At 39.4% G+C, this 68,052-nt stretch overlaps 2 protein-coding genes across 3 annotated transcripts; one reads left to right on the top strand and one right to left on the bottom strand.

Annotated features, from left to right (window-relative positions):
• Positions 1–14,868: 14,868 nt before the first annotated feature.
• LOC104601137 (glyoxal oxidase-related protein) lies at positions 14,869–17,985 on the bottom strand. Its single transcript, XM_010264358.3, has one exon. The coding sequence runs from the start codon at positions 16,667–16,669 to the stop codon at positions 15,059–15,061; it is 1,611 nt and encodes a 536-aa protein (XP_010262660.1). The 5' UTR covers positions 16,670–17,985; the 3' UTR covers positions 14,869–15,058.
• Positions 17,986–52,381: 34,396 nt separating this feature from the next.
• LOC104601136 (BEL1-like homeodomain protein 9) lies at positions 52,382–59,630 on the top strand. 2 transcript variants are annotated; one of them, XM_088898823.1, is made up of 5 exons: positions 52,382–53,683; positions 56,937–57,307; positions 57,490–57,550; positions 58,266–58,954; positions 59,558–59,630. In XM_088898823.1, exons 1-4 carry the CDS (start codon positions 52,718–52,720, stop codon positions 58,794–58,796), a joined length of 1,929 nt encoding a protein of 642 aa, XP_088754949.1. In that variant the 5' UTR covers positions 52,382–52,717; the 3' UTR covers positions 58,797–58,954; positions 59,558–59,630. The 2 variants fall into 2 exon arrangements, with proteins under 2 accessions (XP_088754949.1, XP_088754950.1); XM_088898824.1 differs by having other exon boundaries at positions 52,400–53,683; positions 59,530–59,630.
• Positions 59,631–68,052: the final 8,422 nt, after the last annotated feature.

Raw genomic sequence — 68,052 nt, 5'->3', positions numbered from 1 at the left:
TTGTTTGTCTTTTTAGGAGTATCATTGAAAAACAAAAAGTTATATAATTGCACATTAAGAGATAAGAGATAAGAAGAAATGAGCAACCATTTTTTCTCTTAATGTTAGCAGATTCCTTTTAATAGATAAGAATTAAGAGGAAACGAACAGACCCTGATTGTTCACCTCCAAGCAAACCTTCCGGCAAACAACCGAAGCTGATAGGAAAAGTGTTCAAAGTGTAACCTTGTTCGTGGGAGTCTAAAAAGATACAAGTGAGACAAGACAAATAAAACAACGGCTAAAGAAAGGGAGGCACCCCAGTGAGAGTCGGATTTGTAATAGCATGGGTGTGACTTATGGTGAAAGAAGAGGACACAGGAAATTTTTCAACTCTCTCCCATCCGGTTTCTTCTCAAATAGAGCTACTATTAGAGAAGGAATCAGATTTGCAAAAGTTTTTAGATGCAAGAAGCTGCCCCTTTTAATTTGTCAAGAACATGAAAGCAATCTTAGGTGTGTGACTGTAAGGGAATACGGGAATCCACAAAACCATGGATGCCCTCCAAAAGATCTCCTCGTCACTGTAACAGTACTCTCATCTTTCTTTTCTGTTGGTCGATGTCATTCTAACAAAAATCTCCTAGAGTATTCCTGATTAAGAAGAGGGGTAATATAAAGAAACCCTAGAAATCGGAAACCATAGACAGTGACAGTAACGCTTTCTCGAACAGAGGACCCTACAAATTGTGATGAGTCAGAAAGAAATTGTAGAGGTGCTCTTAATGAGCAAATAAAACACACACGCATGCACTATCATAGGCGGAGACTGAGACCGAGATGGAGATGAAAACGGGAGCAACAATTTGCTTAATATCTCCTTGGTTGGGTTTATTTAAAAAAAAATTAGGAAAAGTGGAAGGCAAATTTGACATTTTGTTTTTTTTTTCCGTTAGCACTTGGCGCCAATGTCAATTAGCAAAAAAAAATAGGGATAGTGCAAGACAATAGTTAAATTGTAAAGGTAGTTTAAGAAATTTGCCCTTCATTTTACTGAACTAGTAAATATGCACGTGGTAATCAACAACAACAACAACAACAACAACAATAATAATAATAATAATAATAATAATAATAATAATAATTATATGTGCATAGTGCTCGCTTAGTCCCTCAGAGCACGATGAACACTAGACTAATACTGCACAAACGTTTGCGATCAACATATAGTCAATCTTCCCTCTACGAAGGACCAACAGCGCATCGCAAGTCTGCGATGAACCTATAGTACATCGCAGATCTACGATGAAGCCACGATCCATCACACACTCGCGATAAACTCTCAAGCGTTATGACATCCCAATTCATTAAAGACTGAACCCAGGTGTCGTCCACACGTGCAACTTCGAAGGAACAAACGCGACAAGACGCCACGTAAGCCTAATAAGGCTTTGCCCGTCAGTCGGTGGCGTCACTAGCGTCACGTCAATTAAGTGAGGCGCACAAAGGGCAGTAGCACACATGGACCGTGGGGATCTCCAAGTGAAAGGAAGCAAACCCTCAGAGAGGCTCCCATAGGAACATGTGGCGAAACCCTAGCTGCGCTTTTAATGATTGGCAGCAAATCCGATATTCCCTTTCCTAGTAGAAAACAAACACCTTTAACTCCTTCATTTCAAGACCTCAGGATCTCTCCCATAAATAGAGATCCTTTTCATAATGAAAATCACTTAGTCAACGGGCATCCTTATCATTGATTCCCAACTCTATCATTCTTGCTTGATGCCCTAGCCTCAGATTCAATCCCCTTTGCCCACGCTCTTTCTCTGTCTTTCAAAGAGACCGCCTCCTTAATTTAGCCACCACCTCACCTACAATAATAAGTTCAATGTTTTTATATAACCCTTTGTAACAAACATAGGTAATTAAAGCATGGAGTATTGATGTATTTATTGTCTTTCAACTTTATGAACCTATCTCCAAATCTTTTTATTTGTAGTTTATATAAATGTTTTCAACTTGTTGTTGAATGGGTCAATAAGATTGATTAACCTATCATTAACACAAATGCTTTAATATGTTTCAATTCAAACCATGTAGTTGCAAAAAAAAAAGTAAAAAATGTTAATTCGGTCAACAACCAAATGAACCTTATTGGTTGAATTATTGACTTATTTGACCAAGTGGATTGGCCATGGACAAGATATTAATTTTTTTCCTTTTTATTTTACATTTTATCTATTTCCATCATTAATGATAATTTTCATCACTAGGGATACAAACGGATTGGATAGGACTCGAATCAAGGTATATTCGAATCAAATCTGATACTGTTCATGTCGGATACAATCCAATCCGAAGATCTGATCAGATCTGCTAGGACTCGATCTGAATTCGAATCCTATCGAATCTTTGGATCTGATTTGATCTGACTTATTTTCTTTAAAAATTAATAAATTATTAAAAGAAAATAAAATATACCAATTTAAAAATAATATATTTAGAAGTAAACTATCCACCACCACGAATTTGTTGGACGGGCTTTGCTGTTGAGTAGACTGTCTCCTTTCTAGTATCTTTGCTTGAGTTGGTAGGCCCATAGTGAATCCTCTGAATTTATTAACTTGCAAATTTGCTTGGAGAATAAAGCTTTATTAAAGGGCTCCATGAGCTTTAGGCCGAGTCCCCCCACCTTGGGTTTGTAGATTTGGCTTCATTTTATGTTGTGGCCTCCATTTTTTTTCTGTGTTGCCATGCCACTAGAAATTTCTTTGCATTCGGTCCAATTTTTTGCAGACTATTGAGGGTAGGAGAGTGTGTAGCATGGTGTACATGGATAGGCTTTGAGAGACTGCTTTGAGGAGGGTTAACCATCCTGCTTGGGAAAGGAGTTTGGCTTGCCAGATGTCTAGCTTCTTGCTTACCTTGTCTATTACTTCATTACTTGCTACTGTTTTATTACTGCCATCCGACAGCTTGGCTCCTAGGTACCTTGAGTGGAATCACATTGGTTTCATGCCTACTAGTCGGCTGAGAAGCTTTTGATGTACCATGTAGGTATTTTTGCTGAATAGAATTCAAGATTTGCCCTTGTTGAAGTGTTGACCTGATAGCTTTTCAAATGTGATGAGGGTGCTCTTTATGTTTAGCAAGGCTTCTGAGGTAACTCTATTAAGAATAATACAGTCAACAACAAACAGGAGATGGGGGATTGGAGCTAAATCTTTGGCAATTTGGATTCCTTTGATGATTTCATCTTGTTCACCTTTGTGAAGTTGGGCTGATAGAACATGCATTCCTAAGATGAACAAACAAGGTGAGAGTGGGTCTCCTTGCCGAAGACCCCTTTTTGTTACAAAGTGTTCATGGATGTTGCCATTGAGCTTGATGGAATAGGAGGTTGTGGATATGCATTGCCATGTCATTTCACACCACTCCTCTGGGAATCCCATTTTCCTCATTACTTGGATCAGAAAATGCCAACCCATTCTATCGAAGGCTATGGCCATATCAATTTTGAGTACTGCCCATTTCTTCTTGCCTTTTTGGGTTGTTAGTTTATGTATGACCTCCTTGGCTAGGATGATGTTGTCCATTATACTTCAGCCCTCAATAAAGGCTGCTTGGTTATTGTCAATTAGGCCATTTAGTATTGGTTTGAGCCTATTTTTCATTACTTTTGCAATGATTTTGTACATTGTAGTACAAAAGCTTATGGGCTTATAGTGCTCTGTTGTTTCTGGGCCAATTCTTTTAGGGATAAAAGCAAGGAGGGTATGATTCATTTGTTTTAGGAGTTTTCTACTACGAAAAAAATTTTGTACTATAGCAGTGATGTCATTTCCTACAATGCCCCAGTAGTATTGGAAGAAGTAGGCAGTGAAACCATCTGAGCCAAGGGCTTTGTGTGGGGTCATTTGAAATAGAGTCGTTTTAACTTCTTTTGGGGTAGTTGTGGTGATGAGAGAGGCCTTTCTATCCTCAGGGATCTGGTTTAGGGGGAGGTCTTCAAGCCAATCTTGGTTGAAGTCTCCATCTACTCCACTTACATCCAGGATTTAGTGTTTGAGATCTTTTGCAATTTGATTGGGATTCGAAACTCATTCTCCTTGCCTATTTTTTATCCATTCCAATCCATTCCACCTGCGCCTATAATTTGTTCTTTGGTGGAAGAATTTAGTGTTTCTATCCCCTTCTTGCAGCCACAATTCCCTTGACTTTAGTCTCTAGAGTTGCTTTTCATATTTTAGCTAGTTATTATATTGGGCCTCTAGTTCATTGAGCCTGCTGCTTGAGTGTTTACTTTCCTCCAAAAGTTCAGCTTCTATCTTTTTTAGACTGGTGGTGATTTCCCCAAAGGTTGTTTTGTTCCAAAGCCTTAACTCCTTTTCAATTGCTTTTCGCTTGGCTGCTATTCTGTATGCTCTTGATCCTCTAGTTTCCTTCCTCCACTGTTCTTGAATGATTCGATTGCATCCTTCATGTTCTGCCCACATTGGAAGGAAGTGAAAGGGTTTTTTCCCCTCATGGCAGGGGGGATGTAGTGAGTATGAGAGGGTTGTGATCTGAATTTATTGCAGGCAAAGCATGGAGTTTGGCATTTTGAAACCAGTCTAGCCACTATGGACTTACATAGGCTCTGTCAAGCCTTTCATGGACTTTTCTCCTCCTTGATTGTTTTTTTGTCCATGTGAAAAAAGGGCCAGAGCACCCTAGACCTAGGAGCCTGAAGTGTTCTATGAAATTCTGCAAGGGTTGTGAGGTGTGAACTCTACTGCTTGTGCCCTCATAATCCAAGATGCAGGTAATGTCTGTATTTAGTAGATAGACTTTGGATGTGATTAGGGAGTTCCAGTAGCTCTCTCTGTCTCCTCTACTAGGATAACGGTAGAGAAGTAAGATAGACCAACTATGGTTTTGGGGGTTTGATTCGACTCTCAGCTCTATATGTCTTTGGGAGGAGTCAATTACTTTGATGGCAGTGTTATCATTCTAACCACAAAGCAGTCTACCACCGAGTCCCCTGGCACCAATGCTACAAGAGTTGTAGTAGTGTACTATAGAGGGTTTCAGATTCCTACTCATTCATTTTGGTTTCGGATAAGAAGATAATGTCCAAACTCCAAACTGAAATCCAGTTCCTTAGAGTCCAGTGAGTTTCTTTTCCTCCCCCCCCCCCCCCCCCCCTCTTGTTTCAGGCCAAGTGTTACTTATTGAAAGAAGATGCAAGTCCGAATAGTAAAATAGGATGTAATAGTAAGGTTTTAGTATAAGTAAAATGAATAGAATTATTGCATAAAAGGAGTCAAGTACCTTGACTAGTACAGATGTAATGGGAGTGGCTTGCTGGTGTTGCTTGCTTGAGGCAGGTCCCAGTTCTAGATCCATGTGGCATCATCCAGCATGTGGAGCGGTTCAAGCTGTGGTGGGTTTTGCTCACTTTGAGGTTCCTATGGTTAGGCCGGGGTAGCAAGGACGGAGTTTTCTCTCTTGAGAGTGGCTATCCAGCTTTGGATGTAGGCCCCACAGGTCATCAATTGTTCTTCATTCTTCCCGATGTTGCTTGCATCATGATTAACAAAAGTCGGGGTAGAATTCGTCATTGCAACTTTATAACGCGGGGATCTTCCTCCTCTATTTTTCTTGTTTTGGGCATTAATAATTACTTTTGAATCCAAACTGGATTCGATACCCTGGATTTGGCCAGTGATCGCCGCCATGCTAGGCACAGATTCCAAGGCCCAATTTTCTCTCTTCTTCTTCGTCCAAGTCGGGGACTGAGTCAACTCAGCTCGCTTTCGTTTTAACGGCTCACCTCCTTTGACTGGTTTGATCTCTTGCTTCTGAGATGTTGTGTTTTCTTGCTGATTACTCTGGCCCTCTAGTGCTTCTAGGAGCCTTGGCCTTTTCTCTAGGAGTTCGTATTCCGAATCTTCATCTGAACCAAGGTTCAAAATATCAATACGCCTGATATGCTGGTAGGGGCATATCGGGCATTTAGATACTTGTTTTCTTACTTTTTTTTTTCAAAACTAGTTCAGGGGATCCAGTCTAGGACCCCTCTATCCCCTGAACTGGTCAGACCCTCGATACACCCACTGTAGGGGTGTATCGGAAGGGTCTCGAAACGATACGTATCGGCCGATATGGGCCGATACATAACGATACTTTGAACCTTGATCTAAACTGGAATCTCTCAGACTATCTATGATTGTCTTCATGCAGTTGGTGTAACTTGGTAAGCCGGAATTTTAAGTGGCTTTTCTAGTTTAAATTTCGCTCTTAACCAATTTCCTAGTGCTTCTATCGAACGGTTCTCCAATTCCGTAAGAATCTCTTCATGGGAATACCTTGGAAGATTTGCCTGCATTTCCTTCATTGATGACCTATTAGGCCATAGAAAGTGCAAAGACGAGTGATACCTTCATATGTGAAGCGGATCCATGTTGGACTTCCTATGTACTGGAATTATATTAGAACCTTGAGTTGGCGATTGACATGGGTTTAAGTGTTGGTTGAAATTTGTGAATCAATACATAGCGATATACAAGCAAAAATATTAAACAAAACCAATGGGTGGACTTGTTCGCACAAAATTTTGTCCTGAATTTTATGTATAATATTCAAAATAAAAATTTAAACTGTAACAAAAAAAACTAACCAAGTATCCAAAATACTAAAAATTCCCAACTTTAAAACATCGAGTGAGATCACAAGAAAAGCCTTAACCTACAGAAAAAACAAAGGTGGTTATCAATTATCAGGACTCTATGATACTTGCCAAGTCAAAATATGGCCTATCCAAGTTAGGGCTACCATAGAGAATTAGCAATGCAAAATGGATTTCATCTCCATCAACAAATTCTTGAACAGAGCTCGAACTGAGCAGTGGGTAGCTTTCTTTCTTTTCTTTTTCCCTTTTTTGTTTTGTATCTATTACCATTGTTTAGCATTGGATTTTGCTTTTGAGTATCAAAAATAAAATAAATATAAAAAAAAATAGAGCTCGAGCCTCAACCCAAGTTTGTTTGGCTAAATGAGTTTGACGGAGCATAGAATGGGCTTGGTCTGTCTTGAATTCATTGCAGTTAGATATTACCAAGTATTTTATACAAATATTAGGCAATAATGATATGGTTTTTTGGTTACGTTTTATTTTATATTTTAGAAAAATTTTCTTAAATTACCTTTATGGTTTAGTTAATTGACTAACTTTACCCTTACTGTTTAACTATTGTCTTGCCGTTAACATTCTATCATAAACCATTCACATGTGACATCACGTAATCGTGATATTTTTCAAAAATCTTGTACTTACCCTTTTATAACGAAAAACGCCCTTATCAGTTTGAGCAACCATTCTATCAGAAATCTCCTAGAATATTCCTGGTTAAGAATCTAGAAAAAAATGAGGGATCAGTGATCGAACATTCCCTATATCTGGTTACCACCTCCTCACACCAAGACAGACTCTTTGGAGTCTTGAACTCTCTCTCTCTCTCTCTCTCTCTCTCTCGTCTTAGTTAGCCAACTTCGGAGTTGGGCGAAGTGAATATCTAGAAAGAAAATACATGCCAAGACAGACTCAGAGGTGACGAGTCTCGCCCCCATCTTCTCTTACTAGATCCCCTCGGAGGCCTGTCTACTATGTGCAAAGCCCATCATGAGATTCCCACGATGGCGAGAAGACAACATCTTTCCATTCAACATCCATACCCGACCCCATGGGTTCACCCCCTCACTCCCACTCCTTTGTCGGTCGCCATTCTCGTGAGTCCTCCAGCAGCCATTTAGGTGAAATTTAAACTGCCTCGCAGATGCTATTTCTCGGGAGCATGCCATGGAGGAGCAAGCAAATAAACAACACCTGATTAAAAGTCTGCTCATTTGCTCTGAAGTCTGACATTTGAAAGTGCAATAATTACATTAAGAGATATACTGGTATTGGTGAACTTTATTTTCCTCTGAACTCTAAATGTAAAGAATGTTCTTTTGAATTCTGAAAATTATCAAATATCTATTTTGACCCCGTATGTGAGAGCTTTTGTTTGTCTTTTTAGGGGTATCATTGGAAAACAAAAAGTTGTATAATTGCACTTTAGGAGATAAGAGATAAGAGAAAATGAACAACCATTTTTCTCTTAAAGTTAAAAGATTCCTCTTAAGATATAAGAGTTAAGAGGAAATGAACATGCCCTGATTGTTAGTCTCCTGGAAAACCTTCTGACAAACAATTGAAACTGATAGGAAAAGTGTGCAAAGTGTCACCTTGTCCGTGGGGATCTAAAAGGATACAAGTGAAACAAGACAAATAAAACAAGGGCTACAGAGAGGGGGCCACCCTAGTGAGAGTCAGACTCGTAGCAGCATGGGTGTGATTTATGGTGAAAGAAGAGAACACAAGAAAATTTTCAACTTGCTCCCATCCGGTTTCTTCTCAAATGGAGCTACTATTAGAGAAGGAATCAGATTTGCAAAAGTTTTTAGATGCAAGAAGCTGCCCCTTTTAACCTGTCAAGAACATGAAAGCAACCTTATGTGCGAGACTGTAAAGGAATACTGGGGTCCAAGAAACTATGGATGCCCTCCAAAAGAGCTCCTCGTCACTGCAATGGTACTATCATCTTTGCTTTCTGTTGGTCGGTATCATTCTGACAAATATCTCTAGAATATTCCCAATTAAGAAGAGGTGGGAATATAAAGAACCCTAGAAATTGGAAACCGTAAAGGGTGACGCTTCCCCAAACGGAGGACCCCGCAAATGGTGATGAGTCAGAAAGAAACCGTAGAGGCGCTCTTAATGAGCAAATAAAACACACACACATGAATCATCAAAAACAGAGACCGAGACCGAGATGGAGATCAAAATGAGAGCAACAATCTACCTCATATTTTCTTGGTTGGGTTTATTTTAAAAATTTTAGGAATAGTGGAAGGCAAATTTGACATTTCATTTTTTCCATTAGCACTTAGCACCGATGTCAATTATCAAAAACAATAGGGATAGTGTAAGACAATAGTTAAATAGTAAAGGTAGTTTAAGAAATTTGCCCTTTATTTTATTGAACTAGTAAATATACACATGGTAATCAACAACAACACTAATAATAATTTCAATGTTTTTATATAACCCTTTGTAACAAAGATAGGTAATTAAACCATGGAGTAGTGGTGTATTTATTGCCTTTCAACCTTATGAACCTATCTCCAAATCTTTTTACTTATAGTTTATATCAATGTTTTCAACTTGTTGTTGAATGGGTCAATAAGATATATTTATTCACCAATCATTAAGACAAAATTTTTAATATGTTTCAATTCAAACCATGTTGTTGCAAAAAAGAAAAAAAGAAAAGAAAAGAAAAAAAACGTTGAGTTGGTCAACAACCAAATGAACCTTATTGGTTGAATTATTGACCTATTTGACCAAGTGGATAGGCCATGGACAAGATATTAATTTTTGTTTCTTTTTATTTTACATTTTATCTATTCCCATCACTAATGATAATGTTCATCATTAAGGATGCAAACGGATTGGATAGGATTCGAATCCGATTTGATATTGTTCATGTCGGATACAATCCGGTCCGAAGATCTGATCGGATTTTATAAAACTCGATCTGAATTTGAATCCTATCGGATCTTTGGATCTGATTTGATTCGACTTGTTTTCTTTAAAAATTAATAAATTATTAAAATAAAAATAAAATATACCAATTTAAATAAAGAAAAAACAAAAAATACAAGTATTTTTTAATTATTTTCATCATATATATACATGTTTTTTATAAAAAATAAATAATATAACAAATTTATAAAATACAATATAAATAATATATTTAAAAGTAAATATATAGCATATATATGTACTATATATATATTTATCTTTATATTTATAAATATATAACACATCGGATCGGATAGGGGGTGATCCGAATTCAACCAAATAGGATCGAATCTCGGATCAGGTCGGATCATGATCCGATCCATTTGCATTCCTATTCATCAAACATATTTTGTTTAATGTCAATTAAATCAATGCTCTAGTTTTCTAAAAGGTTTACAATATATTTATATTTTTAATTTATGGCATTGCAAATTGACTTATTTAATTAAAAGAGAAATGCAAATTCAATTGATTTTCAAAACATTGCATTTTTATCAATGTTTTTTACCCTAGCGACCAATCAGAGTATTAGTTAACTAGTAACCTAACTAGGATTTTGAGCCCTTTTACCACCAAACTACTGGTTAAAAAATTGTTGAATCAATAAAAAACAAAGTGACCTAGCTAGTTGAACCATTTGAGCAATACCCAAATGTTTTCTGCAAAATTTCTATAGTTTCTCACATTATGATGTAATTGTGATATCATGAGTTGATCCATTTGAGCTAGAAGATTGGACCTTGACCGCAACCTAGAGAATAAAACAGCTTTGTTTTCGAATTCGTTTTAAACTTTGTATTTTTTTAGTCAATAGTAAAACTAATTATTATTTATATAAATATCATAGATGTGTCAAAATTTTCATATTATTTGTAGTTTCTTACAAATCTTTGTACTTTTTTTTGTAAAAAAAAAATATTTAACTATGGAATCATGCTTTGATTTTTTGAGTCACCACTTGACAGGAACAAAGTTTTATTTTTAAAGAAGTTTTAAATTTTTTTATAACAATACTATCATTAATAAAAAAAAATACTTCTTATTTATCACATTTGTTTTTGTTCAATGTAACAAATATATAATATTAGAGATGTGTTAAAAAGTTTACAGCTTTTATTTATTTTTAAAGTTTTAATATTTAATTGTGGTACCATTGGTTACATGTTTAACCCAAATGGTTATACTATTTACCTACCACCTAAAAGAAGTTGTCTCATTTATAGACCAATTTTAATTTAAAAGTAAATTTTTTATACTATTGAAATTAGGGGAAATTTACTAAAATCATCCCCCTATAATTTCATGTAGTAAGACTTGCCATATCTTACATATTACTAAAATACCCCATCTAATTTGCAATAGGCCCATGAATTTATTGCTGGTGTAAAACCTCATCATTGGTTCCACTGCCCGTTGAACAACTAAAGCGTTCAACTAATCCGAATTTTTAATCGACCCTAATTCACCACGCTTGTCTGAGATTGAACTCAACTACTGAAATGGAAGTCTGAGCTGAGCGAGTAAAAGTTATAATCAACTCAACTTGTCCACAATAAATCCTGATTTCGTCTACACCATCCTTGCAACACTTGAACATCTTTCCACAAATGTAAATATATAAATACAAAGATATTCCCAATATATGGCTGTAAGTGCTGTAACAACAGTGTGAAAATGAGGAACCTTACATGGTTATATTTGTTAGACAACGTCTGCCGTTAGCTCGAATCTTATTGATGTATATATACATTTATTGTAAATGAATAAAATTACATTATTGTCCCATGTTGTCATTGGTATGTTTCTATGGTTTTAACCCCTTAAACTGGACAATTATGACATTCGTGTTAGTTTAGAATGTTCTCAGCCATTGGATAAACTTGGGGAGTTTATCCTGCCAAGGCTAACACTGATGTGCTGCCAAAGAAGTTAGATCATCTTGTCTCAGCTGCTAGGGTTAAACCCGAAGAACATGTAGTGTGTGTTTGATTGAAACACTGAACCTGGACCATTTTCCAGTTATGCTCTAGACCTTGGAGATTGATGGAAAAAACTGGAAAGTTACACAACCCCTAGACTTGATTATGATACTGCATTGGGTGTCGGATTGGGTTGTCTTTGATATGCCAATCAATGAGATCCTTTGTGGGTCAAAATCTGAATATGTTGGGGCAGTCTAAGAATTCACTTAAGTGGGTGATCATACTGATAGGATCGGCCCCTTTGTCGAACAAAGTGAATGATTGGGACTATAATCACTTTGATGGAAACCTAAACTACCGGTATATATAATGTTTTAAGAAAAGTGTTTGCAAAAGGTTTTAATAGTGTGACATTGCACCTTGCAGTATTGAGTAGTGTTTGATCATTATGGGCTAAGAGGTTAACTGTAAGAGACCATTAAGGGTTGATTACCTAATGGGCTATATCTTACTTAATTCCATTATCCTTGGATTTTCATAAGATGGCTGAATTCAATGATCATTTAATTGTAAATGTTGGGCCCATTTGAGCCAATAGTGATGAGCTCAGGGGTTCACTTCATTTGGCAGTGAATTCGGCCATGCCTTTTCATAGAGGCTAGGCCAAACCCATGTGGACTTATGTAAGGTCATTGTGGGGTCTCACGCTATACAAATCTAACCTCAATAAGCCATCAACACTCTTGGGTCGTGAGCCACTTAAGTAATGGGCCTAAAGCCCATGATTAATATGATTAATCAATATGTCACATGACAACTTAAGCTATCATGTGACATGGGCGAATCTGGGTTTGGATATGAGTATGGAGCACCCATTCTCTTAACAGGATAAGACCTATCTCTTGATAGAGTCCAGATCCGAATAAAGATTTGGATAAACCTCCTAATTCGATTAAGAGAGGTGTTCCATAGAGGATAAAAGGAGATATTGAACTGCTTCATATTACTCTGCATTTCAGCTCTCTCTCTCTCTCTTCTCCTCTTGCTGCCCAAGAAACCCTAGTTCGATCTTAGTATTTGGGACTGATCTTGATCAGTTCTTTCTCTGATTTTTGCATGAAAAATACAGAGAAAAATCATGCTCACCTCCCTAGATCAATCCAAGGTGTTGGATTGCAGTTTTGCTGAAAACTACGTTACTGAACCGATTTCACTTCAAGTTGCACCATCTTCAATGGAAGTTGGATTTGGGATTTGATTTGGGCATGAACTACCACCTTGGGAGCTACGTTTGTGGAATCCATATCAGGTATACATCTCCCTCTTGTTTGGTTTCAAATCTGGTCCGATTTCAGTGCAAAATCGATCCTAGAGAAATGCAATTTTTCTAAAACAAGGAATACGATTCCCGAAAGGTTAAGGAAACATTTTTGAAATTTCGCCCAGCCATCTTGCATGATTAGGCCATCCATATGATGGATTCTCACCTTCCTTCATATATTCGTGCCACTAATTGGATGAAAGGGTTACGCAATCCAAACATGATTAAATGCGCCAACGATCCATGAGTTTTGATCTTTAGGCTCGGTTTAGAATAGACCTATTCATGGGTTGGGCCAGGCCGGGATTTGCCTCTTTATTAACAGAAAATCTATAGGCTTGAAGTCAGACCTAGATCTTGAGCCTAAGTCCGACCCTTATATAAAGCCCGAAGCCCGAACCTGAGCCCGAAACCTGACCTGTACACAAAATGTCTTATTTTCAGTGTATTTTTATAAACTAATATTATATTAATTTAGTAATAATTTAATAAATTAATAAACTAATTTATATTTCCTAATAGCAAATTAATATTTATTAATTATTTAAGAATTAAATATATATTATATATAATATAAATGTTTGTTTATTATATGTAAGAGTATCGGGTTGGGCTCGGGCCTGGGTTGAGCTTATTTGAGAAACCCCGAGCCTGGCCTGAAAAATGACTTGGCCTGGTATTTAAAGCCCAAGCCTGAGCCCACGGGCCTAAAGTTTTCGTCCAAGCCCGAAAAATAATGGGCGGGCCGTCTGGCTACCCGACCCCTAAATAGGTATAGTTTGGAAAGAGTACAAATATAAAAATGTATAGTATAAATATATATAAAATACAAAGTTTTGCACTCTACATATTTGCATTATACTTCTTCCAAACTGAGTCTTTAAGATTGATTTTTTTCAAAAGAATCTACAGCTATATTTATTTCAGGGAAAATTCCTGATCAGTCCCCTATATCAAACTTTAAAATGCAATAATCTAACCTCAAACTTTTAAAATGCGATAATTCAGAACCTGAACTTTCAAAATATAACAATCTAATACCTGACGTTAACCAGTCCGTTAATAAGCCGTTAAAGAACAAAAAGTAAAAAATGAATGCCATCTAATTCTCTTCTATTAAAAAAAACACTCTCAAATCATATCCTCTTCTACTAAAAAAAATTTAAAAATGAGATAGAAACTTTATTATTTGAGCCTGATGAAGACGTTCGATCCATGTACTAGGCCTGTTACCTTTTTGCAGGAAAGTTATGATCTGCTCGGTGTCCCTCTATAAACTGATACTCTGTTGCTTGGCGAGGAGCTGCTTGGGCGCTTGAGCCCAGCCATGAAGGCTCTTTCAGCATCATTGGGATTGATGGACCAACAAGGGATTCCTTTGGAGATGATTTCATACCCTTGTGCTCGTTGGATCAAGAAAGAGCATCCTGAGTTTCCTGTCAAAGGATGATACTACATTAGAGGGAGGAGCGATGCCTCGAGAGATGGGATGTGCCTAGGCCATGCGAATTCAAATCAGCCCTCCACAATGTGCCACAGCATATTTCCACCGTGTATTGAGAATATCTGACATCATTATTTTTTATATTATTATCGAAAGATAATACACGGCGGGAATGTGCTGTGAAACGTTGTGGGGGCAATTTTTAGAGGGCTGATTTGATCTCGTGGCATGCGGAACCAGAGCGCTTTACGTTTCAGTTGTGCATCTGTAACATCTTCGTAACACTAAATTTTTATTCATGTACGATGTTCTCAATGCACGGATGAAACGTGCTGTGAGATCGGTGTGAGGCGCGCTTAGTTAGGAGCAGATCCGACCTCGAACCAATGCCAATCTTTGGTCCTTGACTAATCCTCCCAATCCCAGTCCCAAACTCGCTGGTTACGACAGTATCAGTGTGTATTCGAACTCTCAGGGACCGTTGATTATGAGGAATCATTTTCGTCCATCCTTTTCAGTCTCTCTCAAACTCACGTACCGACGAAGACCATATTAATTCTATATTTTTAAATAAATAATTACACCTTTTGGCGTTATTTGACGCCATTATTGTACTTACATCGACAGAAGTAATACCGTGGCACATGGATATGCTTACATGCCATTTGGCTGCGAATTTACAAAAGAAAAAATATTATAAATTATAAACGTTAATGATAAGGAAGCTAAGGCGACAACTGTATCCACCTTGCGACACTTGGCACGCCCTGATTGACCGCAAATGCCATGTAGTACCCCGGCGGAGCAACCTTAGCGCCTGGTGGACCCGTGCAGCTTATCCTGTACCGTCCTCCTGATTCAGGGATGGCAGACGAAACCGTTAACTTTACCAATCTCTGCCCTTGCGAGAATGAGTGGGTCGCGAAAGGGGCGCTGGCGAAGTTCACTTCCACCTTCTCCACCACCGGCAACGAAACCGATATCACCACCTCGAACGCATCTCCGTAACGTATCCTCTTCGGAGAGTCCTCAATGACGGGTCGCAGATTCGCGCGATCTTGTGATAGATACTCCGGCGAGAATGCTTCTAGCCGCAGCTCTGTCGGAAAGTCTCCTTCGAACTTGTAGAAGTAGTGCGGATTGCTTCCCGCCACCAATACTCTACCGTCCGGCAGCAGATTCGCCGTTGAATGATACATCCTCGGCACTGTCCCGGGGTTCAAAGTCATGAAACGTAAACCGACCGGTTGATCCGGTCGATAAAGAACCGGGTACAAGCACGGGTTGGAGGCCATCTCAAACCCTTGAGTTCCGGCTTGAGCTCCGTTGATGATCAACACATCTCCGGTCGGAAGCATCACCATGTCGCCCATGATCCGCCCGAACGGCATGTCTTCCATCTCCCAACCCGGTTTGGGGTCCGTCGCTACAATGCGCCCGCAGCTACCATGCGCCGGAGTGTCCGTGCTCCGCTCGATAAATGCGCCGTACTGGGCGCCACCGCAAACAACGATCACGGCGGTCGAGTAATCCCCTTGGAGTGCGAGCATCGCCGAGGATCCAGCCGATGGATAATTACGTGGGCCCCCATCCAACGGCGGATAGTCTCGCACGATACTGTTGGTGACGTAATCGTACAAAACGGCCTTGTTATTGGCGAAGATGAAGAGGTGACCGTTGGGGAGGAGGTGAACGTAAGGGTAGAGGTTGTCCATCTGGTTATCCTCCACGTCAGCAAGGAACGGTAACACCACGGCGCCGTGCTTCTTGGGCGGATAGAATTCAACGCTACTGGCGGCTCGACCACCGACGATAATGATCGAACCGTCCGGTAATATCTGGTTAGTGGAGTACCACCTGCCGGCAGCCAGCTCAACGTCGTCAAGTTCTTCCCAGTCGCAGAGCTTATCGGGTTCGCAGGGCGCGAACTTTCGGATTTTCTTCAAGCCGTCGAGGTCGCCGCCAGTTTGTAAGAGGGTACCGTCGGGGAGGAACTGGCCGGACGAGCACCAGGTGTCGGTGAGGATCATCAAGGGTCGGATTTGGTTGGTGGCAGGGTCAAAGAGAACGGAGTGGGCGTAACAGTCGTGTTTGAGGACCCTGTCCTTGAGGTCAAAGCGACAGTGGCCCTTGCGGAGCATTCTCCGTGATGGGCCGATGTTGGTGCGGTCGAGGAGGACGACGGTGCCATAATGGGTAACGGCCGTGTGCATGGACGCTATGCCAACGTTTGGGACAAGGAGTTCCCATGTTCCGGGGAGACCGCCGTGAGTTACGACCTGTAATGAAGTCCAAGCAAGGAAGAGAAGCCATCTTGAACACCAAGAATACCTCATTGAAAAGAGGCAAAGAGCCAACGAGAGAAAGAACGAGAGAGAGAGAGAGAGAGAGACGATTAGTCAGTGATTCTCATTTCTCAGGTCTTTGTCGTTGTTATAAGTTTATAGTAGGCTAGCAGCAGAGAGCAGTAGTAGAGTTAGAGTAGTAATCTCGCTAAGTGCACACTTAGAAGAGAATAATTAAAGCTTTTTGACACGTGGTGGCGCGTCTGAAATGTGACAGTCGAGGACGAGGGGACTCTGGTTTTGTAGAAGACGAGTGACGTAAATGAAAATGAATGGGGGCCCATTAGAGCAGCACGCTCATCTTTACTTTAGTGGGCCTCACCATGTGAGCCATGTCCCGGTGTCCCCACGCTCTAATATCTTCGGCGAGTGAGCGTTCGACATTGAATTGTTTACTATACGTAGACTGATGGTAGACGTGGTGACTTTGGCACTTTGTGACCTGGCACTTCTTCTTGGGACTTACAGCTCAGCGGAGCCACTGCGAAACAGCTGCTCTCTGATCGTCCCTTACCCCCCCCCCCCCTTTCTTTTTCTTCTTTCTCTCTCTGTTTCCGGGGAGGCTCTCTCTCCAGAACTCTCGAGATTTTTGTTTCCTCTTTCTTTATGTTTAATTTCTTTTTGTTGCGATGTTCGTTTGCTCTTTGTTTCGTTTGTTCTTTGTTCGTTTGTCTGTTGAGTTTCTCCTTTCGTTCGGTTCGTTTGCCCTCTGTTTAATTTTTTTCTGTTTCTCTCTACGTTCTGTTCGTTTGTCCTTTTATTCGTTCTGTTCGTTTTGTTCTTTATTTGTTCTCCTTTTATTCTCCCGTATTCCCTTCTTATCTCCCCAGGTTCCCATTTGTCAGTCTGTTCGGTCTTTATGCTGGCGTTTTGATTGGGAGTTTCTTTTCTAAAATCCTTTCTGTATCAACCACCGGTGGAAGCTGCCATTTGCATTGCCGTTCCCAGCATTTTGGAAGGTAGCTTTAGTTCTCCGGCGTTGAGGACGGCAATAACAGTTCTTCCCGTGTTATAGATTTGGAAACCTGCCCTATCAGTAATGTTTGCCAGTTATGGTGGTTTGGAGATGTATTTATCCACTTTTGTTGGTGATTTTAAGTCATTTTGCTTCGATTGTAGGTTGTAGAAGTTCTTTAAGATTCTCCTACATCCATCTTTTGATTTTGTTCTTCTTGAGATTTGTCTTTACACTTTAATTAGCCTTGGCCTTTTGTTTTTTTTTTTGAGATTTGTCTTTACACTATAATTAGCATTATTGGTATCTCTTTGTATCGTTCTCTTGAATGAATGAAATATTTTAAGACTTAAAAAATTGAATGGACCGGCCATGGCCCATTATATGCAAGTCGTCGGCCTAATCTAACATGTATATGTTGGTATAATTTGAGCAATTCAAGCTCCAAACGATACGGCGTGGCAGTACATCACTTGCCTTTGCCCATGTTGGGACGGGGAAAGTTGGTGGTAACTAGTAAATTAGGGAATAGCTCTATGTAAAGAGGACGGACCGGACCCGGTTCGATGTAGTTCATCTCCATTGACTGAAAAGTACCAGTCGTCTCGTCAGCGAGGGACGAGGGTAAGGTAACTACAAATTGTCGGTGTGGATGATGGCAAAGGCTTGTTTGGCTCTTCATAATTTGTGAAAGACAAAAAAGAAAAGCTTACCGGCATTGAAGCTTGATTTAAGCATGCCTCACGTTGAGACAATGAAATGAAATGAAACCTACCTTACCATTGGATGGGTCCCCTCCGTATTGGAAGATTTATGTGAGTGAGCCAAACAAACATTTACAGCCTTAACCTTGCGGTGTGTTATATTTGGATAAAAGAAAGCTTCATACAACTTTTACGAACCTCTGGAAAGTAAAGTATGATATCAGGTCGCAAAAACTCATCCAACGATATGCTAGGCCTATCCATAAACGCTCACCGAATTAAATACATATTTTATTTCTTTAGTGGGACTTGTTATCCACCGTGGGTATCTTTATTTTTCACTGACAGGAGAAAGAAGCAAAAGTGAACTGTGAAGTCCATTTACAGGCCTCAATATTCTTGATTTGTCACAGAGAAACGCCAAAATCTATTAACAAAACTGAATTGGGATATATTCCTCACACCGACTTCACAGTCAATAACGCCAAAATCTATTAACAAAACTGAATTGGGATATACTTCTCACACCGACTTCACAGTCAATAAAACTAACAGTCCATTTGGTTGTTGAGAAGAGATGGCATGGGGAAAGGATGGGATGAGAAGGGAAAATTTATTTTCTCATTCTTGGTGTTTCATTGTTGAGAAAGGAAAATTGCCATTCATCATCTTCCTTCGAACTCAAACCAGTGGTGAGGATGAGGTGAGTTCCAATCTCCCCCTCATTAGTAAAAGAAGAATGCCCAGAAAAACTAAGATGTTAAAGTTGAGATCCATACATTGATGAAGTTATTGATGAAGGGTGATTTGGACCGACCTAGTAAAGAGGGGATACGTGGACACAACTTGACCAAGAGATGACAACCCAGCCTAACATGACTAGTTCGCAGTAGACTGAACTCGGATATTCAACCACCTGGGGATAAGGTGACCTTGGGACACCTCAGACGAGACCACCTCGGTACTAGATCACAATAGATCACTTCAATCCCAAAGCACTTCGGCATTCAATTCAGTTCGGAACCTAAAAGCATCAGCTCGGGGATACCAACTCCGGACTACTACGTGGTGACCCCGAAAATCCCTCCAACGGATTCCAAACCGCCCGGGATCACTCCGCGTAACAGCTAGCATTATCTCCTCCTCGCCCGATTCGGGCGGAATTGATAAGCCTTATCAGTTGACGACGTTATCCCCTAATTAACGAAGAAACGGATATCATCGTGACGAAGATCCCAGAACCGATCCACAAAACCTGCGAAGACTCAGCTATATAAAGGCTCCAACCCGGGGGCATAAGGTACGCATGATTTCTCTGCTCTCTAATTCTCTACATTCTTAAGCTATTTCAGCTCGCAACAACTATACTAACTTAAGCATCGGAGCGACCTCGTCGGGCTAGCCACCCCAGGTTCTCTAATCGTCTTCTTGCAGATCAACCTAGTCCGTCGTCCTACTGGAAGCCAAGTCACTTCCAGCAGGGAGCAGCTAGATCGCGCTGCACCATTAGTAACAAACTCGAACACATGGCATCTTCCAGCAATGCCGGACAAAACACTGAAATGAATGTCCCTAGGGGGCAGCCTCAGTTCCCGTCTGTCTAAATCGGTCAGTTCACCATACTGCTTACTGTGACTGAGGTCCCAACGTTGACCATGCCTCAAGCGACTACACAGGTAAAGGCGCCACTCCCCCCTGTAGTTGGCGTAACCTTCGCTGAACCGTCTGTGGTTCCCCCTCGAGTCGAACAAGCCCAGTTCGACGACCTGGTACACTACGTGCGGGCCATTCAAGTCCAAATGCAACAGGTCTAGCAGTTCCAAAACAATCAGCAACAAGTCTTCCATTAGTTCTACCAGCAACAGTACCAACAACAATTCCCTCCGTTGCAGCAAAATCAACAGTCGGTCCCACCCCGACACTCAGTAGTACAACTGCATCATCCTCGTCTACAGAACACTCGCTCCACCCACTGAGGCGAGACTCCCCAAGTTCCACCTCCTTTTGGGAGCCAGGTCTCACCCCGCGGCAAGAGGGATGGACAAGGTCACTCCGCTCTCTTCACAGGGCAACGGTGGAAGCAGGTCAGGAGATACTCAGCCCACCAGGGCTATCTTACCTCGGCCCTCGCATCAAGAAGGTTTGCTCGTGGGAAACCGGTTCGGGATTCTGGCTGCGAACTCAAGGCGAGGCCCTTTCCTCCATGGCAGTCAGCCTCAGCATCCAGAGCCACTCCACGCCAGAATAGTTCCCGACCACACAGAGGTCAGCAACACCAATGCGGAGATGATAAAAAAGCAACAGCGAAAGCGTCGCAAGGGACACAGAACCACAGCTTAGAATAGTCAACTCACTAGGCCCAGCCAGCCAGAGCAAGTTAAGGGTAAAGAGGAAGCGAGCTCAGCAGCTACAAAGACCTCTCTCCTCCTCTCTAGGTCATCCCCTCTGTCATCTGAGCTCCTAGCGACCCCAATGCCAAAGGAATTTAAAATGCCACCTCTCGACAAGTATGATTGATCCTTCGATCCAAATGACCATGTGGACTCCTAGTCCCAGTTGCAACTAGCTGGGGCTGACGAGTCGTGCATGTGCGTAGCCTTCTCCACCACGTTTAAAGGAGTAGCTCGCACATGGTACCGGAACCTCACGCCAGGAACAATCAGAAGTTGGGCACAGTTCGTAGAGATGTACACCTCGCACTTCATTAACAGCAAGAAGTGCTTGAGGTCCCAAGAAAGAGAAGGGGAGTCTATCAAAAGCTATATTAAACGCTTCAATGACACTTGCTTACAGATCCCCAATCTAGATCCAGTTGTGAGGCTCATGGCAACGAAAAAATGTATTACCCACAGGGAATTCAAGTGGCACGTAGTGGCCAATAAGCCTAAAGACATCACCAAATTCCTCAAGCTCGCCGACCAGTTCATCGGGACCGAGGAAGAAATGAACCAGAAGACTGAAAATCCAATAGAAAAGAGAAAAAGAGAAGGTGACAACACAAGTAATGGCGGCAATAAATGAAGAAAAAGCAAGTCCCCGACCAGGGGAGGAAACAAGTCCGAAAGCTGATCTCCTTCGCGATCTCATAAGTTAGGTCGGCGTTCCCGAACTTCGTCGGTTGAAAGGACGAGCTACACACCCCGCAACGCGAAGCGAGGAGAAATTCTTATGGCGATCAAAGACTCCTCATACATGAAGTGGCCACCTCGGTTGAAGGGAGATCCTGACACCAAAAACAGAAATCTCTATTGTCACTTCCACAAAGTGTGCAGCAGACAAGGCAGTTGCCAGAAGAAAGGCCGATCCGCTGAGTAATCAACATGATTACTGGCGGGTCCATTATCGCGGGCTGCACCTCGGTAGTAGGTCGAGCTTCAATTTGAAGATCCCATCTACTTGACAGAAGATGATAAGCGCAAAATCCAATATCCTCACGATGATGGCCTGGTAATAAAGTTGAGGATAAATGACTTTGAAGTCAAGCGTGTCCTAGTGGATTCGGGCAGTTCGGCCGATATTCTATTCAAGGATGCCTACGACAAGCTCCAGCTCCAAGAAAGCGATCTCAAGCCGACAAATACACCCTTGGTAGGCTTCAGCGGCGAAGAGGTCAGATCGCTAGGGCGAGTCTTAGTACCTGTAGAGGTCGGCACATGGCCCAACATTGTAAGGTTCGAGCACACTTTCCTAGTGGTCGTGACTCCATCCCCGTACAACGCCATAGTAGGTCAACCCATTACGCACACCCTACGTGCAGTACTATCCATCTACTACTTGGCGATGAAGTTCCCTACGGACTATAGGGTAAGGGTTGTGCGAGGCAACCAGCTCGAGTCTCGCAAATGCTACGTTGCCGCCCTCAAGGGGAAAGCCAAACTAGCGGTTGATATCGAGCTCGAGCGACCTGCGGTGTATGCCGATGAGCGAGCTACACCAACAGAAGAGACAGTTCACATCCCGGTCTCAACAGAAGATCCAGCTAAGACTCTCCAGATTGGCACTTCGATCGAAGAACCGCTCTGCTCTCAACTGGTAAGTTTTTTATTTAAAATTTATATGTATTTGCATGGTCCACGACAGAAATGCCCGGTATAGATTCCAAAGTCCTAACTCATAAGCTAAACACCGATCACTCAGTCAGGCCTGTTCGACAGAAAAAATGCAACCTCGCCCTGGAGCACTGGAGGGTAGTCGACGAGGAGGTTGGGAAACTCTTAGCGACCAATTTCATCAGGGAGGTCCATTACCCGAGCTGGGTAGCTAACCGAGTTCTGGTAAAAAAGGCCAACGGTAAATGGTGCATGTGCGTCGATTATATTGACCTGAATTGAGCCTGCCCAAAGGATTGTTTCCCACTACTCAAGATCGACCGCCTAATGGAAGCGACCTCAGGGCATGAGTTGCTGAGCTTTCTGGATGCGTACTCGAGATACAACCAGATTAGAATGTACTCTGCCGATGAAGAAAAAACGGCCTTCATAACTGAGCTAGGACTATATTATTATAAGGTTATGCCCTTCAGACTAAAGAATGCCAGGGTGACCTTTCAAAGACTTGTAAATAGAATTTTTGAGCCGTTGATCGGCAATAAATTTGAATGCTATGTAGATGACATGGTCGTTAAAACCCAACTTTCAAATTTTTTATTAAATGATTTGCAAAGTGTCTTTGAAATTTTGCATAAATTTAACAAGAAATTAAACCCCAATAAGTGCGTCTTCAGTGTCACCTCGCAAAATAAAGGAGGTTCAGAGACTGAACGGCAGGATAGCCGCTCTGAGTTGCTTCATGTCCAAGTCGGCAGATCGTTGCCTGCCTTTCTTTAAGGCCATAAAGAAAAGCAAGGACTTCAAATGGACCGCAGAATGTCAGCTCGCCTTCGACGAGCTGAAAAGATACCTAGTTAATATCTCGGTTCTGACCCAACCCGAGGAGGGAGATTTTTAAAGGTGTACCTCTCCGCGAACGACGAGGTAGTCAGCTCGGTACTAATATAAGAGGTGGATCGGGCCCAACGAGCCATTTACTATGTCAGCAAGATTTTGTAGGATGTCGAAACAAGGTACCTAGAGATCGAGAAGCTGGCGTACGCGCTAATCATAGCAGCTCGGAAGCTTCGATCCTACTTCTAAGCCCACACCGCCGTCGTCCTCACCAACAAGCCTCTGAGGCAATTCCCGCTCAAGCCCGAGGTGTCTGGCAAACTGACGAAATGGGCCATTGAACTTAGCGAGTACGACATCCGGTACGAACCTCGGACGGCGATTAAGGCCCAAGCCTTAGCCGATTTTGTAGTAGAATGCACGTTCAGCACTGCAACCCACGAACTGGCCGAGCTCGGGCACACAGAGGAAGCATCAACCAGCGCGACACCAATCCCGGTTCGAGCAAGTTCGACCTGGGACGAGGAGCCATGGATCCTCCATGTTGACGGCTCGTCCAACCAGCAAGGAAGCGGAGCGGGAATAATTCTGTATGGTCCAAGCAGGGTAAAACTGGAATACGAGCATCGGTTCGGATTCGCCGCATCCAACAATGAAGCAGAGTACGAGGCGTTAATAGCCGGGCTCACCTTAGCGAAAGAAGTAAAGGCTAAACATCTCATTATCTGCAGCGACTCCCAGCTCGTGGTCAACCAGATCAATGGTGAGTATGAAGCCCGCGACCCCACCAGGGCGGCTTATTTGGCCAATGTCAGAGAGGTTCTACGCGGCTTCCTATCTTATTTAATCAGGCAAATCCTGAGATCCGAGAACACTGAGGCCGACGCCTTGTCCCGGTTGGCCAGCACAAGCAGTAACACAATGAGAACAATGTACATAGAGGACCTGCCTAGACCTAGCATTCTCGGGGGGGGGGGGGGGGGGGGGGGGGGGGGGGTAAGAGAAGTCGCTCCTGTAGTACAGAGACATGCCAACATCCAACACTGACCTCAAATTCCTCACCAGCCCGTGGCCCTTCGCATAGTGGGGGATCGACATTCTTGGCCCGTTCCCGCTAGTGACAGGATAGAGGAGATTTCTAGTGGTAGCAGTGGATTACTTCACGAAGTGGGTGGAAGTGGAACCCCTAACAACGATCAAAGCCCGCAAGATACAAAATTTCTTTTGGAGGAATATAGTATGTCGCTTCGGGCTACCTTGGGTACTCATCTCCGACAACGGAAAGCAGTTCAAAGATATCAAGTTACAAAATTGGTGTGCCAAGATGGGGATACAACAGAACTTCACCTCGGTGGCACACCCCCAGGCAAACAGGCAAGCAAAAGTCACCAACAGAGCCATACTCCGTGGACTGAAGGCTCGCTTAGCCCGAGCCAAAGGACTGTGGGTAGACGAACTGCCTATTGTGCTATGGGCCTGCCAGACTACCGCCAAGACCACCACGGGTGAGACCCCCTTCAACCTCACCTACAACACGGAAGCAGTGATCCCAACAGAGATCGAGGTGCCAACACAACGCTTGGAGGCTTACAACAAGGAAATAAACGACGACAAGCTCCATACCAACCTCAACTTGGTGGAAGAAGTACAAGACCTAGCATACATTCGGATTACAGCCTACTAGCAAAGGGTGGCTCGGTACTATAACACCCGGGTCAAGAAACGACACTTCCGTGTCGGCGACCTGGTTCTTAGGAAAGTTATGGTACTTGAGCCCGGTGTCGGTAAGTTCGGACCGAAATGGGAAGGTCCATGCCAAGTAAAACGGGTACTCGAGGAAGGTACGTACGAGCTCGAGACCTTGGAAGGGAAACAAGTACCTCGAGCGTGGAACATCGACAACCTAAGACGACACTACCTGTGGTCGCAGAACTGGAGAGAGGACTGCAAGTCACTCCCAGAAGCCCAAGGGCCATGGTGCCGAGCGGACATAAGATCTCGGCACTATGATAACTCCTAGTCACCTCATCGGCATGGGTAGATAAGTCTCAGTCGCCTCCTCAGCATGGGCAGACGAGTCTCAGTCGCCTCCTCGGCATGGGCAGACAAGTCCTAGTCGCCTCTTCGACATTGGCAAATCATCCCCCACGCCTAAGGCATAGATAGTTCGGGTATAAACCCTATGACGTCTAGCTCAATTCGGCGTATAATAACAGGTTGAACCCACTAGCTATAATGGACAACCGGCATCTAAATGAGTAGCCCGTGCACAGACAGATCGGGTATATACCCTACAATGTTTGCTCACCTCAATGTACATTATATGAAGTTACCCCTATTAGTAGTCTAACTCGCTAGCTCGATTGTTCGGGGTAACCACTTGAAGATTCTATTTTCGGTTACCCTTACTTGTTGCCCAGCTCAGTAGCTCGACAGTTCGGGGTAACCTATATCTACTCCTATTTGGTTACTTCACCAGTTAGGGAGTTTGCACTTGGAACATTTTTTAACAAAAATACAAGTCAAAAGTGTATTCCATTAATATAAGAGTTCGGTACAGAAAAAAAGAGAGAGAGAGTTCACTATAGACCGAGCTCGAAGGCCCGGGGTATACAATATGAAAGAAAGGGAGCCTATTTGTCTGGATGCTCTTCGTCCTTGCCTGAGGCTTTAGCAGGGGAGTCCACACTCTCGTCAGCTCTGACTTCTTCCATGCCACCGAGCAGCTCGCTGTCACTTTCCGCCTCAAAGTTTGGACCTTCGACAGCCTCGATAGCCATCTCATCTGTGACTCTTGAAGCGATGATTGCGCTCAAGTCGAGCAGCGGGAATTCACGTCGGGTCAACCATCTACTAAGCTTGAAGCCCTTGCGATAGCCTTCCGTCCCCGCCTCGATCAACTCTCCATGGAACTCCTCTGAGGTTTTATATTCCTTGACGGCCTTGGTTTTGGCCTCCTCCACTGCCTGAAGGAGTATCTCAGTTCACTCCTTCATGAGGACCTCAAGGTTTTCTACCTCTCGCTTCAACGTCGCATTCTGCCCCGCGAGCTCGTCCTTCTCGGACATCAATAGTGTAATCAGCTCTTTCTGAGCCCGCGTATCCTTCATCAGCTGCCTATTTTCATTGCAGGCCAGATTTAGTTCAGTGTAAGCCTCGCAAGACGAGGCCTCAACAGCAAGAGCCCACTTCAGGTGCAGTTCGGATTGGTACGTCAGAGCGTGTACAACGGAGTTCACTTGCCAAGAGAATAACAACAATTAGTACAAGAAAAGTTCTCTCCAAAATTAAAGGTGTAAGGACAGAACTTACCACCATACAATGGGTTGCCGCTCGAGCTCCGAGCTGAGCGACCGACAACTCTGCCCCAGTTGGCGACCTCCTCGACGTATACCGCACTTGCTCTTGAGAAGGCTGTACTTCGGAGTCAGGATGCTCCGAACTGCCTCTTCGCTGCCCAAAGAAGTGGCAGCCACAGGGGCGGGCTCCGGAGATGCATCCTCAGGCGCGCGAAGGGGGGGGGAGACCTTCCCTGGTTCCTCCTCGACCAGATCGATCACTGGAGGTTACGCAGCGGATGGCTGCTCGGGCTCAGGGACGGTAGCCTGTGGAGACTCGACACGAGCTCTTTTGGAACCTCGCTTCTTCTTCCCCTTCATTCTACCAAGGAGTTCGTTCGCAGGGAGTGGTTGTTGTAACAAAAGCAAAACGTCAGAAACAATATCGATATAAAACAAAGGCAGCACAAAAGTAACGACCTACCAGGACTCAGACCGGCCTACACGAGCTTGTCTTCGGTCACATAGTCCGCGAACTTAAAACCGAGCTCCGCTCAAGACTGGAGCGCTTCCCTTGTCTTCAAGTCCAGCCTGACACAGGGATGTTGTATGGACGCCCTCTAGTGGGTCAAGAAAGGCCACCCCTCAGTGTTACGAACCAAAAAGTAGCCCATTTTCTAGGCCGGGACCTTGTTTGGGAGTTCGTGCAAGAGCTTGTAGCCCGAACGTGGGGACAAGTAGTAAGTCCGTCTGTGCTCGGGTAGAACACAAGAGGAGTTCTTCTTTATTGTAAGGATGGAAGAAAAAATATCAAGATCAAGGGGCAGGTTATAGTCGTGGAAGAGCGAGATGGTTCCTACTATGTTGCGGATGGAGTTCGGGTGCAACTAATCTATGGTAATATTTAAAAGTTTAATGACTTCAACAATCAGGGGGTGAAGTAGAAGACGAAGACCAGCTGCGAGCTGCTCCTTGAAAATCACGATCTCGTCGTGACCGTGCTCCCAGGGAAAGTTACCTATTAGAAGACTATAGACAGGGTCGCTCGGAAGCCTATACCGAGCTACTAAGGCCTGGAGCCTATCTGCTATCATCATCGATGGGCCAAAGTTATCTGGCTGTCATCATCGATGGGCCATAGTTATCTGGCTGTCAACCTCGGTGCGAGGTGGACGCCAGACCACCAGAGGCCTCTCGCGCCTCCCGAGGTGATTCCACCTCAGGAGAACCGCGGACCGCTTCTTGACCCGAAGTAGCTTCTTCGGTAAGGCGATCTACGACTTGATCCGGGGTACCCACCTCGGCCCCAGCGGAGACTATCAAAGCTAAAACTAGACATGGAAATGACAACTGAATCAGAAAGGAGAGCTAGGGAAGACTCAGCAAAGAGAGACCAAACTGAAAGAAGACACCGAATTGGAAGAACCGAGCTAAGGAACTTGAACGCGACCTCATATCGAAGGCTAGCGAATTTGTGGCGAAGCAAATGAGTCTCGGGCCCCCTATTTATAACCGCTATGTCTGAAAATCAACGGTCGAGATCGAAGCAATCCAATGACTCCTAGGAAAAACGGTTGCACGACCCCCGAGGTCGATATCGGTTTAGCGTTTTTTTTTTACGTCCGCAGAGTTTATAGATCGCGTGACGTCCGCGCGTAAACTAGACATGACCTGGGTTATTCCTAGTAGAGTCGGGCAGTCGAACAAGTCCAACCAGCGGTTCGCCCGACAAGCCGCCTGGACCTCGGGCCAAATCCACTTGGACTCGTCATGAACTCCCCGCACCGGGCCAAGACCCCTGGCTCGAGGAGTGGGGGGCAATTGATGAAGGGTGATTTGGCCCGACCTAGTAAAGAGGGGACACGTGGACACGACCTGACCAAGAGATGACAACTCAGCCTAACACGACCAGTTCGTAGTAGACTGAGCTCGGATATTCAACCACCTGGGGATAAGGTGACCTCGGGACACCTCGGACGAGACCACCTCGGTACCAGATCACTTCGATCCCAAAGCACTTCGGCATTCAATTCAGTTCGGAACCTAAAAGCATCAGCTCGGGGATACCAACTCCGGACTACTACGTGGTGACCCCGAAAATCCCTCCAACGGATTCCAAACCTCCTGGAATCAATCCGCGTAACAGCTAGCATTATCTCCTCCCCGCCCGATTCGGGCAGAATTGATAAGCCTTATTAGTTGACGACGTTATCCCTTAATTAACGAAGAAACAGATCTCATCGTGACGAAGATCACTGAACCGATCGGCGAAACCCGCGAAGACTCAGCTATATAAAGGCTCCAACCCCAGGGGCATAAGGTACACGTGATTTCTCTGTTCTCTTGCTCTCTACATTCTTAAGCTATTTCAACTCGCAACAACTATACTAACTTAGGCATCGGATCAACCTCACCGGGCTAGCCACCCCGGGTTCTCTGATCGTCTTCTTGCAGATCAACCTAGTTCGTCGTCCTACTGGAAGTCAGGTCACCTCCAACAGGGAGCAGCTAGATCGCGCTACATCAGTTCCATACCGGGAAGTGGATATCGTGCTATCCAATAAGGCTAATCATATTCGTCCAACCCGGGCAGGATGAGGATAAAACCCACAGTCATGTGGCGTGATCCCAAAGAGTTTGGAGACAACTGTCATACTTCTAGAAATCTGCTACGTGTCACCTCAATAGGTTTGGCTGTCTCGAACTATCTGCACTTCAGCCAGGGCCAAGGTGACCTGGCCTTCTGAAGTGATAAAAAATACCGAGTCACTATCCAATCATCAGGTTACATCCACATGTCCGTTGTTTATTAGGTCGGACCAAATCACCCCTCATCAGCAGGTAATGTCAAGTTGGTTTTCGAGACCAGTTGAATAGTTGATCCTACAATTAAAATTAGACTTGTTATGTAGCCCCTGATTCATAAACAATTCCATTGAAAAATGGGTAGTGGGTATGGTATCATGATAAATGAATTCATGATTGTTGTTGGAAGAACGCAATAAAAGACTACCTTAGCTAGCTTCAACCCCAACAAGGACTTATTTAGGAATGGCGTTAGCTTTTTTAAAGGTCATCCTATAATCAAAGGAAACAGAAAATTCCAAAAGCGAGCACCAGGAATTGGACATCTGAACTGATTGGGCGCGCTTCTAGAAATACTGATCATATCCCAATGCGTGTATGTTTTGTACAACTTACCTTCATTCATTCAAACCGTCGTTTCTGATCTGATCCCATTTCAGACAAGTCCAATTTCCTTTTTTTATTGGTTTAACTTTGTCAATTTGGTTTTGAAAGCAAAAGTAGGGGAGCTATTGATGATTTTCTCCCACTAGCTAGCTTGTAATTCTGGAAACATGGGGATTCAACTAGATAGAATGGAATTTTCATCCTTGTATGAGCTTCTTCTTCTGGTTGGCTTGAATCATGCTAGCTGTGGCTTGTAGTTAGCGCCCATCAATGGCCTCCCTTGGCGGATGTTAAAAGGAACCCTATTATTCCAAGCATAACTTTAGCATTTGACAAGAGGAGAAGGAGCTTTTAATGATTCCTTTTGAAGAATATTTTATGGATGGATCTAAAAGGTGGCATCTTTTGTAGATATTATGGAGAGAGAGAGAACCACTGAATTTAGCCAAACAACAATCTATATATATTCCATGGATAAAGTTTCAGACAACATGATGTTGTTGGACTTTTTATCAAGTCGTGGAATCAAAGAAGAAGAGACCATGAGTGAGTTGGGAGAAAAAACAATTGCAGCCCAGAACAATTGATGCTCATTATCACATTTCAACTGCTACGCTTGAAACTTACAAGTGCACACAGATGGAATTTTATCTTTAACATTAACAGGGCTTTTTAACTCTTCAGTGGAGGAGGTTGCTGTGACTAAACAAACCTAAGATAGTTGAGGGAAATGTAGTTCTTAACAACTTTCGGGCTCCCGGTCCCCCCTCCCTCTTTCTCTCTCTCTTATTTTTTTATCAAACCAAACACAACCTAACTGTTTCATCAACGATAAGATACCAAACACAACCTAACTGTTTCATCAACGATAAGATGGTTAGAGCTGGTTTTTTGTCCCCGCCCCCAGTTTTTTTGGTTTAGTCCGTTGGTTTGGAGCATTATGATCTCTAGTTACCTGCTAAGCTAGGGGCTGGGGGCTGCCGGCTGCCGGCTGCCCAATGATAAGAAATTATTTTCAATATTTTAGACTACCTTTTGGTAGGGGGTCCAACTTTCTAGAAAATGAGAGGCAGTTTATTGAAATTTTCATATATAAATACGAAGGATTCGAAAGTATTCCAGAAAAATCACATTTAAAACTCAAATGCGTGCATAAGAAGCATTGGGTTGGGCTGGCCCATCTAGCCCTGAATGTCTGCTATGTTTCTTCACAAGTTGAGCTTAGAAAAGACATGAAAATTTAGAACCATTGGGCCAGCCCAGCTAACTCAGAAAGCTAGCTGGGCCTTTCTCTTCCTCTCTAACAATTGAGGCCATTCCAAAGCTCCAATCAGATAAAAGACCCCCACACTGTCTCATGAAAAATTAAGGTGAAAAGTGAGTTACCTTGGCCTGTTGTGACTGTTAGTATTAATAGTAGTTATCCATAGTACTCTTAAAAAGAAAATATAGGACTAATAATGAATTAAATAAACTATCCTTATTCTTATGGTTTAACTAATTAATTAAGTGCACCTTTACCGTTTGAAAATTGACTAACACTATTCTTATTATTTCTGACAATTAACTAACTCTACCCTTACTGTTAACATCTATTAGTATGTCGTTAAAACCCACGTACACATGAGACCATGTAACGTTTAAAATTCTTTTAAAACCCAATATTACCCCTCCTTTGTCCCCTTCCTCCTCAGACCTCTGGTACAGCAGCGGCAAACCAACATTGACCATCTCCACCTTCGACCAGGTCCTTCCCCGATCTCTCTCTCCTCTCCCCTCTCTCTTTCCCCCTCTTCTTCTTCTCTTTCTCCTTCTTCATCTTCTTCTCCTTCCTCCATCTTCATCTCTTCTTGACGGTGAACAGAAAACTACCATCAACAAAACCCTATTGGTAGACCGGAGCTGTATAGTTCGGCAACCAGGGTGCTTCTAGCTTCTACTCTACTCATCGTTGCCTATGTTTTCTGTCCTTCCAAGAAAATCTAATTTTCTTCATCGATATCCACCAAATCTAGCAATGATTTGGCGCCAGAATGTGTTGGTAAGCTGCGACCTTTAAAAGAGGAAATAGAGATTTTGAGAGAGAAAGAGAGAAATGAGAATCTCGCCTAGTCGTGGGCTTCGAGCAAAAGGGAAGCCTGATCCTTTTAGAGTTTTCCTGGATTTCTGTTTCCATTTTTTTGTCGTCGGATACCCTGTTTGAATTTCTAGATATATCAGTTTCTTAAAATTTCGTCTTTTCCCACTCAGAAGAGATGCTTCACACTTGGAAAACCAATCAGGAGCTGTTTAAATCCTATAAATTTTTTGCATACTCTGTAAAAAAAAAAAAAAACGGCAGAGATATGAAGGCGGAGTTAACAATATCTCTCGTCTTCCCTTCAAAATTTCACTTAAAAAAACTGCAGAAAAAAACCAGTCAGGAGCTGTTTAAAATTTCGGTTTCCATTTTTTTGCATCCCATCAAACTTAGTGGTTTTCCTCTTCGCTTCAATACCTTCTCCAACCAATCCCGATGGCAGAGATTCTCTCAATTCGAAGGCGGAGTTAACAACTCTGGTGACTGTACCCAATTGCTTCAGTAACTGTACCCCTCCTTCCCCACCGGTAAGATGAGCCGGCAAAGGACCGGCTCCGCCAATAGCCCCTCAGTACTCCGCCTAACAGCTCCGCCACTGCGTGCGTGTGGAATACCCCAAGCGTATCATCCACCTTATTAACCAAAGTAACAAAATAAAACGACAACATGTTAATCTCTGCACTCTATTACGCACTACCTATTTTTTTCAATGAATTGAATGCTAGTTAGCTCACCTTCTGTAGGAACAAAGACTTCCTGTAGACCATGGAACGCTGCTGGCATTATACCCATCAGTCCATCACTATCGCCGCCCACGATTGCACCGCCCCTGCATGCACAGTACCAACAAAATTGTCCATGGTCAACCCTCGTAACTACGATCATACAAAGACCTACCTGCTCCCGGAGTGATGCAAATAAGGCCGGTTATCATGCCTTGAACAGCTCCAATCACCGATGGCCTCTCAAAGAAAAGCTCCAACAGGGTTTGATAAACCACCGTTTCTTTTTCCTTTTTTATTTGATTTTGAAAATTTGAAAAAGAATAAAGGGTAAAATAGGCTCTTTTGCCTTTCTGATAATGAGTGCTAATTGTAAAGAAAATATTAATCAATTGTCGAGATATCACTAGTCAATTTTAACGAAACTATAAGGGTAATTTAAGAAATTTACCCTTATAAAATAATGTACTTTAATTCATGAGGAGGTAGAAGGAAATGGTTATATATTGTTTGTCACATCCACGAGTAATATTTTTGCTGAGCTAGTCTGTAAGGCTTTTAAGGCAGATCACTATCATTAGCCAAACCTACAAGAGATGGATACCCAAGTGATCGATCCTAGCTAGCAGCTACCCAATAGATGTATCATCAAACTAATCATCAGGGCCCATGAAACATAAAGTGTTGATCTTAATTTGTCTCTACTTTTTCCTGTCCTTATTTGAAAACTGAGGCTACCAGCTACATACCTACTTTTTTTTTTCTTATATAATACAAAATAGATGATCTTTATACATCAGAGTCAGAGATGATTGTTTTGGAAGACCAATCAATCAATGGGATTTGTTTGTGTGGGCCAGTATCTTTGATAAGGATGAAAATTAATCCCCTGCTGAGCCTTTTTAGATTGGAAGGCATCGTATTGACCCAAAATATACAATCAATTTAAGATGTAAATTAATACAGAAAACTATCTACTTTGTACGGTAGTAATATTTAGGTATTGAACTTTGATTTGCTACGGAGAGCTATCCTGTATATATCGATTCCAATTCTGTGTTTCTACAGTTAGTACTTTGTATTTGTATTTATTGTACAGTTTTGCATTCTCTATATTTGTATTTATATTCTTTTCAAATTGATACAAATATATATATATATATATATATATATATAATGTAAATACATACATACAAAATGATATAAAATACAAAAGGTTTAGCATTCTACATGTTTGTATTTATATTCTTTTCAAACGGAGCCTTATGGTATTTTTGCCTTTGACCTCCAAGAGGGGTGTCTTGAAACAATCTCAATAATTTAGGTATAAATTGAGAGGTTTAGGGAACGAAAGGTAAACCTTTGTAAAAGAGAATGCTTTCGGTTACAGAATAACCCAGGTGAGAGGTGGGCCAGACTTGGGTCTGAATGGGCCTCTTGTTTGATTTTTTTTTTTTTCAAACAGAAGAAAATTGGGATGAGAGTGCACCAAATGGGCCAGTTTTTCCTTCTTGGATTGGGTATCAACAACCTTGACAAAACCCAGACAAAGCTCTCCAGCTATCAACAACCTTGACTATGGATTGGGATGAGAGTGCACCAACCACCTTTGCTGTTTAGAAGTGTGGATTTGTATGATGAACCGACAACCTAGACGAAGCTCTCCAGCTATGACTATGGTTTGTATGACGAACCGACAGCAATAGGGATTCAGTGATTTCCCGTGCATCACACGGGGGCCCGCAGCCATGACTGTAGTTGGTCTCTAGGATTTCACTTCAAATCTTATCCCTTATTTCAGAGCCCACCCCCAAAGCTTCCTACCAAGGCTTTTTTAGGCCAGCCAGTAACCTGGCTTCATTGCAATTTTCTCACATTCTACATGCTATTTCTTTCACCAACTCTATTTGTCTAACCTTTGACATTTGCTCATCGAAATCCTCATAGGCTATTGGTCCGAACTTGGCACAGAGTACCTTAATGAAATCGGCCCAACTACATTGAGGGTGGGAAGATCTAAACCAGATTATATCCCCCCTTTCAAGTAAGTAGGTGTTTGGCACAAGACGTTTCACAAGTGGGCTCCAATTTACAAGTGTTTAGTTTTACTTATTTTTTATTTTTTTTTCTTTTTAAAATATACCAAAAAAATCAAGATTCTAACTGATTGAACGTTTAAAGTGATTTGTATTATCATAATATAATTATAATAACAACTGTATGATATAAAGAATTCAGCATTACCAAATTTCAATATGCCACATCACCTTAGTAATTCAAGATCATCAAAACAATTCAAGAAACATGTCAACTTAAGGATTCAAGAAACCCCTCATTTCCTGAATTCTAGAGCTAATCACTGCAAAGATGTTTTTTTTTTTTTTTGAAAAATAATTAATCTACCAAATGTGATTTTCTTTTACCAATTCTATTTATTTGTTGATGTGGCATGAATGATACATCAAAAGAAACGGAACACTTATAAATCACTCCAGTGCCAAACATCGCCTAAATAGAGGCTACAGAAACTCTTTGATACCCAGGAGTGTCATGGTATTCGAAATACTTCTCCCCCAGATATCCAGGATAGAGGGTCCAAACCAGCGAAATATGGGAAATCAATCAAGTTTAGCGGACTTGACTAGTACTCCGGAGCTTCACTTGAATCCATTACTACTCGATGCCTCCTGCTCGTTTTCCTGACTAGATCGAGGCTGGAGTGAACTTCCCAAACTGTGCCATTAATTGCCGCTGCTAACAACACCTTAATCTCTTTCATATCCCCTTCAAATCGAAGCTAAGATGTTGGATTACTATCCAACATAGCTGCCTCTTTAAGGGAAGTACTTCCTTCTACATAGAATACATGAAGAAGATGGAAAAGAAAAAGAAAGAAAATATCTCTCTCTCTCTATTCTCCCACGCAGGGGACTCTCCACTACTTATACTATATTACTATTATTAGGTATCATAACTAATTGCATATTTGACTGTGCAGGTCTCAACCAATTGAACTGTTGAGGCATCATGCTCTCCTAGTGTAAAGTTGAGCATATGATCATTATAGCAGATCACACCGATCTCACAGCACGTTTTAGTTATGCATTTGAAACATCTTCGTAATTTTATAAATTTTTATTCATGGAAAGATGTTTTTAATGCATGACTAGATCGGTGTGAAACATGCTCTATGAGGATCAGATCCGAATTCCGATTATAGATGCTTTTTCCCCCATCTAGATGGGCTTGTGTCTTACGGATATTAACCATTCGTTGGATATAAGGATTAGTAAGTTGCTCATGTTTGATGAATTTGACTACCATGTTCAGTTAAGTTGGTTCTTTTGCTATAAAATTATGCAGAATTCACTTCTGATCATAATTATCCACCCAAATTCTGTGACTGGATTTTTAACTTTCCGAATTCAATTGTATAGGTTTCCTTGCATTTTCCTTCCTTTCCCTACTCTTTCCTTCAAACCAAAAACGAAAACATCAATATCTTTACTCGATTAAGAAAATTTATAACGACTTTTGAGTTTAATTTGCTCGAGGTTTGATGATATGGATTAACACCTTCAATTGAATGGCCTCTTCCACTGTAAAATCATTGCAGAATTCATTTCTCATGGTTGATACAAACATTTCTCATGTTTGTTGGTACAATTTTCATATGAAAAGAAAATCCATGCTTTCTATAATGTTGATACCACTGTTTTCAAAACCGGATCGGACCGAATGGTCAGACTGGAAAAACTGGGAACCAATCACCTGACCGGTTCCGTTTTCCTCCAAAACCGTTGATTTTGGCCAGCAAACCGCTGAACCGACCGATTAACGGTTCAAACAGTTTTAATCGTTTTCCAATTTTTTAAATTTTTTTATTTTTTTGTCAGAATAGGCTGGCCGTTCGGGTCGAACGATCCGACTGTTCGAACCGATAACTGGACCCCTGACCGATTCGTTTTTAAAAACCATGGTTGATACAAATGCAATGGCAATCTAATCTCTCAAAGGACAAATTTACCCATCCCATTAAGAAAACAAATCATCAAATGCATAATAATTGATTCTCTTCTCACAGATATGTGCTAGCATACCCTTAAAATACAGATCACCTTATCTCTCTAATTTTCCCATTTCTTTTCTCTTTAAATTCTATATTCTATTTTCTTGCTATACCTTTTATAGTGATAATTATTATTTAATTCAGTATTTAAATTAAAAAAATAAAGAATTGTGAGTCCCTCCAAAAGCCTCAAACGTGAATTCTTAACTTCTAAAAAAAGAAAATAAATTTTATAGTATAGTAATAATCAGCAGAAAACAAAAAAATAAATGTTTTCTAGTTAGAATAAGTGAAAATCCCTGATTAGTATTTTGTATAGATGTACTTTGTGCCTAGTTTCACTTTGGTCTCCAAACTTTAAAATGCGACAATTCAATACCCGGACCTTCAAAATGTGACAATCCAATACCTACCATGAATCAACAGTTAGCCTGTCGTTATGTGACATTTGAAAATGACACAAATGCCCTTCAAGTGTCATTTAATTTTCTTTATACGTTGATAAAAAATTAACAGTCCCAAATCCTTGCTTCTTCCATTCAAGAAAGTTGGGATTATGTTTAAGTGGGCATTCTAGTCACCCCAACTTTCTTGGAATAAGAGGCAAGGATTTGGGACTATTAATTTTTTTGTCAATATTTTGATAGTTGATAAAGAAAATTAGATAACACTTAAAGGGCATTTATATCTTTTTAAAATGTTACTTAATGGCGACAAGTACTGGACTGTCACATTTTGAAAGTTGGGATATTGAATTTGTCGCACTTTAAAGTTTAAGGACCAAAGTGATACTAAACCCAAAGTACAAGGTATTAATCCAGAATTTTCCTTTACAATAATTATAATTTAGTTTGTAAGGTAACTGAAAAAAATAAATAATTATTAATAGTTTAAATCTGGTATTTTTAGATTTCATGCATACACGATACATATATAGGGCATACACAGCTTATGTGATGGAAGGCTAGGTCTTTAGTCTTTACTAGGCCTGATATTTAGGATCAGTCTAGGGCAGGGTACGATCTGCTCTAAGTCATTATTCAAACAGACATTGAGTTTTTTTTTTTCTTTTTCAGTTTTATTTATCTAAAAAATTCAAAAAAAAATGAAAAAGAAAAAAGAGAAAGGGAAAGGGAAAAAGGAAAAGGAGGCCGAGATGAGTTGTATTAGGCTATTAGCAGGGAAGCCAGTGGCAGAGCAAAAAGTTGCTCCCAACTCCCAAGCGGACCGGAGCATAAGAAACCCAGAGTAGACTGGTTGGTCATGAGTCATGGGAGGCCTAATCCATTGACAAACATTGAGTAGTCAATTGCTCGACTGACTTTCCGTCAAACATATGGAGATATGGGAGGGAAAATGTGTTAAAGTCATAGTACCAGTAAACCTGAATTGATATGTGAGTAGACAAAACCTGCACATTGTTTTTTGCAAGTTTTGTTTTCTATTATACACTCTCTTTTGGCCTCATGGCACAATTTCGTATATTGCAAAGGCGATTGCTAGTCCAACGGGCTTGGCCATCACAAAAACCTTTACTTACAAAAAGGTAAAACATAAGCATATAGTTTCTTTTAGACCTGTTAATGGGTCGGGTCTGATTTGGGACAGTGTGGATCAGTCCTAAACCGATTAAACATATAGACCCAGAACCAAACCATGTATTAATCGGTTAAATTGGGTTTCAAATTATGATAAGAACCACTTAGAACTTTGTTTTTAATAATATAATGTTAATAAAAATGATAGTAATATAATAAACTGTTTATATGTTAACAAAAAAGTGTATATATAACGAATTCGGGGTATAGCAATTCCTATTAAGCTCGATAAGCTGAGGTGGGATCGGACGACCTACAAACACTGAAGTCAAAGGGCGTGAGTTAGTTTTCCAATGAGGAATACTCCAACGTTCAAGTGAGATCAGCTTCAGTCAGGAGATCGGCTTCAGTCGGAGCAAGGCTCGTTCGAACAGTGTTCGAAGAGCTTTTACAATCTTTCATCGGGAATATCTCCGTATTTCTGTGTTTTATTTTATTGGGAGACATTTCCAATGTAAGGCAATGATGGATATTCAAATGAACTTCGCTCTGACTGAATCCGGCAAAGCCGTTCGAACACTGATCCAACAGCGATCTTCTCAATTCAAAACTATAAATAATAGCTGTTGGAACGGGTTCTATACGGACTGAATCTGGTTTCGGTTCAAGTTAGTAAAGGGAGGAAAGGATCTGCTAGACCAAGCTACCTTGTGTGGCGTGCCCTTAAAGACCCTATAAGGGTGTCATTGTGGTGTACGCAGAGGTGGCCGGTTTTCAATTGAGGTTCTTCACTTCTTTGGTTGATTTCGTGCTCCCCACATACGGGAGGCTGAGTCGAGCTCGGCGTGTGCCACATGCCCCTTTCCACCCGAGGTTCGCAGCGTGCATTGCAACCATCACCTCTGGAAATAGCGTCATTCCACGTCACTAGCTTCCACACCAGTCTGGCCGAACTCCCAGCCAAGTGTTCAGCCACATCAGTGTCCATGTGGCAATTCAACCAAGGCGAGATACGCCCCCCCCCCCCCATCACACGTCTATATATTATTTACTATATAATGGATCCGGTCCGATTTGACTATATAAAAGATTCGGGTCTTATTTGTTTTAGGTTTTGTAAAGGAAGGGAAGAACAGATTCCAACTCAATTATTAATACGGATACATCCACGAAGTCAGAAATCCAGAACCGACATAATTTTTCTTTTCTTTATTTATTTATTTCTATTACAGGGACATAAGGGCTCCGTGAAGAACTGGGCCCTCGATGCTAGCATTGATAGACTTCAGCAACAGAAATAATAGAATGGCATTTGTGAAACTTGCAATGGAGAAGATAGGTACGAATATGAATGCAGCTTTCCGTAAGCATACAATAGAAAGGAAAAGTATAAAAGCACCATTGAAAAACACTTTTTCTCCACCTTTTCTAAGGAAATAGAGTTGGTGGATCTTGACCAAACAAATACTTGGTTTTAGTGCACAGTACAATACCATCCCAAAAAGCATTGCATATTGGTTTGGCAGTAGATGAGCTCAGATTTCCCAACTTGGCTTTTAAAATTTAACCAACTTAGGCAAAATTACAGAGTAATATTAAGATTCATAGTTGGTCTGGTCTGGCAGGGAATACTTAAAAGTTAAAACCATGGATCATGAGATTTATAAATTCATGATATTTACTAATCAAATTTTATAGTTCTAGCTGGTGAGTCAGAGGGGTCTTGCATTGACTCACTCCAAGTGAACCAAGCCGCTTGGCTAATTTACTGCCCTATATTGTGATTAGAGGCCCATCAGCCTATGTCTCTATAGTTTGGTATTAATGACTTTCTTATGTCCATACAAAGAAAAAAATGATACAAAAAAATTATATGAGACCTCATTTGGGCACATATCTTTTTTGATATATTAGCACAATTCAAGTTATGTTGGTCCAATTTTTAATATATATATATATATATATATTGAAACTACCTGATTTGTCAATTTTTAATGGTTTGACATAATCGTTCTGGCCACCAGTTTCTGGGTTGATAGTTCGACATTTCAGTCCAAACAGACAGCCTATTCTGATAAAATAAATAAGAAATAAAAAAATAATTAAATTTTAAAAATAGTCAAAACCATTGAATGGATCGAACAAATAGATAATTTGACCGCTCGAATCAACAGGTTATTGACTGATTCAACAGTTTTTTATCAGAGGCCAGATTTGGGATAAAACAAAATCAATTTGCCTGAATAATTCACGGGCCGAATGGTCCAATCATCCGGATCAACGACAATTCGAAAACCATATCTTTATGTTTTCGCAGCGGGGATGTACTCGATCTGTTGTTCAAGAACTGGACGTGCCCAAATCAGCTGGAAGAGCTTGGTTGGGTCTCCCATGCATCAGTTTTGCTTGTGGCGATCGTGATCAGCTAGCACATTACAGCCAGAGAGCATTATAGATTGGGACATGCCGTCGGTCTATGATGGGATGATCACCTTGAATAAACAGAATTTCCATCAATATTAAATACAATTTTACGTGGAATTTTCATGGCCAATGATAAGATTGTTGAAGGATAATATTAATCAAATAACCCCTTAATTTAGATATGAATTTGTTGAATGGGGAGATATATCACAACTCAAACTTATTTAAAAGAAATTTTCAGAATTTAGAATTGTATTTATAATAATGTTTAATCAAACGATCACTTGACCTCTGAAAAAGAAAATGGGTTTCCAAAATTCAAAACTCAGCTCGGCGCTACCGCCTACCGTATACAAGTTAAGACTGCTAATAATATTGCAAACACATTCCTGTACATAAGGGTGACGAATTTTCTTCATGCTAACAGTTTAAAGATGGAACTCATGCAACATCTATATCTCCAATTACACATGCAACATCTATATCTCAGGAAATTAATAGAAATCTTCTGTTATCGACCCGTCATTTTTCCTCAAGAGTATAAACGTTGATAAAAGCTCGAGAGCTAAAATGGTAGAATTCTAGCTCGATCCATGCATAAACTCTGGAATCGATCGACATAGTTGGTTTGTTTTTTGTGCACCTGGTTTCTATAATTTTCTTATTAGAGTTGAAGTAACTTATATTTTTTCTACAGTTCAAATGGATGCATCAAAATATTTATCTGCAATCATCTAGTAAAATTGGATTTATTTACAACATAGAATTCGGGTTTGGAATCTAATGGATGCTATTACGTCTTAAAGAAAACAGTGGTCGTGGTCCAGTTTATTAATTATTTATAGGTACCTCCTGTTGATAAGATGGTTGAGATCGGAGCCGGAGGTTATGAAAATGTATGTTACAATGCCTGCATCAAATTGATAAGATGGTCCAGATTAATACACTATGTTTTTAAGGCTAATTTCACTTTAATATCCAAACTTTAAAATATGCCACTATGATTAATCCGATGAACTGGTGGAGGCAAAATTATACCACCATCTATCACGGTTCAACACACTAGTGGCAAAATTATAGGCCCCATCTAGGACTCAACTGTATTGATTACGGGCATCTTTAACCGTGATAAGTAATTCAACCGGGTGTATATGTTTTTGTCTTCGGCTAATCCGCTCTCCATTACAATATCCGAATTCTCTTACCAGTTTTGATAAGAGTGGTGAGATCTTTTGAGATGAGTGGAGGAACAAACCACCACGATTCAGCCATCGCCCATCTGGATCCCACTTTATGTATGGCCCAAAAATAATCCCAAGGGCTTAAAGTTTTACGTGGTAGCCCGGTCAAGGACAAGGAGTTTACCTTTTTTTCTACATTGGGGTGTTTTTTCTTTTTTTTTTTTTGATTTTGAGGGAAGAAAAGTTGGTTAATGGGATTTTGATTCTCATTAATCAAGAAACCTATGTTTATATGGGGACCAAGGAAAATTTATTTTACTGGATATATCTCCTAGGTGGGTAAATAACTTTTCCACTGGGGGAAATTTGTCAACACTTCAATGAGACAAAAATGACCCTTTTAATCATTGATTTTTATGACTAAAATGGTCATTTGTCTTATTTACATGGGACATAAAAGAACATGGGGGTAAATGCAATTATCCGGGTAAATATTTCTTGGAAAACACCTACCTAGGTAAGTGCATTTACCCAGATAAATAACTTACCAAAAAATGAACACAGCCTTTGTGTTGGTGAAAATTTTTAATTTAGCTAATTATCTCTTACTATTCCATTGGCTGGACAATACAGGATACACCATTTGTCCTCCTTAGAAATTGTCATGAGGGTCCCATAAAGAATACTTAAATCTTTGGCCCCATTCGCTTTTGGGTAAGTTACTTACCTGGGTAAGTATTTCTTGGGAAACACTTACCCGGGTAAATGCATTTACTCATGTTCTTTTATTTATCAGGTAAATAAGATAATGACCATTTTAGTCATAAAAATCCATTATTAAAAGGGGCATTTTTGTCCCATTTAAGTGTTTGAAACTTTCCTCACCTAGGAGATGGGCATCACTTTCCCAAGAAATTAAACTTTCCCCAATCCCCACATTAATCTGAAAAACAAACATGGGATTCTTGGTCAATGGTAACCAAAATCCCATTGACCAACTTTCCCCCCTCTCAAAATCCAAAAAAAGAATGCCCCCTCTATGTAAACATTCTAGATAGGACTTTATCTTTTAACTTTCAACCCAGAACGCATGCAAGAGAAGTTGTTCACTTACCTTCAACATAACTACAAGATATTATTTGTACTCCAATGATTGTTGGAGGTTACTTCAATCCCGTTTCTCTCATTTGCTTGATGGAAAATCTCTTTAAGCTGTTAAGGAAACGGAGAACATGAGGATGGGGACAGAGCTCCTTATATAGCCATCCTAAGGCTCAATTTGGAAAGGGTACAAATATAAATATGTACAATACAAATACATATAAAATAATACAAAATATAAGGTTTTGCATTCTATACTTTGTTTTCAAACCGTCATTCACCAGGATGATCAGACCGTTCAAGCAACCGGTTCCATTTTACCCTTAACTTGTTCATCATGGCCCAGAAATTGTTGATTTGGTCAAAGAACTGCTGACATGGGCAATCAAACCGTTGATCCATTCAACCCAAACAGCAGTTCACTATTTAATCACAAAAAATGAGGTTGAAAGATGGAGAGGGACTCTCATATCAGAATTCAAAGATCAAGAGAGAGAGACAGAGCAGAAGAAGAAGAAGAAGAAGAAGAATGGGTGCTGACTTGCTGCTTCGTTTTTATTGTCGACGTCACCATCACCGGTGAACATCGAATCCTCCTACTCATCATCCTTCCCTCCTCTCCTTCCTTTCCTTCATTTTCCCTTCTCTCCTTCCTTTTCCTTTCTTTCCTTTTCTTTCTTTCTTTCTTCTTTCTTTCCCAACCGATAACCACCTCTGTCTCAGCCTCTTTCTCATTAAAGAAATACAACCACAAATATTTGCCCTAATCTAATCAAACCGTCTGAACCATTTGACCCGAGAACCGGTGGCCACAGAGATTCCATTTTTGGATCGGTTTTTAAAACCATGACTCTATATATTTATATTTGTGCTCCTTTCAAAGTGAAGCAAATGGGCTAACCTCCCCATCAAGGTGATTGTTCAAGAATATTGGCTTTGAATACTTTGAATATACCCAGTGAATGCATGGTTAATTACCATTACAAAGACTGGTCATTGCAAGACCTTTTAAGACATTAACGTTTGAAGCGTTTAATTCTAACATTCTACAGATAGTTGCAGCCAATGTCTTAACCATGGCTGGAAAACCAGTAATTCTGACTCGATCGACTTGTTTCCATCTAAAGATTGGCAACCTCCTTGATTTTTCATGTATAATTTATAAGAACACATTATGAGCATATATAGTAAAATGAACAAAAGTTGCCAAAATTTACAGGTAAATAACATCCAGTTCTTCATCTTGACCAAATTTCAAGTTTTCTACATCTTGGAACTCACATCTTCAACTAATAAAAAATAACATAACCCAATCATATTCAGTTACACTTAAAAACTCGTATCTTTGACCCTTCTCGTTAGGGCCGGTAATCTTAACCCCAACCCACTTGACCCACCCACCTTGGAACCTATCCATACCCACCCATTCTATGGGCGGGTCAATATGGGTCGAGTAACCCATTAAGATCAGTGGAAAAGGGTCAAGGTGGGTTGGGTTGAGGGTACCCATTAGTGTCAGGATGGGTTGGGTCAAAGTTAAGCTCTATCTATACTCGCCAAATCTCAAAAAAAAATACCAATTAATGTAACTTGAAGTCAAGTCTCATAGTGCATTCACATTTCGTTACAAATCCCAACCACCATGCCACATTACATTTTGCGATTAATAGTGAAATAAAATAGATTTTATTAATTTTCTTGTTCACATGCAATTTTACACAAAAACACTTTACAAAAGCAATTTTATAAAATAATTTTTATGAAAAGTACTTTTACGAAAGATGTTTTACAGAAGTACCTTTACACGAAAGCACTTTTACAAAAGCACTTTATGAAAGTACTTTTACAAAAACACTTTTATGAAAGAACAAAAGCACTTTTACAAAAGTACTTTTATGAAAACACGTTTATAAAAGTACTTTTACACAAAAAGAACTTTTATAAAGTGCTTTTATGAAAGTACTTTTGTAAAATTTATGCATTGTTTTGCATTTTCAGAGATTTTCTAGTATTTTTCTGCATTTTTGCAATTTTTTGGTATTTTTCTACATTTTTTAATTTTCTGTTTTTTTTTTGCATTTTCTACAATTTTTTTATGCATGTTTTTCATAATTTCTGTAATTTTCTGATGTTTTAATGCATTTCCTGCAATTTTCTAGTTCTGTTTTGCATTTTTATGCTTTTTCTGCAAAAGTTCTACATTTTTTGTAGTTTTCTTTTTTTTCACTTTTTTTGTAATTTTTGGTATTTTCTGTATTTTTCTGCAATTTTTTGGTATTTTTTTGCACTTTCGGGTATACAGGTTGACCTGACCCGTTTTTGTTCCATGACAGTCTTGAGAGATATATTCTCTCAAAATTGTTTTTTTTTTTGATATATGAATTAACCCAACCCATTTTGGTCTATCTAGGCCCAATCTTAAGATTTGGACCTAAGGCCCAAGTCCAGATCAAGCCCAATGTCAAGTCTAATCATTCGAGCCCAGTTTACATTGCAATTTGATGCACTTGGGTTAGACTCTGATATTGGCCAAGTTTGGATTGGTCAGTGAACCCATTCTAAAACTATAGATACATTTATGCATTTATGGAAATATATATATATATATATATATATATATAATAATAATAATAGTGCCAACATTCCATGTGTGTGCCAGCACGTCACCTAAGGTGGTGGAGCTGTTGATTAGAATGGCGGTGGTCTACGCTGCTAACTTATGCGGCAAAGACCTTCCCCATGTATGGACACAAATGTGGATATTTTACAAATTACAATTATTAGGAGTGTAAGTGAGGCTGGGCTAGGTACTTGGGTTGATGTCAATTTATACAATCCCAGCCGTTGAGTCCCCCATCCTAAGTTTTTGGGTTAGGGGATCATGCCTAGCTTCTCTAATAATATCTTTTGCCAATTGCTGTTATTTAGATTCAAGAGTTGACGTCATTTATTATTACATATAAAAAGAATATAGTTATCATACTTGGAAAAAAAATGTCTTTTTAATTTGTTTCTTAAAAAAATGTATTTAAAATAAAAATTATTAGCATATACATCTCTATACATATATGCATATACATTTATAAATGCATACGTTTGTGTGTATATATATAGATATATGTTTATATAATATTTATACATATAAATATTAAATTAAGTCAGATTCAGGTTGGATTGAATTGACCAAGTCGGCAATCCTAACCCAGCTGAACATTTTTGGGTTAAATTCTGACTAATCCAACCCGAGATGCAGCCTCACAAGTCACAACTCCATTTGCATAAAGTTGAGAAAAAAGGTGGAGGAATAGACGAATAGTTGGAATAAAATTGTCTATTCGGTGAATATGCCTTCAGTGATTAAAGATGATTGATATTTTCTTTTCACATTTTCACGTAATGAAATATTACAATTATGGAATTATGGAATAGAAAAAGGAAGAAAGTTCAATTTAGCTAAATTATCTCTATTATGTTCCTAGGCTATGTTTTGTTTCATTGAAAATAGTAGGGAAACGGAAAAGTTGTTATGGAATTATACAGCCTGAAGGTTATAATTTAAATAATTTTACAGCCTCAAAATTGGTTAAAAACGTTTTATTTCTCTTATTTTCTATTAAATCAAATACAATTATAATATGATCAACTCAGGAATTTTCTTTTGGGGGTCAAGTTAAACAAGAAAATGAGATAGGGAATAGAAGTTAGAGAAACCTTTAAAATAACCCTTTACATTTTAGTTCACGATGGAGGGGGGGAAGCACCCAATTTATTACATTTTTTGACCCAGTCTCCACTATGTAATCATATGATAATGGTTTTTCATAAAAAAGTTTGGAGGGGCGAAGAACCCCTGATTATCGGGGTAATCGAAAGGGCTTGGTAATACATAGTGTATGATTGGCAGACCCTTGGGACAAGCATATTCTCTACTGCTTATTTATTATTTATTTCTCCCATCATCGGGAATAGACCGAACACTGATTCTCAGCATTTTGCAGGAGTTTCTATACACTGACTGATTCAGTATATGATTTCTAATATTTGTTTAAGGAGAAATGGAACCACAAACATGCAACTTTTTCTTTTGTCAATTTCTTAGTACAAATCATGTTCTCACAAAGTTTCTACGCCCCCCTTACTCAATCCAAGGCTTATCCCAACCATATGGGGTACGCTACATCAGTCATATTCGATTATTTTATTTTATTCACTATCATATTCATCATAATTAATTATGAGTGTTTAAATTATTTCCTAATTTTTTAAAAAATGGATCTTTCGGTTTAATTTACAAGGAATCCCATGGGACCCTTCTCTTGTATCCTATTTTTGAACATCAAATACTGTTAATACACGTTCTTAGTGCTTGAAGACGGGATATGTGCCTTTTTGGATTGGTTTCATCAGCCTCTTTTCTTTTTTTTTTTCTTTTATTCATGACTTTCACTGAGCCAATGAGAAATAGTTGTTTCAAAAGAAATTAAACCTATTTTCACTACAAATTATTATTATTAAGACATTTTTTTTAATTGGAAAATTGGACAAAGATAAGAAAAAAGAAAGCCGCTAACTTTTTTTTTTTGATAAATATATCAAATCCGAGGGAATTAGTACTACATGGCATAAATGGTGTTTTTGTAAATCATCTGATGAGAGAAAAAGGAAAGGGCCTATTGTTTCTATTGCATGATAAGGTATTGGACTGACATATGGGCCAAGGAACATCCCACATGGATACTTGAAAGAATTACCTAATATGAAATCATGTTAGAATTAGGAGCCTATGTATCCGACTAGATGCATGTACTCTGTGATTATGTGATGCAATGTTTTAAAAGCCGACACAAATGTTGATAATTAGTTTTATGTCTGAGTACTGATGGATCACCAATTCAACCGTTGGGATTGAAACCATTTCACTAATAATATCTCCTATTCACCATTAGAAAGAAATATTAGGTCAATTTTATGCAATTCATACTTCTTTCCCTCTTCTTTTCTTATTTTTTGTGTGTAAAAGACAGAGAGAGAGAGAGAGATTTGGCAGTTGACTGAATCTCCCTTTCTCTTTCTCTTCCTCCCCTCTCCTAATCAGTTGATCACTCTTTCAGTCTTTTATTCTAATTTCTTTCTTATTAAACGTTATATATTTTAACAATTTTTTTCAATTTTCTCTCTCTCTTATTTCCTATAAAACCAAGCACAACCTTAGGGGTATTCATCAATGTGTATAATTTTATTTTGGGAAGCAAAAATAATACAATTTTGTTGATATGATAATTGCTTTAGGAACACTTTTTTAGTCTTGATATAAGTCTCATAAATGAAGTAAGGTTTAGCTTAACACTTTGGTTGTTCAGTGTGCTATAGAACCAATGATAAGGTTCCACACCGATAATAAAATACATGGGCCCACACCTTTCACAGTGGGACCCATGAATTTATTACTAAGGTGAAACTTCATCATTTTGGTTCTACAGTCCGCTGATGGTTGTTCAGCTAATCCGAATTCTGATAAATGAGTTATTAATTATCAGATGAATTATCTTTCCTTCAGGGAGGAAACTTCCACAAAGCAAGCAAGAAGATTGGAATCTTTGATGATTTAAATTAGCATGTGTAACTTATGCATATGTAGAGGCGTAGAGCCAAAGAAAAGAGAAACCCTGCAAGAGGTAAGTTTAATTCTATAGAATAATGTTAGAAAGATTTATTATATTTGAATTCAAACGAGAAAGGTGCTCTACATGAATGAAGAGTTCTATATAGCATGGTTTTTAAAAACGAACCGGGTTCGGTCAGGAGTCCGATTATCGGTTTGAACGGTTTAATATCGTTTGATTCGAACAACTGGCCCATTCTAACAAAAAAATAAAAAAGTAAGAAAACGGTCAAAACCGTTCAAACGGTTAACCGGCCAGTTCAACAGTTTGCTGACCAAATCAACGATTTTGAAAGAAAACGGAACCGATCACCTGACTGATTCCCGATTTTTTCGGTCCGACCATCCAGTCCAATCTGATTTTAACCATGCTATATAGAATAATGCTAGAAAGATCCAACATCAATTGATCTTACATTGTCTGTTTTGATTCATTAGATTTAGTTTGTCATTCAGTTAATTTTAATCACACTGATTGTTACAGAAGTTGAGTTTCTGATCAAAGTTAATGAATTTGTATTTATTCAAGTGCTTGTTTACTTAGTTCTGTTCTTGGTGGAATTTACCTCATTGTTCTCATTTAGACAAAATATATGATACATTCACTATACCGTGCAACATTGTAAAACATAAACCAAGAAAGAATAAAAAGATTTTAACATGATTGATTAATGTATAACTAATATTAACAAATGCACTATAGTTGAACTTTTATATTTAAGCATAGTTTACATAAATTATTTGCTCAATTTTTTTTGCTCTATCCTCTTTGGGTTGAATCTAATCCAATCCAAGGGGAAGAACAGTAGTGAGTAGCCCAGCTCCTCGAATCGTTAAATTTTGTCTCGAAGGGTAACAAGTGACAAATCAAACATCTTCAACTAAATCGAGCTAGACCAAACCCGATCATCTGATCCGTGTCTGGGCTAAAATAAACAAGCCAAACAATTATTCATTATCTTCTTTTCACATTTTATGGAGCAGGTTAAATATTTGTCCCAAATGGTCAGACTGTTCAACCATTGACTTGCCAGTCTCAGTGGGTCAATACCAGTCTGGATTTATACCGCAAGTACCACCCTTTTTTATTAGGTACAACAAACTTTTTTGTTTTCTTCGCCATTATTATTATTATTATTATTATTATTATTATTATTATGGTTGGGCCAGTGGCATCTTTGGTGAAAATTGATGACAATTGACAAAACCTATTTATAAGCTCTATGCATGAATCCATGTAATAGTATGTGCATTTTACAATTCATGAATCCTATCTTCATCCATGCAAATGCAAATTCAAATTACTAAAAAGCCCCGTAATCGATTCACTTCATTCTCCAATCTCTATTTGTTGGTGGATTCCTTCCACTCAAGTGCTCAACCGAATCCATCCAATCCACGGTCCTCTAAAGCCAACGCCAAGGCCCAAGTATGTAGGCCCAATACCACCCAATTAAGGTCGTGGTAGGGCCCACCAGGGAACAGCCAAAGTTGGCATTTGTACTCCCCCAGCGTTAAAACCATCGGACCAGATACTTGACCGGTGAAGGCAAAAGAGGTGCAGAAATACAAATTAGGAATACGTCAAGATGAGAAAGATTAAAGATTCCAATCTGAAGGTCCTTACAAAGAGAGAAAATCCAGCTGAGGGTGGACCATGAACATGAAAAGGTTGCAGTCCAACGCTTGACATCTGAGGATAAGCTTCGTTCACCCTCCAATGACAGATTCTCACTACGAATCTATTACCAGTACTTCACATTGGGAAGGAACAACAACAAGGGAGGAAGAAAAATAGAGAAACCCTTAATGCATTTCGAAAATTAAAAAAAAAAATGTTTTCTTCTTTTTTATTGTTCTATTATTTTGTGAAGATAATTTAATTTATATTTTTATATATATTTTTTGAAATGGAGAGATTGTGGTACTGGCAGCGAGTAGTACCGTGTGGGAAATCTTTTCACGCATAAAGATGACGCACCCAACAGTCCTCACTTTCAAGCTTCTTCTTTCTCGTGAGTGAAAAAGAATATCTCTTTGCTGTTTTCCGAAAACTAAAATACTTTTTTTTTTTTGGGAGTCGGGGAGCGGTCTTTGTATGTTTCGTACGGAGTTTTCTTTCCAGTTTTCAGAAAACTGGAACCTCCGTTTCGTCGAGCGACGGCAAACTCGGGCGCTCCCTCAAGCAAAAGATCTCTCTCTCTCTCTCACCCAGGCTCTCTGAGGGAGAGAGAGAGAGAAGAGAGAGCGGAGGTGATGGAGGTACGACAGCATAATGACGTCAAATGAACTGATTAATGTGTCAGATACGAGCCACGTCGATATGATTGAAGTCCCTCGTGGTTAATTAATTCCTTTTGTTTTGTTGGGAAGTAGCGGTAAAACATGTTTAAATCAATTAACTGGCCAAAATGCCCCTATCTTTCTTAATTTCTACGTCTACTACCACTACTGCTGCTGCTAGGCTCCTAGCTAGTTATATATGTTCTCACCCGAAGTCATTCGCTTCATGGTACTTAATTAATTTATTAATCCTGACTTTAACTCCTTGATTTGATGTTTCAACTTATTCTTCTTTTTTTTTTTATTTAAGCTAATGAATTAAGGAACTATTATATAATCGTTAATCAGTTATAGTCAAACTTTACCAACTTCCTTTTTTTCTGCTACTAATTAAGTTAATAAAAGGCTTTAAGAAAGAGATAATTTATGCTTTAGCTTTTATTAATCTATCTTTTTTGATGACTAATCTTACGATAGTTAAAAAGTAATTCAGCTGACGATTAAAGTTTCTCCTATTAAACTTTCTGTTGGAAACTTTTTGACATAATCTTCTTAGAAATAATTCTTTTTTTTTTTTCTCTTAAACACCCCAACCACATATACCCAATCGGTTGACATTTTTCTCTCATATTTTGATTTTGGGTCTGCCTCTCTTAATACGAAGGTTTAAGTGGGTGATTGAGGGAGAGATTTGAAGCGTTTATGCTTTTCCCTACTGGACTATAGAGGGATCTATGTGGGTAGAATTCCTTAATACTTACAAAGAGATACAAAATCACTATTCAGTATTCACCACAGGGATGATTGGAGAATCCATGAAAAGACCCAATTCGAAAACTCAGATTAACAAGAAATTAGCATCCAAAGAAGCTCACTTAATAGGTAATTCCAAGTAATTCCCACTTTTATTTATTAATTATAATCTCCTTCAATCATCCTTGTCCAAAAGGGAAAAAGCAGATTGTTAATGCGTGACTCTTAAATAATTAAATTAAATTATAGGTGAAGTTTTGGTAACGTATTGTCAGAGTTGTGGGAGAGTACGTACTTCTGAGTTCTGAGGGCCATTTTAGTCAGTTCAGAAAAGACCGCGTTCAAACTGCAAGTCCACTGATCCAAATTCATAACGATTTAATTTTTACTATTTTCACTCGGAGTAAAAAAATAATACAAGTAAAAAAAGTGGTAATTATTTTTTACCTCGTAACGTGAGAATGTGAGATAGTAGAACGAAAAAGAGAAAGCGCCGTTTTGGGCTTGGGGGGATGACGGATAAGTATTCTGAACGGCAACCAAAGTTCAATCAACCTCTTCTCACGTGCGTGATGCGTCATAAACGAAATATTAATTAATTTCTTTGAAAGTTTACTTAAAGAGAACTGTTTCTATTTTCTCTCTTTTGATAGGTGTAGTAGCTATACTGTTTTGCAGAGTGAGCAGTGACAACAAAAGCAAATCAAAATTTTTGTCAGTGAACATAAATATTACCGGAAACAGCCGGTGGTCGTCCGGTTTCTCGAAGCCCTATGCAGCAAGAACAAGACACCCACACCCCCTCCCCCCTCCCCCCTCCCCCCTCCCCCCTCCGACCCTATTCTCACATCACTTGGGAAGGCGTGCTTGTAATGTGTTGGTGTTAGTGACAGAACAACCACAAAACTCCCACAACCAACCAATATCCCACACTCTACGTCGACCCACTGCTTACTGTTTTTTCTGATGCTAACCTGCGCCAGACTGCCATTTTTGCAGCCCAGAAGATCATGATAACCTTTCCTTTCATCGTCACTATCGCCCCATCTCTTTCACCCTTTTTCTTGTTCTTCTACATCTCTGCTCTGGGCCTTCTCTCTCCCCTCCATTGAAAGTCTTCCAAATTTCCATTACTTTGTCTCTTCCCGGCCCTTCTCTCTTTTTTCTTCCCTTCCCTTTTATTTTTCTCGAAGCGAAGACAATAAGCTTCAATCATGGCGGAGGGTTTCGAGCCCTTTCACGTCCCGCAGCAGAGTAGAAGAGACAAGCTTAGAGTTGTCGCTCAGAACCATCCCACTTGCGAAGAAGCAACAGCATCAGCTACCCTTCACGGGTGCGCAGGTCTGCTCCCTCTTTACGATCCATCTCTTCTTCCATCTGATATGCTAACGTGCGCCAACGCTGGTGCATCTGAGTTTCACCACCACAACGACAACCCACTTGGTGGTGGAGCTGGGGATGGTTGCAAGCAAAACCCAGCTTGCGTTGTCAAGGAAGAAGGAGGGAATTTGATAGGCTACGTTGGGGGGTTTATCAATGCCTGCTCCTCATCGTCTTCGTCTCATCACCCTTATTTGGATCCACAGTCTTCCCTTGCCTTGAACCCGAGTTCCATTCAGGATATCAACACCAATTCATTTCTTTATACCTCACAGAACCTGAGAGATTTTGATCACTCGTTTCATGGTGGCGACGTGGTGGCTTTTAAGCCGGAGACCTTGTCGATGGCCCCTGATTCGACCACCACTGGACAAGGCTTGTCTTTATCTCTATCTTCTCACCATACTCGCCCACAGAATCTTCCTCTAGAATTGAATTTGCCACGCTACGAGCCTGCTATGCTCGGTGATAAGAGTATCGGAGGGTTTATAGTTCGAGGAGTTGGTGGTGCTTCGACGTCCAACGATGTATTGCGGAGTTCAGCCCCTCTCGGCCCGTTTACGGGCTACGCTTCGATTTTGAAGGGATCGAGGTTCTTGAAGCCTGCTCAGCAGCTCTTGGAGGAACTTTGTGGTGTGGGTCGGGGAATTTATGCTGAAAGAAGCTGTGGAGACTCGTCTTTGATGGATCCTTCCGTGGAAAACTTCAGCCCAAGTGAAATTATTGATGATCCACTCAGTAGCGGAGATCGTGGGGAGCATCGCAGGAAGAAGACAAGACTAATATCGATGCTCGATGAGGTATGAGTTTATTTTTTGGCTCCGTCTCTTTGTGATGCCTTGAGTTATTTGGTATTAGCTAGGCCTTAATTATTATAGAGATATGTGGTTTCAGCTTCTCCAATTGGCGATGTTTTTCCTCTCTGATCTCTCTTCTTTTTCTGTCCTTCCAAATTTTGCATTGTGTTACTGTAGAATCAACGGTGTCTAATTTGACTAGTAAATCCTGTATAGAAGATCTAACTATTAATAAAAAGAGGAAAGAGGAAGAAGAAAGAAATTTTTTAAGTCTATATATGTATTGCTTCTTTTGAATCAGTAGTGGGTGGTGTTTTGCAGCTTAACAAATTGGACATAGTGGCATAGATGCTTGTTTGCAAGGTCTATGGTTATTATGGTTATGGGGATCAAAATCTCATCTTTTTGGGAAAGGTGATAGAAAGGAATATATGCACAAAGTTTGGTGCCATAAAGGCTGATGAAAACCTTAGATCTCCAAGTTTGGACTTTGGAATTGTAACGTGCGTAAAGCGGCTCAGGCTCAAGGTATCCATTTGAAAAGATTTATGCTCCAAAGCATCAAAAAGTCTGGAAAGTCTCGTGGGTTTTCATGGTTCATACCAAAATTGTTGGACGCTCTTTCCATGGTCCATGGTTCTTCTCGTGGTCAACTAGGACCCCGGGAGCGGTGATATAGTTACCATGGTACAAGGGTAAAGCTTCTTTCCATGGTCCAAATGGGATTTCTTATTTTTATTATATATGCCCTAACCAAAAGTACTATCATTTACCCATTTTCGTTAGCCTTGTCAAATTAAATAACAAATTTGAGATGTGTTCCATGGCAAGCTCCATAGTTCCTCCTTTTGTATTTATGTCCCCTTGTTGTAGGCGGCAAAACTTGTAACCAATCAACTGGAATCATATAAGTGGTAATCAATCATGTGGGTTTTCATCAAATTAAAATTCACTGGGGGTTAATTTGATGGGTCAAAGTGGCAGGTCATCATGAGTTAAGCTGCTAGGGATGGATGTGGTTTTACAAATATTACAAAGGGTTTGCACCTGGAATGAGAGTTGGCTTGCTTTTGAACGTTTTCCAATGTTTCTGGGTATATATATAATTTCAAATTAGTTACAACAATTGGAAGGAAGGGCCAACTTTTGTTTATTACAACATTGATTGGTCTTGCATTTGGAATATCATTAGGTGGAGGGCAGGCATAATGAGAAACTGATTTGGTATTATTAGAATTGAAGATGATTTGTAGGTCTCCGCAAATGATATTGTTTTGGCAGTGTACACTTCTCTTTTCGCCCATGGAAGAAGTATCTCTGGTGGGCATGGTTTACCCTCTTGACCTTGACTTCATTTCTATATATTTAATCTTGTTACCAGTGTTGTCATTTTGACCTGCAAAGAGGAGAGTTGGCTTTTCTATTTTGATATCAGATACTAAGAGAATAGCATACAAGGGGCAAAGTAGCAGAATTTCCTTGGCATTAAATTTCTAATATTTTTAATCTAGAACAGAAATTTATAGTGATGATTCAACAGTCATGAAGAATCGACATGTCAGATTGTCAGTTCATGCAAATATTGGAACTTATCTTGTCCATGAAAGACTCAGTGGATCACTTCTTTCCAACGTCTTTAAAAAATATGGTGTTTATCTCATTTCTGAGGACTACCATTATCTTAGTTATCAACTAGAGAATCAACTATTGGTGAAGGAGAGACACAAGTCATTTATTTGATATATATCTCCTGATCCAGCTTTTATCTGTCATCTCGATTAAAGCCAAGGAATGTTTTGACATTTTGCTTCATAATTGCCGTCGACAATTAATTTAAGTGAGGGAAATGTAATATGGAACTTCTCAATTTATTAAGTGACAATATATGTGGAGCTCATCAAGTTTTTTGGTAACATGATATATGGTTGGATCTTACAACCACAAGTAGACAATGGTTTTAATATTCCTAAAGTTTGCTTTATCTTACCTTTAGAGAACCATTGGTGATTAATTGTTTTTTGGCTCTTCTGCTTCTTTTCTTTCTGTTTTATGGGGTAGGTGGCTTGGTTTATCCATTCTGAGAATTTTGTCTTTGCTGGTCCTTTTTTATTTTGAATTGAGACTATTATAGTATTATTTATTCCTTTGAAAAATGTATCATATGTAATTTTATGGAACTTTTCAGAATGCTTCTATATTTAAAGGTCTGCTATGGCCTAGGATGAATTCTTGGATATGTTTTGAAAATAAGCTTTGGGATCTTCATAGTGCAGTGGCAAGAACAAGGAATCCAAATGTAGGCTGAGTACCACAAATAAAAATTAGGCCAGCATTCTAGGTCTTGATATGTACTTACTCAACTCAATTTTGTATCAATTGATGATTTTGAATCTTAGGCTCAGTTTGGAAAGAGTACGAATACAAATATGTAGAGTGCAAAACCTTCTATTTTGTATGTATTTTCACTGTACTGTACATATTTGTATTTGTATTCTTTCCAAACTGAACCTTACCCATGTCATGGAGAAGCCCTATCCAACATCACCTAAACAGGTTTTCTTTAATGGGCACTAAGGTTTGAAGGTTGGTCATATCCATAAATTGAAGTTTCTGGCTACATGTAACTACATTACATAAGGCTTTGATGATTCTAAGACAAAGAGAAAAGAGCCCTTATTCAGTAAGCTTCATTTTGTTTTTAATTCTGACCATGTTATTTTTATCACAAAAAAAAAAAAAATCAAATGAGGGAGTCAAGTACCTTCATGGTGTGAATGACACTTCCATGAGGAGTATTGGTCAGATTTTTTGGATGAACTCTGCTATTTTGAGTTGCTTGTGCTTTTTGTTGTGCTAAATTGTTCTATTCATTGCATTTTCGTTCCCGTTAATATCTAACTGTGGGAATGTTGCAAATTACCCACTAGGGATGGTTATGCAGTGACTTAGCATGCAGCTATCTCCTATCTGTTGTTGTGCCTCCTCCCCTTCAATGGTGTGCATGCATGATATGTTCATTAATTTCCCCCATGAAAATAGCCCACTGAAATTGTATTCAATTGTAGGTCTGCAACATGCTTTGTTATTTGGCCTTTCAGATGGCAAATTATGATTTCATCTCTTCTAGTTTATCCAAAACATTAAATTGCATCAATATAATTAATTGTACCAACATCTTTTTTCACTTTTGATTTCATCTAAGTATCAACCTCACAAATCTTTTTCATAATTTTATTTCTCTTTCATCATCCTGTAGGTGTTCAGGAGGTACAAGCAGTATTACCAACAGATGCAAGCAATTGTTGCATCATTTGAATCTGTTCCAGGCCTTGGCAATGCAGCTCCATATACTTCATTTGCTCTCAAAACCATGTCAAAGCATTTCAAATGCTTGAAAATTGCCATTACCGACCAAATCCGTTTCATGAGCAAAGCTCTTGGAGAGCAGTCCTATGAAAAAGATGGAAATCCAGCGTTTGGGGCCATGGAACGAGGCTTTCATTGCCAAAGGCCAGTCCTCAACTCTGGTGTTGTTGAACACCAACATATTTGGCGCCCCCAAAGAGGCCTTCCTGAGCGTGCAGTAGCTGTGCTGAGGGCATGGTTATTTGAACATTTCCTACACCCGTAAGTGACTTGTCAACCCTTTCTATTGTGGAACATGTATCTTTCAATTTATTATGCCTTATGTTAGCAGATTGTACTTTCAAAGAAAGAGGGATCTAGAATTTGGTTATTTTCCTTTCTGAGATGCAGTTATGTTGGTCTGATCCTGTAACATAACTGAAAATCAAATTTTTACATTTCAGATATCCAACTGATACGGACAAACAAATGTTGGCTAGGCAGACAGGTCTAACAAGGAGTCAGGTGCGCCATCCCTTTATAATCTGTCAATTCCTTGTATTACTGAGCTAATTGCAACTAAATATTTGCATTTCACTTCCCTCTCTTTTACTATCCATCTATTTGTATGTATGCATACAAATATAATTTGCATAGATCCAGACACTTGTGCCCAGAAGGTAGTCCAACATTTCAATTAGATGACTCCCACTTGTTTCTGAATCATGTGGCAATCCAGTCTGATAGACAACTTGGTTTGGACATATGTGTTCACTCATTTTATGGATTCCCTTTACTCCATCTTGTATTCAAGCTTTCTTAAGTGACGTTATCCATTAAATTTTGTTTAATTCAAAAAAAATGATCCAGAAATTCGTTCCATCAGGAAGGGAGAAGAGGGGAGAGCAGAGGCCTTGTGGGGTTGCAACCATATAAATTGAGGGTTTTGGGGTTATATGAACTGATATTGGAGTCAAATATGCTAACCTACGCTTTCCATTAACCATACTGTAGATGAACCTTTGGATACTTTTTTTCCATTAATAATTTGCTCCGTGAATGCAAAATAGACTCACTGTGCTTGGCATCATCGATTAAGTTGGCTTCCTCCATGAAGTTTTTATCGACTATATGGGCCTGTGGTTCTCTCTTATCTTCTTGTGGAGCTTGTATAATATGTTTGTATTGTTCTCAAGAACAGTATTGCATGCAGTGTATTAAGAATGATTGTTTTTAGCAGGTTTCCAACTGGTTCATCAATGCACGAGTTAGACTCTGGAAGCCAATGGTGGAAGAGATACACATGCTTGAAACACGACAAGCTCAAAAGGTATCAGAAGCAGAGGGACGGAATGTTGACAAGCCAGTAGATCATCCATCTGGGAATACGATATCCTCTGCTAAACAACCCCAAAACAGCTCCGGTCAGAAGATTCAAGACCCCCCTTCCAAGCGCACCAGAAATGATTTTCCCCCAGCAGTCAACGGAACTGATGAAGCAGTAAACTTCTCATACCACAATCCATCGAATAATCATCACCAGGTCGGTATCGGTGTCAACACCATGGGTGTAAACAGCGGAGTTTCTCTAACACTGGGCCTCCGACAGAATAATGGAATAGGCTTTTCAGAACCTTTTTCAATGAACATAGCACACCGCTTCGGCCTTGAAACAAGCAACCAAGGATTTGTGATGGGTGGTTTTGAAGCACAAAATCGCCATTTTGGAAAGGACATAGGAGGCCAATTGCTGCGTGACTTTGTTGGATGAGGAACTCTGTTATTTTTTGAGGCCTCGCGCTGTTGAAATATAGGCTAAAATGGAGACCTACTAACAGACTCTCACTGAAGTATGGTTTTTAAATCGGCCTAGGTCCCAAAACAGACGACGGGATCACGGGGCAGATTGCCTTCTCGTGGTGCAACAAGGTACGAATTTATTGCATATCAGGCATTCTTAGTAGATAGTGCTCAATCAAGTCATCTCTCTCTCTCTGAGGACCTACTTGCTTGATGATTCTTCCATTACTAATCAGTAATCAGCAGTCCTGTGGGCCCTCCTCATTGTCCATTTTGGTCTTCGCCAGCTCTTGCATGGTGCAATGAAATATATTATTAATATCTCGTGCAATTTTGAGTGGTTGTTGTTATTTATTTACATATATAAATGATCAATCAAGGGAGAAAGAAAATTAAATAAGAATCTCTGGGCTCAAGTGGGCCAACGTCTTCTATTCTTTATATAATTATATTTTTCTTTTGTAAAAAATAACCTTCTTTTTATTAGGTAGATTACCTTTGTCTCCTGGCAACCCATAATTGTCATCACCATTAAAATATCTGTTTAGATGCTTGAGCTTGAGGGTTTGATCTTAAAACGTTGAAGTTGTTAAATGTATTCAAGTACAATTATTCAATTTCTTTTAGTATTTTATTTATACTGCTAGCTACAACAAGAGATCTTTGTACCTTGTCTGTATCTCATCATATTAAATTATTGACAGGGGTATGTTCATTTGCTTTCTTGGTCAGATAAAAAAGCCGGAAATGAACCATCTTAGGAGTTAGGAGGGGGAAAAGAGGAAAAAAGAATATTTTTAAACGCAAGGGAGAAGATGGCACGAGATTCAATTCAATTCAAGTTCAAGGCAACTTGCCAACTTGTACAATTCAATTCATGGGGTGAGGCGTGACTCGTGAGGGCAAGGGATAACATTTGTTACCTTTGTGACGTATTGTATTTGTAACACTATGTATTACTGCATGGCAATTTTATATTACTTGAGATTTGCAATTTAATAAAAAGTCTTGTTACTGAAGAAAGTTGGTATAATATTTATGTTCAAAAAATCATCAAGCCCGTGGGCAACTGCCACATCTCCTCCCTCTGTACGTATTGTAACCTTCATAGGTTGGTCACAACTTCACCAATTGAATTTCTCGTGGACGAGAAGCTGAACGTTTTTCATTGGATCAGTGGTTCATTTGACTAGATTTTCAGTGTTTTAGATGAACAATTATCCGTAGAACTTGTATCGTACCTTATAATGCTGTGTTGTGTAGGTAGAAATGGTTGGTTAATTTGTTCTGTTATTCGGCTATTCGTGTTCTCGCTTCGGTTCCCTCTTGGAATTATTAGTTCTATCCAAGAAAAGAGTGGAATGACTTGCATCGAACATAGATCGATCTGGTTGTGTGTTTGATCCTACCTCGCTCTCGCTGATGAAGCAAACGCCAACCAGACTTTTTAACTGCATATTCTGGCTTCCGGGGTTGGCCTGGACGTTGCTTGTTGACTATGGTCTATGGAGAGCCTCAGCCGGTTGGCCCGGCCCTTGAATCGATTCTCGAGTAAAATAGAAGCAGCCTGTCGGAACTCGCTGATATATCTTAAACGGATTCTGGGAGTTGGAGCCTTGGAGGACCGGTTCGATGCACTGCAATCAAAGTCAAAATTAACATGCTATTATTGCTTACTGTGTGAATCCTGGGAGATGGATTTTCTGGGTCGACTGTCGACAGTCCAGCTTTCGTCGAGTATGAAGTTGCCAATTGAGGCCATGCATCTATCAGATGGCGGGTAGCTAGATTGTGTGTGGAATGTGTAGATCATCCTCGTGGTGGTGGCGTCAGGCTTTTTTATCGCATGGCTCTCTAAAGTTCTGAGGTGAACGGAAAAAAGAGGATGTCGCCACACACGAGGAGGGTTGTCTTTTCTTGTCTAAGGTGTCTCCACAGTCCACCAAAATACTTGGCTCCGCCCGTGGGTGGGGGATATGATGAAGATGCCAAGTTGTGCCTTTTATTAGAAGGGTTTTATTTACTTTTACGGGTTTAACGAAGAACGTGTTATAGCAGTTAGCACTAGCAATGTGACGTTTAGTTTGGAGTTTGGACTCCACATTTCATAAAAGAGAAGAAAACTTTGCCCTCTCTACTTCCTTTGATGGCCAAGGCTGCCTTTCTTGTAGCCCATATATGCCTTTTTTTTGACACCTAAGGCAAGTTCATTCATAAATTCTCAGCTGATTACAAAGTAGTAAATTAACACAACAAAAAATAGAAAAACAACTTGAGAAACCTCTGCAAATGATGCAAATTCAAGAAACGCCGATCAAATGCCTCCAACAGAGTGTATCTCCTTACCATTTGGGTCCAAATCAACTACGCATAATCCACAAAGGGGAATAGAGAAAATAGGTACCATGGCTAAACTTACATAAAATATAGTAAACATGAATGTAGGAGAGGCCCAAGATTGCCTCTTGCGAACGTGGTTGTATGCCCAACCCGCCCGAATTCCACATAACTCTCCAAACATTCAAGGAATGGACCCCCGGCAGGAAGCCAAAAAAATCCACAAAACGCGTTGTAATTGCATGGGCGTAAAAAAAAAAAACACTCGTCCATGTTGTTGTAGAAATCGAAACGATTGGAGCATGAACTTCACCGAAGATCGCTGGAAAAAGGATTGCCGGGAACAGTAACATCGTTGCAAATGAAATGCCCAAAATACATGAATCGGACGCACAGAAAGCCAGGCACCAGAGCAAAGGCAATATTTCCAGAAAGTGAAGAAGCAATGAATGAACCCAAAGCAGGTTGAAAGTGGCACCAGGTTCAGCAACGAGAATCATACAGAAACCCCTTTGTAGCAAAATCAATCGAAAGTACAAATCCACTCCAAAGGAAAACGTATTTAGGCTACTCCCAATCCGACATCTTGCACGTTCAAAGGGAAAACTGGAAAACAAATGGAATCCCACGGCAGACCTCAAATGCACACCACACACAAATTCAACCAAAGCCCAACAGAAATGAGCATGGTTTTCAAAATCGGATTGGACCGGATCGTCGAACTGGAAAAACCAGATTTTGGTTAGCAAACCGCTGACCTGGGCGGTTAACATTCGAACTGTTTTGACTGTTTTTATTTTTTTTATTTTTTAAAATTTTTTTTGTTAGAACAGCTGACCGGTTCGTTCTCCGGATCGATTTTAAAAACCTTGGAAATGAGAAAAAGATCAGAGAGTAAACAAAGATTAGAATGACTAAAACCATAGATCCGAAGTCTTCTCCATGGACCTGGATCAATCATTATCACCCAAATCTGTCATAAGAACTTCTCCAACAAACATAGATAATAAGAGAAATAGATGAAAACTCACATCCATACATGTGAGAGAGAAACCCTTTATGTATATTGAGTCACTGGAATGGACTTTAGGCTGCACTTGGCATTTGGCATTTGGCATTTGGCATTCTTTATTTCAAGGATTTTATCTCTTTTTTTTTTCAGTTAAAATACCCTTATGAATATTGAGTGTAAAAAGGAAATAAATCCTTAAAATGAGGAATGTGTCCTTTCTGGCCCTACCATGCACAATGGATGTATCTTGTGAGTTGTGGACTGTGGCTACTGAGGAATTCTTTACCTGATTTTAAAAAGGTTGAAGGCGAAAGGAAAGGAAAGGTGGTTAGGCTTGAAGAGGCGTGGTGTAGGCCTCAAGATGTTTTATGAAAAATCATTACTTCATAAACTTATTAATTATTATAAATCTTTCTCTAAATCATATTTATTTGTTTTAACAAATCTCATAAAAATGAAAATGTTAGTAATTTTAAACATATGCCCATTTATGTACTATTACAAAAGATAAGCTGTCTTTAATTTCCAACACAGCCTACAGATTTGCCTAAGATAAAGCAGATAAAATATCAATTCTTTCTAATTTAGAGGCTGTGTATTTAGAGTGGTAAGATGTAATTTGCTTTTATTAATTTTTGGATTCTGGAATCTGTACTGTGGAGGAAAGGTATATATGAACCCTTCTCCTTAATTATAATGGACCAAGCTCCAAATCCAAACACATGTGTTGCAATCGTGTGTCCACCGAAACTGTGGTAGAGTTGTGGATGCCAGCACAAACCCAAAGTGACAGATTTTGTTAGAAAACTGGACATTCCCACTTCTCTACCTAACAAAGCTTGGACTCTATATTGGAAAATTGGGAGTGGGATGATAAGGCTACGATCGCAAAAGTTGTGTCGTCCAATTCAAATATTGATGGATCAAAATTTTGGATTAGCTATATTCAACTCGATACCATCCATTTGCAGCCTTACACGATTAACTCATTGTACGAGCCTGTCTGTCTCTGGACATTAAATTGAAACGGTCTCGAAAGGGCCCATCAAGCACCATCCTGGACTACATCGAGGTCTTAGGACTGAAACTAAGTGGCCAGGTAGCTAAAGCCTTGGGCTACTGGGCTTTCATCTCATGTGGGCCCAGTGAGTGAAATCCTGCCTATTGAGACTCCGGATCTGTTCCTCGCAACTCGCAACTCGCAAGAGAGTTCTGTGTATAAACGGGCTACGTGTGCAATGACGAGTGAACTGTGTTCTCAATTTAACTATGTATTTGTCACTTCTACAACCTCACTTGTCCAAGAGACTGGTCTTTACCTATACAAGTATACATCAACTCGGGGCATGTTTGAGAAGCCACTAAAAGAGTTTTACGGAAAATCTTTTCTTTTCTTTCCATTTTTTTTTTTTCTTTTTGTTGAAAGGTTGTTAATCTGGCGGTGTTTTTGTAATGTGGTTGTGGATCATTTCGCTTGATTCCAGAACGCACTACAGAGAATGACATTTTTTTCTTAGAGGTGCTCACCATTCGGTTAATCTAACTGTGGGCCTATTTTTTAAATCAAATCAATATTATCGGTTTTTGGAAAACATGTAATTGAAATCAAATTGAAGTCGATCGATAAGCAGTTGATCAGTTTGGTTTTTCGATTTTTTAGTATTTTTATATTTATGGTATATATTATAAATAAATATATAAATATATAATAAAGAACTAAATATATATAATATTATATTTTAAATAATAAATGATATATTATATATTATTTATATATAATGCACTTTATTAATTTATAATATATAATATACATAAATATATATATATAATATACAGAAATATGTGTATACCGGTTGGTTCGGTTAACCGCCAATTTTCTATATTGGTTAACTGAAATTGAATTGACTAGTCCAATTAACCAAACTTTTCAATTCGATCTCATCGGTTTGGTTTGATTTTTTGGCTTTTCTTGCCCACCCCTACTTTTACACTACAGTGCTTCTAGGTTGAGCTACAGTGCATTCTAAATTGAATATATCACAATATTTTCACCACACCAAAATCTTGTATTCTAATAACCCAATACACCTTGGAACACTCATCAAACAATGATTTAGAATACTTTGATAATAATTTAATAATTTACGTATTCTAAATCTCAAAGCTTTGGAACACACCACATAACCACAATATTGTGTTCCAAAACACAATATTTCAAATTGACCATGATGGGGCCCAATGGTTTGGATTTTGGAACATACTACTCTTTTTTGGGCCCCAGTACTAAACACCCCCTAGGCTTTCTAGGGTTTTTACCAAACATTGCTTATGGGCAATCTGGATAAAATTCACTTTACAAAGCCAACAGCCACTACACGAAAATAAGGCTACAACTTGGGCTAACTAGCCCAAAACCAACTTAACTTCAGGTTGGATTAGGATTGAGGCCTTGGCCAATCTGAACCTGACATAATTTCATATTTGTGTGTATAAATATTATATAAAATCATTTTTATTTATGCATCTATACATGTGGCATGTATGCATATGTGCAAATGTAACTACGCATCCATAAATGCATGCACATATTTATCTATCTATCCATCTATGTATATATATATGGAGTAAATCTATAATGCTAGAAATAGATGAAATCAAAATAGCATCAACCAATCAAACCCTCTCCAATGAATATTGACAAATACTATTTGATTGGCTACCACTTTTATGATATCAATTGATTAGTTACAAGCTTTTTTTTGATATATCATGTCTTTCCCATATCATAATATAATATCTATGGCAACAATTTATAATCATGGAAAACTTTTCAAAAGCATGATAATTATGTCCTATTAGCTTTTACATATGACTAGAGAGAAACCCGTGCAATGATGCATGGGAGCATGTAGAATTTGATGATAGTTGAATCGGGTGAAATCAAAATACATACGAGAATAAGAAATTAAAGTAGTAAGAATAAAACTATTCAGCCCAATAGAATAAGAGGGTTTCGGGATGTGGGATAAAATTTAAAAAGTGAGAAAAATATTATGAATATCAACCATAACAAAGTGACAGGCTAGGTCTCCTTGCTGGCCTTAGAGGGTTTGGAGGGTGAGTAGGTCGTTAAATCGGTATTAGAGGATCTAGGCAACCATTACCTAGATTTAAAAAAGTGTTTAAACTTCAATATACTTGTACCAACCATTCCCCATAAGGCTGGAAGAGGAATACTGAGATTTAAACACTGTTGAGAATATGTACAAAAATTAGGTTAGGAAAGATCTAAGAATGTTAATTCTACCATGAAAAGTTGAAAATTAAACCCTTATTGCATGGAGCGCATAATTGAGAAATTGGAGAGAAGTGTTTATAAGATTAACAAATAATCTACAAATAAAACAAATTAAATGCTCGTAAAAATTAGCTTGACTTTGGAAAAATCCTTAGAAACTATTTATTTGAGAGAGTTTACACATTTAAGAGAGCTAAACATATCAACTTGTAAAGGTCCATTTATAAAGGCGTGTGTGTAGGCAGCCATTAAGGAACGGTTTAAATAGAAAGTGAAATATAGGGGCTTACCAATTTGAGTTTACAGAAACTGATGAGGGCAGGAGAAAAAAAAATAGAGGAAAAATTGGGTAGAAGAAAATAGTTCAAGTTAGGGGAATAAAATCTCTCTAGGCAAACACATTATATGGTAAATGACTATTATTGTCTCCATTTGTCAGTTATAAATTTCTTTGTAAATAGGGAATAATGAAAAAGAATTTAGTAGCTCTATACGTGGCAATATGAACATTAAGGGTTACTTTTGTAATTTAAACAAAACAATATAACACATGTGAGTGAGAAGGGAGAGAACAGAGATACTCGTATGAAGCATTCTCTTGTTCCTCTTTATACTATAGATATAAATAGTGCTAAAATTGAATTGACCTCTACCCTTGTATGAAGTGGATATAAATTCGGCCAAACTGAAATTTTGGGTGGGTTGCATGAGTTCGGATCTTCTGCCCACGTCTACCCACAACACACTACCCCTCCCCGTGAATTGAAAACATCTCCCCCTGCAGAGGATGAGATGTTCTCCATGTGTGGCAGTAATTGGGCAGGATTATCGTGGGCAGGAGATCCGGACTCGGGTTGCATTAGGGTTAAGGTCAAGGATTCCATGGCCTGGATTGAGTTACATCAACCAACTTGCACCTCTGCATGTAAACCCTTCAAATTGAAAAGGCTAGGAACTCTTAAAGCCCATTCTTTGACTGAAAAAGCCTCTTTTAGTAGCTTCTTGAAAGCAAAGTAATTCAACCGAATTGAAGCTTCAGCCCCCTAAACAGTCACTTAAAACATGATGCGTTAGAAGGATTATCAATGGACTCCAATAGTTTAATACCAAGTTCATCTCTGAATCCAAATATTCCGGATTTGGATGTTAGAATATTATTACTAATCGGATATGATGCGGACTTAACTCCATTTAACCCAATTAAAATCCAAATCTAATAAAATTTTTATTATATATATTGTATAATTATGTATATATAAAAAATTATTATTTTAGTTGATAAGTTTAATATTTTATATTTATGTATATTTATCATATATTAAAAATAATTAATTTTTTAATTTTTTTACTTTTTTTATTTTAAATACAAAATCCAGATCTGATCCAAAATCCAATATAATAATTAAATAAAGATCATATATAAAAATTTCATAATCGAATGCAGATACAAAAACACCTAAATCCAGTCCAATTCAATCTATTTACAGCTAGAATGGAGAATGGAGATAACTCATTTCGTATTATTTATTCTCTTGGTTGATTCTTTATTTATTGACATGCCACATGACCAATTCCTGAATCTTGACAAGGGACATCTCACCTGTGGCAAATTGGGGTCCCATCTTTTTTGTCTAGAGTTTAAACATTTAATAATTATTTTTCAAAGAGACCATTTTTTACTTTGATCACTTATTATTTTGCTCAAAATATATTAGAATAGTCAATAATACGAATATAAATACATTATAAAACATAAATAGCTTTAGCCAAAACCTGAAATCGTTCGTCACGGACAAGGAGACAGGAGTAATAGTAAATTTTAGAATGTTGGGCAGGCGGCCAATTAGCCAACTCATTGATATAAAGTTTCCGGAAATACCTACGTCCTACGCTAGGCTAGTATAAAAGTAGACTCTAGTTTAAAAAATTAAAATAAAATGATTGATTTGAGCGGGTGAGGCAGGTGCAGCGTCAAGCCAACTCAATATATGGCAAAAGAATCAAAGCAAAACGCTATTGATATGCATGTTTCATTTTTTTTTTTCTTTTGATAGAAACCAAGAGGGGCTACATAAGATGGGGGTAGCATTTCCTCACAAATCAGACTTACAAGCTAGATTTTAAGGAAAATCGCTAAGATTGAGACTTACTATATCCTGACGAAAATGTTTGATTACTAAGTTTTCATTTGCTCGATTCTTCAAATCCAAACACTCTTCAATGATGTTCCCCTAGACTTAGAGATGTCAATGATGAATTGGATTAAGCATTAAATCTGGCTTGACCAGATAGGATCAGGTTTGTTCGGGTGTAGGGGAGAGAGAGAGAGAGAGAGAGAGAGACTATTCTTATAATCTGCCATGATTTTTATTTATTTTCATAACTTTGAAGTTTAGGATTTCTTTTTATATTTATTTTAGTTTTTTTTTATTTCACTATATATAAAATATTATAATCTCAAACAACTGGTTTTTCATTTAATATTATAATTGTTAATTAGTTTTATTCTTTATATAAATCCTTGTAATTTAAAGTTAGAGGTATTTTATTTTCTTTATTTTGAGAAATTTAGAGCTTTCT

Source organism: Nelumbo nucifera, chromosome 2 (assembly GCF_055504915.1).
Source record: "Nelumbo nucifera cultivar China Antique chromosome 2, China Antique-T2T, whole genome shotgun sequence".
NCBI lineage: Eukaryota > Viridiplantae > Streptophyta > Magnoliopsida > Proteales > Nelumbonaceae > Nelumbo > Nelumbo nucifera.
The sequence above is the reverse complement of the archived record's forward strand: the minus strand, read 5'-3'. Positions and strand labels throughout refer to the sequence as shown.

Excerpts from the sequence above, each read along its gene's own strand:
- LOC104601137 (XM_010264358.3), bottom strand. The coding sequence starts at position 16,669 with ATGAGGTATTCTTGGTGTTCAAGATGGCTTCTCTTCCTTGCTTGGACT.
- LOC104601136 (XM_088898823.1), top strand. The coding sequence starts at position 52,718 with ATGGCGGAGGGTTTCGAGCCCTTTCACGTCCCGCAGCAGAGTAGAAGA. Across the intron at positions 57,308-57,489 it reads TTTGAACATTTCCTACACCC|ATATCCAACTGATACGGACA; the intron begins GTAAGTGACTTG and ends TTTACATTTCAG. Across the intron at positions 57,551-58,265 it reads CAGGTCTAACAAGGAGTCAG|GTTTCCAACTGGTTCATCAA; the intron begins GTGCGCCATCCC and ends TGTTTTTAGCAG.